Source organism: Pseudopipra pipra, chromosome W (genome assembly GCF_036250125.1).
Source record: "Pseudopipra pipra isolate bDixPip1 chromosome W, bDixPip1.hap1, whole genome shotgun sequence".
Lineage (NCBI taxonomy): Eukaryota > Metazoa > Chordata > Aves > Passeriformes > Pipridae > Pseudopipra > Pseudopipra pipra.
In genome coordinates, this window is record NC_087580.1 from 11,683,946 (window position 1) to 11,753,052 (window position 69,107).

At 53.9% G+C, this 69,107-nt stretch overlaps 3 protein-coding genes across 3 annotated transcripts; 1 reads left to right on the plus strand and 2 right to left on the minus strand.

Moving 5' to 3' along the window:
* Nucleotides 1–24,452: 24,452 nt before the first annotated feature.
* On the minus strand, nucleotides 24,453–29,726 carry LOC135406052 (zinc finger protein 239-like). The gene is made up of 3 exons (XM_064640598.1): nucleotides 28,432–29,726; nucleotides 25,958–26,033; nucleotides 24,453–25,769 (listed from the first exon to the last, which is right to left on the minus strand). The coding sequence occupies exons 2-3, from the start codon at nucleotides 26,004–26,006 to the stop codon at nucleotides 24,880–24,882; spliced, it is 939 nt and encodes a 312-aa protein (XP_064496668.1). The 5' UTR covers nucleotides 26,007–26,033; nucleotides 28,432–29,726; the 3' UTR covers nucleotides 24,453–24,879.
* Nucleotides 29,727–44,862: 15,136 nt separating this feature from the next.
* On the plus strand, nucleotides 44,863–49,557 carry LOC135406045 (zinc finger protein 501-like). The gene is made up of 3 exons (XM_064640574.1): nucleotides 44,863–45,397; nucleotides 47,809–47,884; nucleotides 48,073–49,557. Exons 2-3 carry the CDS (start codon nucleotides 47,836–47,838, stop codon nucleotides 49,128–49,130), a joined length of 1,107 nt encoding a protein of 368 aa, XP_064496644.1. The 5' UTR covers nucleotides 44,863–45,397; nucleotides 47,809–47,835; the 3' UTR covers nucleotides 49,131–49,557.
* Nucleotides 49,558–56,098: 6,541 nt separating this feature from the next.
* On the minus strand, nucleotides 56,099–61,048 carry LOC135404844 (ankyrin repeat domain-containing protein 26-like). The gene is made up of 6 exons (XM_064639576.1): nucleotides 61,000–61,048; nucleotides 60,392–60,497; nucleotides 59,377–59,509; nucleotides 57,889–58,170; nucleotides 56,962–57,197; nucleotides 56,099–56,300 (listed from the first exon to the last, which is right to left on the minus strand). The coding sequence occupies exons 1-6, from the start codon at nucleotides 61,046–61,048 to the stop codon at nucleotides 56,099–56,101; spliced, it is 1,008 nt and encodes a 335-aa protein (XP_064495646.1).
* Nucleotides 61,049–69,107: the final 8,059 nt, after the last annotated feature.

Sequence of the window (69,107 nt, forward strand, 5' to 3'; positions counted from 1 at the left end):
TGTAGAGCTTTTTTGCTGTGTTGTCTTGTCCATGGCAAGTCCAGAGTTGTGGTTGTTGGATTCTTCCTGAAGATCTGTACCTTGGGCAGTTTTGGTTAAAACAGCAGGAACAATCAGCAGTTCATTTCTTGTGGCATTGGTTATTAATGTGTCCTCTGCATAATGATGTATTATGGCTGTCTGATACTTCATCGAGGTATTTTGCATCCCTTGAGGAGGGACAGCCCAGCAATGAGTTTGGATAGTTTGTGCACTGCTTAAAACCATGATGGGAAAGAGGGGTTTCTGGGCATCTTCAGGGTGACAGAGAATGGTAAAGGAATGGTTTTTTGAATCAGTTACCACTTGTGACCAATTTGCTAGAAGCTTTATAGATAGAGACAGTCTAATCTGCAAGGCTTCTGCATGTGTTTTGACTGCGTGTTCTGCTGTTAGCATCTGTAATGTTTTCCACCTGTCACCTTTCCTTGGGGTACAGGGTACATGGATATTTTGGGGGCTGGTTATTGGTGTGTGGCTTGCCTTAAGTAGTTTTCTCTTTTGCACATGAACAGTAGTGCTAAAAAAGAGTACAGCTAGCAATGCTATTACAAGCAATACAATGCTTGCAGCACATCTTTTGTTTTGTTTATGGCACCCTTGGTACAACTGAGTCATTTCTCTGCTGCTAGGGTGTTTATGGAATGTTGCAATTAGGGGCTTCCAGGGACAACTCTCCAGAGAGTGATTCATTTCTCCACAACTAAAACAACTAGTTGTGTGTCTGACTTCCTTGTGTATTCTTATCTGGGCATCTAAAGCTGCAGCTAGAGAGGCAGGTAGCTGCTTCTCAGAGCTAGCCTTTTGATAAGGTTGCACTAGCTCAGTAAAGTCATAGATCTCCCTTGCAGGAGAGCTCTGCAAAGCTCTTGCATTTTCTCTTTCAAAAGCCAAATGCTTTTACAGCATCTCTCTGGCTTCATTGTATTCAATTTGCTTGTTTAAAGTCGACTGTAGCTGGTCCAAACATCTTAAATTCAACTCAGTATAACCTTGTAACCTTTTACTATTGGATAGATAATCATTTTGATCAGCAGTGAGAATGTTTTCCATAGCTTTTAGGGCTTGCCTGGCTATCTCTTTATGGTATTTTGATTGTGAATCTAAATTATAATTTGCTTTCCCGCCTGATTGATGTGCCGTGGTGTCTGCCTGTAGGTATTTAATATGAATAGAGCAATTTTTCTGGAAATCAGCTAACCAGACTGTATATTGGGTGTCACTGAGAACTAGTTTTATCAGTTCTTTCCAGTCATATGTAGTGAGTGGGTAGATGTGACTCAATGCTTCCAAATATTTAAAAATATTAGTTAAGGACAGACCAGAACCACTTATCAAATGCCTCAGGTTTTCTGTGGCCTCATACAAGGTCTGACTCTGAGGGGGCTGGCTTAGGCTCATATCGCCTGGGCATGCCTGATTAATATTCAGGTTTTCCATTCGACTAATTGCCTTGTCCAGACATTGTTCCCACATGTTAGCTGAAATCTCCCCCTGTGCCCTATTGATCCCTCCCGCTGGAACCATGTTTGGCTCTTTCTCCCCCTCCTTCTCCCCTTCCTTCCCCCCCTCCCCCCATTCCTCCCATCCCTCCCCCCTTTTGGTCTCTGTAAAACCGGTTCCCTGTGGGGGGATGGTGGTCGGTGCAGGCGGCGAGTGGAGGGCAGGGCTGGCTCCTCGGCCGAAAAGAAAGGTTGGAGTTCAGTTTGTGTGGGGGAGGAAAATGGCTGCGGCCATGGCTGGCCACGTGGTCGCTGTTCATTTGCAGCGAAAGGGGATGAATACATTAAATTACTCTCCCCATCACTGTAACAGGACTGCCTTGTGTGGACCCGGGGGTCAGAAGTTCGCATGGCAGTGTCTGTCCCTTCCCAGCGACTCGTTTTACGTGGCTCTCGTGTCTCCCGGTATGATCCCTGAGTTTGTATTACCATGTTGTGCTGTGCTTGCTTTCAGCAGTGTGTGCGGAGGGGGGGGTGTGTGGGGGGTTGTTTTGTTCTTCCCTGTGTGCCTCGTGCAGGCAGAGTTTATCAGAGTAAAACTGCTTTATGTTGCAAAGTTTAGCAAAACGCTAGAGTCTGAGTTTTGCTTCAATGTATCATGAGGTTTCTACGGAAACAGGGTGTTTTATGTTACCTTTTCTCGAGCGGTTGGGAGCACACGTTCTGAGTCCCTTTGTAGCAGTTTGGGCTAACTGCAGTCTTTTTTCTGCGGCTTTGGGAGGTCCGGGCTGTGTCGGCTGCGGCGCGTGGGGGATGTGCTGTGCTGCTCCGGCGGCGCGGGCGGTTCTGCGCACGGCTGGGGGCGGCTGCAGCTCGGGGCAGCTCCCGGCGCGGGGGCAGGCTCGGCAGATGCTGGTTCGGCGATGGCAGGCCGTGGGGTTCCGGCGCTGGTGGCTGGTGTCCCGGTGCAGGCTGCAAGCTGCAGGCTCGGGACAGCGGCAGCGGCGGCGGAGCTGGACCCGCGCGGGCGTCCTCGGCGTGCGCGGCTCGGCGGGCGCCGCGAGGCGCGGGGCCGGCGGGCGGTCTTAGCGCCGGGCCGGCGGCAAAAAGCGGCGAAAAGCGGCGGAAAGTTCTTTTGGGGTTTCCGCGGTTTCTGAAAGGTTTTTCCTCAGCTTGGAGGGTCTACACTGTTCTCACAGACAGGCAGGGGTCGGCAGGAGGTGGCCAGTCTCCTCCGGTGCACAAGACGGCGCGGGGGCGGTCAGCACACTGCTTGGCTCGACCGTTTTTTGGGTACTTCCAAACTACGGTTTTAGTAGTTGCTAGGCAACAGGCACTAGGTGCCGGCCGGCGGTGCAGCGGCACGGAGCTCTGCGCTTTCCGCTAGGCAGAAAGGCAATGCGGGGGTCGCGCGGTGGGGCTGGGATGGTACGGGCGGCAGCGAAACCGCTTCTTGCACGTGATCCACACAGTCGGTAGCGGGATGCCGCTTTTACCAGATGACCGACACTTAGGGGATCAACAGGCTTTTCTCTGACGATCTTAGGGTGCTCCGCAGCTCGGGTCTCCGAGCTGCAGGCATGTCTCACCCAGGGAACAGTCTTCGGCGTGCAGGGTGCATCCCAGACAGACTCACCGCTTTTGATGTTGCGTTGACCCTCTCCGCTCTCTCTGGTTGCCTGCTCTGACCTCTCGGCTTCTTCCTTAACTCTTTCTTCTCTTCTTCCGTGCACTACCTAATCTTTTTTGAGCTCGCTAACTAACTATCCGTCTCTTAGATGCCACTAAGACCACGGATTATTGACGTCAAGGTTTTTTGCGGTAAAGACTCCCGTCTCCGAAAAATCAAGACGATCCCGGAGTCACCGGCTAATTTCCTGATCCAGGATATATATCTGGCTTAATATAAGTTAAAATTGTCCCTTTCGGATTGCCATATGTAGCAGGGGACCCTTGTATAACAAGGAATGATTGATGCTCCTCGTGCTGTGTTGTGGACAAAGAGAGTTTATTCAAACTCGCACGCCCTTTTATCCTTACAGATCATGTGACTTTCTTAACCAACCAGTTTACTAACTCTGGGGCATGCTCCTTGGGCTCTGTACCTGGGCACATCCTCTGTGCCACCTTAGACATGCCCCTACACCAGACATGGGATGAATAATCAATATTCACTGTACACAACTTTATCCCAGGAGAAAAACCCCATGAAAACCCTGACCCAGCACCACAAAACCCTGAGCAGGCAGGCTGGAACAAGGAGTCCCATTCTGAATGCTGTGGAAGAGAAAACAGGCCATTTGTGCCTTCAGAAAAGCATCCAGTCATCATTTTCCTCGGGGCATCCTCGAAGCAAAAGGTTTCTTAAGACAGATGCCAGAGCTTGGCAGCAGGCTGTCCTTCTCAGCTTGGAAAATCTCTGCTAACTTACCTAACAATGGTACAAACCCCCATGTTAATGTTGTCAAACAGCTGCATCTGCAGGATTCCTGTTCCAGCCTTACCTAATGCACAATTATCACACCTCTTTTTAAAATTAAAGGGGAGGAAAAAAAAAAAAGTGTGTGTGGGGGAGTCAATAGTTTTTATTCCAAAATGCTTTCAAATCTTTCCATGTGTACGTGTTCTCTCATATAAAAATCACCCATAAGGAACCCCTGTCCATGTGTCATCTGATGGGGTCACTTTTCTGTGTTAAGTTCCCTCCTTAAAATATGACAGCTGATCCATTTGGGAACTCACCCAAGGACAGGTGAGCTTCATTTCTGCTTTCTTTCATTCTCTCCTAAGATTTGATATTCAGGGGCTGAAACGTGAGGGTCTCTCCTGTCCTGATCTGTCTCCTCTAAGCCCTCCTTTTCCTGTTCCCGTGGCTTCCACTGCCTTGTTAGCTTGTCATCCCCCCCTTTACACCCCCAAATAACACGTTTTTCCTCTCCTCCTGGGAGCCATCACTACTTTTCTCTCAACTCTCTTCCATCCAAGCCAGCAGCTCTTCCCTGCCAGTGCAGCTGCTTGGAGAACCAGAAATCCTGGGCTGTCCTTTACCTGTTGATAAACAAAGCAGTGGCTTCTTCCCCCGGGGGCTGAAAGTGTCCCCTCCCCCAGACTGGGGCCTGGAATTCCAACCACATTCCTGACCTTGGGTTTCACAGTCACCCATCAGTTTGGGGGAGGGGAAAAGAAAAAAGGTGAAGAGATCAAGGCAGCAAGTGAACTGAGGCTAAGTGTACCTTCATTTTCTCCAGCTGTTCTGGAGAAATAAATAAAAAGAGTACTATAGGAGGAAAAAAAAGCTCAAACCAGGTATCAGTTTACTGAATTTCATCCAGGAATACAGAAGAAGGACATGCCTGCAAACACACATCTGCACTAACTTATCAAACTGCACAGTGCAAAATCTGACCCCAAGGAGTCTGTGCAAAACAGTGGGGATGGAATCAGAGAGGGGAAGGAAAACATCCTCAGCAGTGCCTGTCCCAGTCCAGGGGCATCACTGAGCAGCACCTACATTTCCATGGCTCTCTGGGCAGGGAATTTTTCATGTGTGCCAAACAGCACATCATTAAGTTTCTTCACACTGAAATACAACAGACATTTCAGGGCACCTGAACAGCCAGATTCTTAAAGCACAGCTACCTCAAGGCAAGGGAAGAAGTGAGATTCAGTGGCACTTGGCAGAAGCTGCCCAGTGCATTGTGTCAAATGGGTATTTACCCAAAGGAGCAACAAGCTCAAGCCATCAGGGAAAGAGCCAGATGATGGAAGGGTGTTAGCTGCTGAGAATTTCTTTGGGAAGAAGTAGAGTGTTAACTTGAGATAGAAATTTGCAGTATACCATGGAACAAAGTCCAGCTGGAAAATACCTTATTGCTAAGAGTGTGAAATAAATCCTAAAGTGTCATCAACTCTGTGATTTCCTCTTTATTCCCAATCACTAATTAAAGAAACATAACTCGGGTGTGATCTCACTCTGTGCTCCAGTGAGATCAACATTAGAACAATATTGTCACTGTCTCCTGGTCTCTTGTGCTCCTCACTGGCAGGCACTTGGTGCACCCCTGGATATCCTGCTAAGGAGGTAAAAAACTAACCCTTCTAAAGTTCCAGATTTCCCTCACCTGTTTGGACACAGTTGGACAAACTGGACCAAGTTATGACCTGAAAGCCACCTGCTGGATTTAGCATTAATTACTCCTTGTTTTGATCTGAGGGAAAAAGGCTCACACCACACAACCTGTGAATGCTCCTTTGAACTCACCCACAGTGTGTTCACAAAGACACAGAGCAAGGCTTTTAGCTTTTGCTGCTCCCCTCAGGTCCAGCAGACAAAAAATGTCTCTGTGAAACAACAGCAATTGCCTTACCTTGTTACTGAACTCCATTCAGTTTATCTGGTCTCAAACAAACACTCCATATTTTCTCCTTGTTTTATTTCTAAGGCCATGGGTCTGGGTATTTAGATGACTGCCTTCACTGGTGCAGGATAGAAACGGTTCACATGGCTATAAATGAATATTATTCTCTTGACAAAACACCTTTTCCAAAGCCTCTGACAAAAAGAAAGGGAAAAAAACCCAGACAGAAAAAGGGAGCCACAGGCACATTGCCTGTCACCCACCAAAAAAGGTCTCCTCCCTAAAGATAATTCAGGCACACCCTTCAATCTGGATCTCTCACTATCACCCCAAACTCTTCTTTAGTGGAAGTTTCTGTAGGGAAGCTGAAGTGCATCACTGTCCCAGACAGCCAAGGATAAGGTGACTGAGGGAATTCAGTTGCTCTAATTAATGCAGGATTATTTCCCTTTCTTTTGGTGAAGCTAATAATGTGACTGGTGGAATGTCAGTAAAAATGAAATCATAAACTAGTGCAGTAGCAAAGGGAAAACTTACTTTAGTTATGGAGTGTTGCCAGCAGAAATCTTGACAATCTTACACATATTTACACTGATAAAATACCACCTGTACTTCCTGGGATACTGCAAGCTTTCTGCAATCCTTGTGGCATGTCTGTACAGAGCAAGAGTTAACATTTGAGGTGATACCTTAATAAATGAGTTGCAGTTCTATTGTCTCTTGAATGTTAAGCACCACATCCTAAATGCAGGAACACGTTCAAGGTCAATGTCCTATTTTAGACCTTTTCAGCAGCTGTGATATTGTGATAATCACACCTAAAACATTCCTCTAGAGACAGTAAATTAGCTCTTTTCACTAGAAGGATTATTATGATCAAAAACAAATCTGAAAGAGAACAAAGTCAGATTTCTTTTTTTGTTTGTTTGTTGTTTCTTTTTCAGCAATGCAATAAATTGCTGTCCCTAACTGGGATGGCTTTTCTACCCAAGAATTTAAAAGAAAACCCCAAAGTTCACTTGATTCTGCACTTATATTACCTTTGGGGTTTTTTTGGAGGCCTCACTTATGTAAAAATACCTTCCTTAAAATGCATTTATGCTTTCTGTAAGAACCAAACCATTCCAGCTGACATAGCATTCTGTCACCAATACTGCAGGGAAATGTAATATCCCACTGAAGCAGAAGGGAAAGAAGACAACTGAGCATCAGCAGCTCTTCCTAAGCAAGGTCAGGGGTTTAGCTCCATCCGACTGAGGGCTCAGATGTGTCCCTGAAAATGGGTCTCTTCCCACTCCCCCCCAGCCCTTCTACCCGACTGCAAGCTCAAAGTTCTAAAAAGAGAAGAGGAAGCTGGAGCGTCAATATTTCCCCAGTGCAAACCCCAATGATCTTTGCTGGGAGCTGACAGGAATTGCTGTTCCACTGCCCTGGGAGATCCCGGCTTGAGGCGAGAGCGCAGCCCCGCCCAGAGCCCCCAACCCCTCTGAGAGCTTTTGTAGCGTCTGTTTGGCCATGTCCCTGTGGCAGAGGCTCCCCCGACATCTGCCCTGGAGCTGGAACAGCTGCTGGACCAAACAAGGCGTTGTCCAGCCCGCCTTCCCCCAGCCCCGACCGCCCCAGCCCATCTTCCATCGCTCTGCTTCCTTTTCCTGCCCCTGCTCCCCCTCCGCTCCCTTCCCTCTGCCATTTGTATGAGGAATGTTCTCGCTGTTCTCACTGTCCGAGCATGAGCTGATCCCCAGGGCAGCCTGTGGAATGTAACCCCTCAAGCACCGAATTCCTTCCCCTGTGCCAAAGACACGGGTTTGTTGTTGCTGCCCCTCCCGCCGAGCACCAGCTCCATCTCCTGCTCCTGCCCAGCGGCTTTGCAGAAATCCGGGGCTGGGTGTGGATTGAAGGCTGGGGCAAGGGACAGGATAAAGTTGCTTCACTTCCACCCTTGGTGTCTCGGTGTTTGTGGTCTTGAGAATCCTCACAAACCTGGAACAATGGCAGATTATCTGTTGTTGTAAGATATGTACCTGGAGATTGTTTTGATATGTGTTTAAATCTTCCTTGAAAGAACAACTGATAGAAAACAATGTATAAAAAAAGGAAAAGGGAAAAATAAGAAAAAAAATTTAAAAAAGGGAGAAAAAAGAGAAAAAGGAGAAAAAAAGAAAGAAAAATCAGAAAAAAATGAGAAAAAAATGAAAAAAGAGAAAAAAGAAAAAAGAGAGAGAAAAAAGGGAAGAAAAGAAAGAAGAAAGAAGAAATAAAGAAAAGAAAGAAAGAAAAAAGAGAAAATAAAAGAAGACAGAGAAACAAAACCCCAAACAGTCCGATCCTCCCCGCCGCAAGGACTACAACTCCCACAATGCACCGCGCAGGCGGAGGGCGGGCCGGGGCCGGGGCCGCGCGCTGATTGGCTGCGGGCGGGTCTGTAAAGGCGGGGGGCGGGCAGAGCGGGCGCCATGTTGGCCTCGTGGCGTGAGGGGGGAGAAGGTGCCGGTCGCTGCACTTCGCTGTGAGAGCTGGCGGGGGGCGGCGAGAGCGGGGTCTGGGCATCCCCTCGGGGCTGCGGGGAGCGCGGCTGTGGGTGGGAGGGCCGGAGGGCTCGGGAGGGCTTAGCGGGGGGGTTCGGGGGTTCCCGGGAACGTTTTGAGGGGTCCCTGAGGGGGTTCGGTGTCCTGAGGGGACTCAGGGGGGAGGTTGAAGGTCCCTGAAGGGGTTTGGGGGGCTCTGATGGGGGTTTTGGTTTCTGAGGAGATTTGGGGTGTCCCAGGTGGGCTTTGGGGGTCTGTGAGGAGTTTTGGGGTTCCTAGGGGGCTTTGCGGGGACCTTCGAGGCAGTTTTGGGGTCTCTAGGGGGTTTAATGGGTCCGAGGCGGTTTTGAGGGTCCGTGAGGGGGATTGGGGGTCCCTGAATGGGCTTGGGGAGTCTCAAGTGGGTTTTGCGGGTCACTGAGAGGGTTTAGAGGGTGCTGAGGAGGGATGAGGGGTCCTTGAGGAGGTTTCGATGGGTCGAGGGGGGGATTTCAGGGGTTTTGAGGGGATTTTAGGGGGTCCCCTAAAGCCCAGCAGTGGGTTCAGGGGGTCCCCCAGCTCCCAGGGGAGGGGTCCTAGGGATGCCCCCCAAAATCTGGGGGGGAGATGTACCACATCTGGGTAAGGGGATCCCAGTGCCCCCAGTATATCCCAGTGACCTCCCAGTGACCCTCAGTACGGCCCTGTAACCCCCTCAGTGACCAGCCAGTGTGTCCCAGTGACCTCCCACTGCCCCCCAGTATGGCCCAGTGACCCTGCAGTGAGCACCCAGTAACCCCCAGTATGGCCCAGTAACCTCCCAGTGTCCCCCCGTGTGTCCTGGTAATCTCCCAGTAACTCCCCAGTTCTCTGCCAGTGCCCCCCAGTGTGCCCCAGTTCACCTCCAGTCCCTCCCAGTGCCCTCCCAGTGTCCCTCAGTAACACCCCAGTCCCTCCCAGTGCCCCCTGGTTCCCCCCAGTGTGTCCCAGTATCCCCCAGTAATCCCCCAGTGCCCCCCAAAGCCCCCCAGCTGTCCCCAGCGTGTCCCCAGATGCCCTTGGCCTTTCTGTGAGTGTGGCGGGGAGGGGGGATGAGTTTGGTGTCAGAGGGTCCAGGGGGATGAGATGGAGCGTTGGGGACATCAGGAATGGGGTTTGGGGACAGTGGAATTGGGGGTGTCAGGGGGGGAACTGGGGACACCAAGAGGGTCTTCGGGACATCAGGGATCACCTGGTTGTGGTGCAGCCCCTCCTCTCCCCCACAGGCCCCATTAAGCCCCCCCAAATGTCCCCTAACCTCCATTTTCCCTTTAATCCTCTCCCCCCACAGATCCCTTTGATGCCCCAATGCCCCCAAAACCCATTTTAGCTCCCCCAAATGCAATCAAAGACCCCCAAAACCCCCCAAATCCCCATCCAACCATCCCCCCGGATCCCTTCAGATCTCCCCCAGCCCCCCTTCAAATCCCTTCCAACCCCCTCAAAAAGGGATCACCCGGCAGCAGGAGCACAGTGGCTGTACTGGGGGCACTGGGCTGTACTGGGAGGGCACTGGGGGGGGCTCAGGTGTCCCACAACAATGTGGCCCAGCTCCAGGAGAGATCTGGGGAGCAGTGAGGAGGTACTGGTCTGTACTGGTCTGTCCTGGTTTGTACCCCCAATCCCCAAAGCCCCTCCCCAGCTCCCCCAGGACCCTCCCGCACCCCAAATCCCCCCAGGCCCCCCCAGGCCCCTGACTTGTTCCTGCTGCCCCTTGAGCATCTGCAGCTGCTGCAGAACCAGGCATTTCATCAGCAAATGTGCAGCTGACCCCAAGCTGGGGTGTCTCAGGTGAGGTTTGGGGAGTCCCTTGTGTATTTTGGGGGGTCCCAGGTGGGATTTGGGGGGTCTCAGGTGTGTTTTTGGGGGTCCCAGGTGTGTTTTGGGGGTCCCAGGTAGATTTGGGGGGTCCCAGGTGCGTTTTGGGGGGTCCCAGGTGCATTTTGGGGGTCCCAGGTGCATTTTGGGGGTTCCCAGGTGCATTTTGGGGGTCCCAGGTGTGTTTTTGGGGTCCCAGGTGGGTTTTTGGGGGTCCCAGGTGCATTTTGGGGGTCCCAGGTGTGTTTTTGGGGTTCCCAGGTGGGGTTTGGGGGTCCCAGGTGTGTTTTGGGGGGTCCCAGGTGTATTTTGGGGGGTCCCAGGTGTGTTTTGGGGGTCCCAGGTGCATTTTTGGGGCGGTCCCAGGTGCATTTTGGGGGGTCCCAGGGTGTTTTTTTGGGGTTCCCAGGTAGATTTGGGGGTCCCAGGTGCATTTTGGGGGTCCCAGGTGCATTTTGGGGGGTCCCAGGTGTGTTTTGGGGGGTCCCAGGTGGGTTTTGGGAGGTCTCAAGTGAGATTTGAGGGGTCCCAGATGGGTTTTGAGGGGTCTCAGGTGGGTTTGGGGGGGTCCCAGGTGGAGTTTGGGGGTCCCAGGTGGGTTTTGGGGGGTCCCAGGTGTGTTTTTGGGGTCCCAGGGGGGGTTTTGGGGGTCCCAGGTGTGTTTTTGGGGTCCCAGGGGGGGTTTTGGGGGTCCCAGGTGTGTTTTTGGGGTCCCAGGTGCATTTTGGGGGGTCCCAGGTGGGTTTTTGGGGGTCCCAGATGGGTTTTGGGGGTCCCAGGGGGGGTTTTGGGGGTCCCAGGTGGGTTTTTGGGGGGTCCTTTAACCCCCTCTGCCCCTTCTCTCCCGCTGCCGCCTCAGAAGGACCCCGGCTGAGTCCCCGCCCCTTTTTTGGAGGCTCCACCCCCTTTTCTTACAGGCTCCACCCCTTTTTTGTGACCCCACCCCCTTTTTGGAGGCCCCACCCCTTTTTTGGAGGCCCCACCCCTCCCTGACCCCCCAAATTCTGGACTTTCCCCCTAAAATCCCCATTTTTTCCCCTTTTCCCCCCATTTTTCCTCATTTTCCCCCCGTTTCTTCCCCATTTTCCCACATTTCCCCCCATTTTCCCTCTTTTTCTGTCTTTTTCCTCATTTTTCACCTATTTTCCCCCCATTTTCCCCCCTTTTTTCGCCATTTTCCCCATTTCTTCCCCAAATTTCCCTCATTTTCCCCTGGTGCCGACCCCCATGTCCCCCCTCCCCGTGTCCCCCCCATGTCCCCCCGATGTCCCCATGACCCCAGGGTGTCCCCATGACCCCAGGGTGTCCCCAGGGTGTCCCCACATCCCCAGGGTGTCCCCAGGGTGTCCCCATGACCCCAGGGTGTCCCCAGGGTGTCCCCACATCCCCAGGGTGTCCCCAGGGTGTCCCCAGGGTGTCCCCCCATCCCCAGGGTGTCCCCAGGGTGTCCCCAGGGTGTCCCCCCATCCCCAGGGTGTCCCCAGGGTGTCCCCAGGGTGTCCCCACATCCCCAGGGTGTCCCCAGGGTGTCCCCAGGGTGTCCCCACATCCCCAGGGTGTCCCCAGGGTGTCCCCAGGGTGTCCCCACATCCCCAGGGTGTCCCCAGGGTGTCCCCAGGGTGTCCCCACATCCCCAGGGTGTCCCCAGGGTGTCCCCCCATCCCCAGGGTGTCCCCAGGGTGTCCCCACATCCCCAGGGTGTCCCCAGTGTCCCCCAGTCCTTGTCCTTGGTGTCCTGGTGTCACCTCAGGCCCCAGTGCTGACCCCCATGTCCCCCCTCCCCGTGTCCCCCCCGTGTCCCCTCGGTGTCCCCACATCCCCACGATGTCCCCCCGATGTCCCCCCGTCCCCATGATGTCCCCATGACCCCAGGGTGTCCCCAGGGTGTCCCCACATCCCCAGGGTGTCCCCAGAGTGTCCCCAGGGTGTCCCCCCATCCCCAGGGTGTCCCCACATCCCCAGGATGTCCCCATGACCCCTGAGGTGTCCCCAGGGTGTCCCCCCATCCCCAGGGTGTCCCCAGGGTGTCCCCACATCCCCTGGGTGTCCCCAGGGTGTCCCCAGGGTGTCCCCGGGGTGTCCCCGGGGTGTCCCCAGGGTGTCCCCAGTGTCCCCCAGTCCCTGTCCATGGTCTCCTGGATCCAGGTGAGGTCCCTGCAGACCCTGGTGCCGACCCCCCATGTCCCCCCTCCCCGTGTCCCCCCCGTGTCCCCCCGATGTCCCCCCGTCCCCAGGGTGTCCCCATGACCCCAGGGTGTCCCCAGGGTGTCCCCAGGGTGACCCCAGACCCTGGTGGAGCCCCCCGGGTGCAGCCCCCCAGGACACGAGGCCCTGGAGGGTCCCGTTGCACGAGAGGGGACCCCCCGAGTCACCCCAAAAAAAGGGGAGGGGGACAGAGGGGTCACCCGAGGTCAGGGGGGTCACCCCGAGGTCAGGGGGGTCACCCGAGGTCAGAGGGGTCACTCCGAGTCACCCTAAAAGGGGGGGGAACAGAGGTGTCACCCGAGGTCAGAGGGGTCACCCCGAGGTCAGGGGGTAACCCCGAGTCACCCTAAAAGAGGGGGGGGGACAGAGGGGTCACCCGAGGTCAGGGGGGTCACCCCGAGGTCAGGGGGGTCACCTCGACTCACCCTGGGGGGAGGGGACAGGGGGGACACTCCAGGTTTACTCCAGGTTTACTCCAGGTTTACTCCAGGTTTACTCCAGGTTTACTCCCCCCTTACTCCAGGTTTACTCCCCCCTTACTCCAGTTTTACTCCAGGTTTACTCCAGGTTTACTCCAGGTTTACTCCAGGTTTACTCCCCCCTTACTCCAGGTTTACTCCAGGTTTACTCCCCCCTTACTCCAGGTTTACTCCAGGTTTACTCCAGGTTTACTCCCCCCTTACTCCCCCCTTACTCCAGGTTTACTCCAGGTTTACTCCAGGTTTACTCCAGGTTTACTCCAGGTTTACTCCCCCCTTACTCCAGGTTTACTCCAGGTTTACTCCAGGTTTACTCCAGGTTTACTCCAGGTTTACTCAGCCCTTACTCCAGGTTTACTCCAGGTTTACTCCAGGTTTACTCCAGGTTTACTCCAGGTTTACCCCCCCTTACTCCAGGTTTACTCCCCCCTTACTCCAGGTTTACTCCAGGTTTACTCCAGGTTTACCCCCCCTTACTCCAGGTTTACTCCCCCCTTATTCCAGGTTTACTCCCTCCTTACTCCAGGTTTACTCCAGGTTTACTCCAGGTTTACTCCCCCCTTACTCCAGGTTTACTCCAGGTTTACTCCCTCCTTACTCCAGGTTTACTCCAGGTTTCCTCCAGGTTTACTCCAGGTTTACTCAGCCCTTACTCCAGGTTTACTCCAGGTTTACTCCCCCCTTACTCCAGGTTTACTCCAGGTTTACTCCAGGTTTACTCCAGGTTTACTCCAGGTTTACTCCCCCCTTACTCCAGGTTTACTCCAGGTTTACTCCCCCCTTACTCCAGGTTTACTCAGCCCTCACTACAGGTTTAATCCCTTTTTTGTCCCTTTTCACCCCAATTTCCCGTTTTTCTTCCTTTTTCACCCCAATTTTCCCCCATTTCCCCCCTATATTCTCCCTTGGGGGTTTGGGGTAAATGGGGGGATTTGGGATATTGGGGGGATTTGGGATATTGGGGGGATTTGGGGGATTTGGGGTAAATGGGGGGATTTGGGACAAATGGGGGGGTTTGGGATATTTGGGGGATTTGGGAAAAATGGGGGGATTTGGGGTAAATGGGGGGATTTGGGTTAAATGGGGGGATTTGGGACAAATGGGGGGATTTGGGGTAAATGGGGGGATTTGGGTTAAATGGGGGGATTTGGGACAAATGGGGGGATTTGGGGTAAATGGGGGGATTTGGGATATTTGGGGGGATTTGGGACAAATGGGGTTATTTTGGGACACTGGGGGGGATTTGGGACCCTGGGGGGCTTTGGGGCCGTGGGGGTCCCTCCTCCTGCTGCAGTGGAGCCGCCATCAGGACCCACAGGGGGCTCACCAGGGATATTGGGGGGACACCTGGGGACACCTGGGACACCTGGGGACACCTGGGACACCTGGGGACAGGGGGGGTACACCTGGGACACCTGGGGACACCTGGGGACACCTGGGGACATGGGGGGAGACACCTGGGGACACCTGGGACACCTGGGGACACCTGGGGTCACACCTGGGACACCTGGGGACACCTGGGGACAGGGGGGGTACACCTGGGGACACCTGGGGACACCTGGGGACAGGGGACAGTGGGGCGGACACGGGGACCCCCCGATGATCCGACCCTCGTCCTCCTCCGGGGCGGGCGTGGACGGGCCTGGGGGGACACCTGGGGTCACACCTGGGGACACCTGGGGACACTTGGGACACCTGGGGACACAGGGGTGACACCTGGGACACCTGGGACACCTGGGGCATGGGGGTGGCACCTGGGGACACCTGGGGCATGGGGGTGGCACCTGGGGACACCTGGGGATATGGGGGGGACACCTGGGACAAGGGGATGACACCTGGGGACACCTGGGGACACCTGGGGACACCTGGGGCATGGGGGGGGACACCTGGGGACACCTGGGGACAAGGGGGGACATGGGGGGGACACTTGGAGACACCTGGGGACACCTGGGGACAAGGAGGTGACACCTGGGGACACCTGGGACACCTGGGGACACTTGGGACACCTGGGGACACCTGGGACACCTGGGGACACTTGGGACACCTGGGGAAACCTGGGGACACCTGGGGACACCTGGGGACAAGGGGGGACATGGGGGGGACACTTGGGGACACCTGGGGACACCTGGGGACAAGGAGGTGACACCTGGGGACACCTGGGACACCTGGGGATATTGGAGGGACACCTGGGGACATGGGAGTGGCACCTGGGGACACCTGGGGACACACCTGGGGACACCTGGGCACACCTGGGGACAAGGAGATGACACCTGGGACACCTGGGGACACCTGGGACACCTGGGGACACCTGGGACACCTGGGGATACCTGGGGACACCTGGGCACACCTGGGGACAAGGAGATGACACCTGGGACACCTGGGGACACACCTGGGGACACCTGGGCACACCTGGGGACAAGGAGATGACACCTGGGACACCTGGGGACACCTGGGGATACCTGGGGACACCTGGAGACACCTGGGGACAAGGACGGGACATGGGGGGGACACCTGGGGACACCTGGGGATATTAGAGGGACACCTGGGGACACACCTGGGGACACACCTGGGACACACCTGGGGACACCTGGGGATATTGGGGGACACCTGGGGACACCTGGGACACCTGGGGACACCTGGGACACCTGGGGGTGGCACCTCCTGGGGACACCGGGTGTGTCCCCTCCGTTGGTGACCTGGGCCTCCAGGTGTGTCCCCTGGGCCCCCAGGTGTGTCCCCTGGGCCAGCGGGCGTGGCACTTCCACAGGGACGCCGGGTGTGGCACCTCCGCGGGGACACCGGCACCTCCTGGGCCACCAGGTGTGTCCAGGTGTGTCCCCAGGTGTGTCCAGGTGTGTCCCCAGGTGTGTCCCCAGGTGTGTTCAGGTGTGCCCAGGTGCCCCCAGGTACCCCAGGTGTGTCCCCACCTGTCCCCAGGTCCCCCACAGGTGTGTCCAGGTGTCCCCAGGTGTGCCCAGGTCCCCCCAGGTCCTCCCCAGGTGTGTCCCAGGTGTGACCAGGTGTGTCCAGGTGTGTCCCAGGTCCCCCCAGGTGTGTCCCAGGTGTCCCCACCTGTCCCCAGGTGTGTCCCCAGGTGTGCCCAGATGTCCCCAGGTGTGTCCCAGGTGTGTCCCCAGGTGTGTCCCAGGTGTGCCCAGGTGTGTCCAGGTGTGCCCTCACATGTCCAGGTGTGTCCCAGGTGTGTCCCAGGTATCCCCACCTGTCCCCAGGTGTGTCCCCGGTGTGTTCAGGTGTGTCCCAGGTGTCCCCAGGTGTGTCCCAGGTGTCCCCAGGTGTGTCCAAGTGTGTCCCCACCTGTCCCCAGGTGTGTCCAGGTCCCCCCAGGTGCCCCCAGGTGTGCCCAGGTGTGTCCCCACCTGTCCCCAGGTGTGTCCAGGTGTGCCCTCACATGTCCAGGTGTGCCCAGGTGTGTCCCAGGTGTCCCCAGGTGTGTCCCAGGTGTGTCCCAGGTGTCCCCAGGTGTGTCCCAGGTGTCCCCAGGTGTGTCCCAGGTGTGTCCCAGGTGTCCCCAGGTGTGTCCCCACCTGTCCCCAGGTCCCCCCAAATGTGTCCCAGGTGTCTCCAGATGTCTCCAGGTGTCTCCAGGTCCCCCCAGGTGTGTCCCAGGTGTGTCCAGGTGTGTCCCAGGTGCCCCCAGGTGTGCCCAGGTGTCTCCAACTGTGCCCTCACATGTCCAGGTTTGTCCCAGGTGTGTCCAGGTGTCCCCATGTGTGTCCAGGTGTCCCCAGCTGTGTCCCACCTGTCCCAGGTGTCCCCAGGTGTGCCCAGGTCCTCCCCAGGTGTGTCCCCAGATGTGTCCCCTTGTGTGTCCCCTCATGTCCCCAGGTGTCCCCAGGTGTGTCCAGGTGTGTCCAGGTGTGTCCAGGTGTGTCCCAGGTGTGTCCAGGTGTGTCCCAGGTGCCCCCAGGTGTCTCCAGGTGTGTCCCAGGTGTGTCCCCAGGTGTGTCCCCAGGTGTGTCCCAGGTGTGTCCCAGGTGCCCCCAGGTGTGTCCCCAGGTGTCCCCAGGTGTGTCCCAGGTGTGTCCAGGTGCCCCCAGGTGTCCCCAGGTGTGTCCCAGGTGTGTCCCAGGTGTCCCCAGGTGTGCCCAGGTGTGCCCTCACATGTCCAGGTGTCCCCAGGTGTGTCCCAGGTGTCCCCAGGTGTGTCCCAGGTGTCCCCAGGTGTGTCCAGGTCCCCCCAGGTGTCCCCAGGTGTGTCCCAGTTGTGTCCCAGGTGTCCCCAGGTGTGTCCCAGGTGTGTCCCCAGGTGTGTCCCAGGTGTGTCCCCAGGTGTGTCCAGGTGTGTCCAGGTGTGTCCCAGGTGTGTCCCAGGTGTGTCCCCAGGTGTGTCCCAGGTGTGTCCCAGGTGTCCCAGGTGTGTCCCAGGTGTGTCCCAGGTGTCCCCAGGTGTGTCCAGGTCCCCCCAGGTGTCCCAGGTGTCCCCAGGTGTGTCCCAGGTGTCTCCAGGTGTCCCCAGGTGTCTCCAGGTGTGTCCCCACCTATCCCCAGGTGTCCCAGGTGTGTCCCAGGTATCCCCAGGTGTGTCCCAGGTGTGTCCCCCGGTGTGTCCAGGTGTGTCCCAGGTGCCCCCAGGTCCCCCCAGGTGTCCCCACCTGTCCCCAGGTGTGTCCCAGGTGTGTCCAGGTGTGTCCCAGGTGCCCCCAGGTGTGCCCAGGTGTCTCCAGGTGTGCCCTCACATGTCCAGGTTTGTCCCAGGTGTGTCCCCAGGTGTGTCCAGGTGTCCCCAGGTGTGTCCCCAGGTGTGCCCCCACCTGCCCCAGGTGATTTCAGGTGTCCCCAGGTGCCCCCAGGTGCCCCCAGGTGTGTCCAGGTCCCCCCAGGTGTGCCCAGGTGTGCCCAGGTGTCCCCAGGTGCCCCCAGGTGTGTTCCCAGGTGTGTGCCCAGGTGTGTCTGTGTCCTAGGTGCCCCCAGGTGTGCCCAGGTGTGTCCAGGTGTGCCCTCACATGTCCAGGTTTGTCCCAGGTGTGTCCCAGGTATCCCCAAGTGTGTCCCAGGTGTGTCCCCAGGTGTGCCCAGGTGTGTCCCCACCTGTCCCCAGGTGTGCCCTCACATGTCCCAGGTGTGTCCCAGGTGTGTCCCCAGGTGTGCCCAGGTCCCCCCAGGTCCTCCCCAGGTGTGTCCCCAGGTGTCTCCAGGTGTGTCCTCAGGTGTCCCCAGGTGTCCCCAGGTGCCCCCAGGTGCCCAGAACAAAGGGACAAAGGGACACTCCTTGCACAGTTCTTTCATGGCCAGCTTGTGGGCTGAGGTGGACATTGCTGCTGACTGTAGCAATGGGAATGTATGAGGGTTGCCATGGTAACTGACTGTAGCAACTGGAATGTATGATGTTTGCCATGGTAACCAACAGTAGCAGTGGGAGTGTTTGATGATTGCCATGGTAACTGACCATAGCAATGAGAATTTATGATGGTTGCCATGGTAACCGACCATAGCAGTGGGAAGTATGACGTTTGCCATGGTAACTGACTATAGCTATGGGAATGTATGATGGTTGCCATGGTAACCAACTGTAGCTATGGGAATGTAGGATGGTTGCCATGGTAACTGACCATAGCAATGGGAGTGTATGATGGTTGCCATGGTAACCAACCCACACAATCTCTCCTAGTTGCAGGGGCCGGGACCAGTTTATCACTGGGTGGGTGCCACCAAAACTGTGTATTTTACACCCTCTGGGGCATTTCTGAGGGACTCTTAAGAATGGATCCTTTGCAGCAGCTGCCCAGGGCCCACCTGCCACCTCAGCCCACAAGCTGGCCATGAAAGAACTGTGCAAGGAGTGTTCCTTTGCCTTCACACCCAGGACTCTGCTGTCAGAACTCCCATCTGGGGAGACATTAGCACCTTCACCCCCAGCCTGAGGGGTCATCTCTGCCAATGGGCCGCCTTGGGCTGGCAGAACAGGCCGCTGCAACACCCAGACCATCACACACTCCAAAAATACCCCGTGACTCAGAGTTAAATCACCCACTGGGAAACTCCTTGCCCTGGGGGAGGTGCTGCACATCCCCACCTGAACCTGAGCCCATTTACTCTTGGGCTTTGGGCACTTCTGCTACCACTCGTGGCATCGAGAGGAGGAGCAGAACTCCAACAGGACTGGGATTGGAACTCTCCACAGGACTGCCATCAGTACCTCAACACAACTGCCACCATCATCTGCACCAACAGCGTTGCCTTTCCTTTCCCTTTGCACCCTGGGGGCCACGTGGTGCTCAGCACTGTTCTCTTCTTGTCCCAGGCTGCTGGCTTATACAGCTGTTTTTGTGGGTTAGAACCAGTTTTCTCTGTATCATTGTATTTCTTGTCATCTTCTCAGGAAATTGTCAGTCTGACTTGTAATCCCTGGCGTGGGTTCATTTCTCCCTCCGGTTTCCTTTTAACCCAGCACACGATGGGAGCATACGATGGTTGCCATGGTAACTGACCCTGGCAAGGGGGCTCAGTGCCCTTGCCCACGGCTTCCACTTCTGCAAATTGGCTTCACTCGCCTTCTCCTGCAGCAGCCTCAGCCACTCGTCGGGGGGGCCCCACACAGCAGCTTCCCACCTCCGTGAGGTTCTGCAGCAGCCCAGAGTCCCTTTGGCCCCACAAGGTCCTGCAGTGTCCCGATGGCCCCTCGATTCCGTGAGGCTCCACAGTGTCCCAGGGTCTCCCTGCTTCCATGAGTTTCCCCAGTGTCCCAGGTTTCCTTTGGTTCCATGAGACCCAGATGTGAAGCCGTGGCCCCTCGATTCCACGAGGTTTTGCAGTGTCCCGATGGCTCCTTTCTGCCCTCAGGTTCTGCACAGTCTCAGGGTTCCTCTGCTTTCAGGAGGTTCCGCAGTGTCCCGATGGCCCCTCGATTCCAGGACGATCCCAAACGTCCCAGGCTTCCTTTGGTTCTAGGAAACCCTGCATGTCCCAATGGCCCCTTGATGCCATGAGTTTTCACAGTGTCCCCATTTTCCCTTGCTTCCATGGGGACCTGCACTGCCACAACGGTCCCTTGCTTCCATGAGGTTCCAGTCTCCCAGGGCTTCTTCATCTCCGTGAGACTCCGCAGGGTCACAATGGTCCCTTGATTCTGTCAGATTCCACAGTATCCCAGGATTCCTTTGCTTCCCTGGGCCCTGCAGAGTCACAATGGACTGTTGATTCCATCAGATTCCATGGTGTCAAAACGACCCCTTGATTCTGGGAGGTTCCACAGCATCCCAAGATTCCTTTGGATCCACAAGGCCCAGCAGTGTCACAATGGCCCCTTGATTCCATGAGGTTCTTCAGTGTGACAATGGCCCTTTGTTTCTATGAGGTTCCACAGTGTCCAAGGACTCCTTTGGTTCCATGAAGCCCTGCAGTGTCACAAGGGGTTGTTGATTCCGTGCAATTCTGCAGGGTCACAAAGGCCACTTGGTTCCACGAGTTTCCTCAGGGTCCCAGGCTTCCCTTGGTTCCATCAGGTCCTGCAGGGTCACAGGCACCCCTTGCTCCCACGTGGTTTCCCAGTGTCCCAGGTTTCATTTTATTCCAGGAGGCCCTGCAATGGCACAATGGCCACACAATTCCATCAGGTTCCCCAGTGTCCCAATGGCCCATTGATTCCATGAAGTTGCAAAATGTCCCAGGGTTTCTTTGCTGCCATGAGGTCCCCCGTGTCACACTGGCCACTTGATTCCAGGAGATTCTGCAGTCTCCCAGCTTTCCTTCAGATCCATGAGGCCCTCCAGTGTCACAATGGCCCTTTGATTCCAGGAAGTTCCACACTCTCCCAGAATTCCTCTGCTTCCATCAGCTTCGCAGGGTCTCAATAGGCCCTTGACTCCATGAGGTTCCAAACTGTCCCAGGGTTCCTTTGGTTCCAGGAGACCCTGAAGTGTCACAACAGCTCATTGATTCCCTGACTTTCTCTGGTGTCACAATGGCCCCCTCGATTCCAGCAAAGGCACCCTATCTAAATTTGTTCTTTGCAAACTGTCCTTGCTGTCACCTCCTGGCAGTGGCTTCATGGCCCCTGTCAGAGCCAGCCCTGTCCCTGCACTGACCCAGCTCTGCTGCCCCACAGATGCTGGACCAGGAGGGGAAGGCCCACGGTGCAGGGCAGTGCACTGGGACTCATCCTGGAAGGGACCTCGGCAGGTTTCTGGGCCAAACCAAAGCACAGCCAGTGGAGAAAGGGACACAGGGATGGGCAGTTTGTGTGCTCTGCCACCTCAGGGGGAGATGTAGAGCTACAGGGACACCCAGCCCAGGTGGATCCCTCCAGGAGATGGTTCCCAGGTCTCATCTAGGCAGTGGGTGCTCCGGTTTGATGTTCACTGGTGGTTACACCCACCCACACCCACACCAGTCTCATGTGCACACACACCAGTCTCACCAGAGTCTGGCCCCCCAGAGAACACAAGACCCCATCATTTGTGCTTCCCACTCCAGAAAGTGGCACTTGGACCTCCCTCCAAACCCAGAGCACAGAGTTCCCTTGTCCTAAAAAGTTCTTGGCAATGGAGGGATGAAGCAAACGGGACAGACTGTGGGGATCCCTTGCTGGGCATGGCCAGGGATCGGCACTGACCACTCACCTGTTTGCACGTGACCAGTGAATCCGAAAAATCGGCCCGAAAGACTGCTCAGAGACATTCTTTTATCTTTAAGCAGCAAGGTATTTGTTTATTCAACGTTGGGAGCAAGCCAGCTCACGCTGGACAAACTTGCTCAACTTGAAAGTGCAAAACTAAGCCATTTTATACGCTTTGGATACAGGGTTACCTCATTTATTATACATATTAATAAGTAGGCTGGTCTCTGGGCAGAGTCTTTCCAGACATGCCCAGTCTTCTACTGTGGGGTCTTCTCCTCAAGCCTTCATCCCTCTGGTGGTCGCCATGGACGTCTTCCTCAATTTGACCTCTTCAATCAGGTGACCTGAATTCTTCAAGCTTGCAAAATCCTGGCTCTGGGCCTTCTAGATCTTATTCAAACGTCTGGGTTACCTAATTTATTACTGTGTGTGTACTACTCCTATTCTTTCTAGAATAAGGCCTTTGGTCCAGTGACCAGAACAGAACATGAGATTAACCAGTGCTCCCAAAATGTTCTTCCAGCAAAACAGATATTGGGTTTCTTAGCAGGCCAAGATGTCTCAGTTAACTCTTCCAGGCCGGGCTCCTGTTTCATCCCCTTGCCTCCCCAGCTGGAGGCCCAGGCCCTCAGCAGGCAGCTGCCTGTCCCCACCAAACGTCTCTCCCGCTAAAGGCGGGCGCTCGGGGCTCTGCGCAGGCTGTTCCACTCCTGCACGGCGGGACAGCCCCAGGATTAGGCCCTGCTCCAGCGCCAGGCGGGCCCGGACACCTCTTCGCTGCTTACAACACAGACGCTGACTCCACCACCCACCTGAGACACTGATTCCAATGCCTGACTGCTCCTGCAGGGAATGAGCAAAGACGATTATTGCCAAAAAAAACAAAGATGGCTTAAGTCAGTTAACTAATTTAATTAATTTTGATAGTTACATAAAAAAGTAATTTAATTAAAACTACTATAATATGCCTTTTTAATATTTAGATATATTTACTGTGAATATAGACTTACATAGGATAGGTAATACTAAATTTAAATATTATAATAATTACCATATTTATAGGGCACAGACGTTCGTTAGACGTATATACATAGTTAGATGATAAGAATTACAGAATAGAAGACAGAAGATTAGAAAGATTTGTTGTTGTTAAATAAAATCTGTACTAAATAAAATCCGCCTGTTGTCAGCAAATGGTCCCATTTACACCTTAATTCGGGCTGAGGCATCTCTCCCTAATGGGATCAGAACACCTGGGCAGGGACACCTTCCCCCACACCAGCTGGCTCCAACCCCGGCCAACCCGGCCTTGGACACTTCCCACAGTGGGGCAGCCACAGCTTCTCTGGGCAACCTGGCCCAGGGCCTCACCTCCCTCCCAGGGAACAATTTCTCCCCAAAAGTCTCATCTCCCAGAGGTCACTCCCTGGGGCCAGGCTGCAGTGTGTTCCTCCCCAGCACTGCCTGCCTGCAACAGCCTGGGCCGACACAGGAGGGCTTCCCCTCGCCCACCCCCACCTAAGGCAGCAGCTGCTCTGGGCTGTTCCTCACAGATCCCTGTGCCATCAGCTGCAAAGCTCTCAGCAAGGCTGTCCTAAAGGAAGCTGCCCTGGGAAAGCCAACGTGCTGCAGCTCCAACGGGAAAAGAATCCCAGAATCAGGAAGGTTGCAAAAGAGCTCCGAGATCATCAAGTCCAACCTGGGACCTCTCCCTGAATCCCTGTAACCAAGCCCTGGCACTGGGCTCTGCGTGTGGCACCGGAGAGGCGAGGGGCCCTGTAACACCCCTGTAAGTAATCCTTGTTATTTTAGTTGTATCACAGATCAAAACGTGCCTACCCTCCATTTATCATTAATAATTCCCGTGGGCAGAAGAGCCAAACTGGGGCTCCCAGGGAAGCAGAAGCTGGGAGGATGATGCAGGACACAGTGAATGAAGGCAACTGTGAAATGCAGAAATCCTCAGGGGAGGGCTGATTGCTTGGATCATCTCTGCAGCAATCCCGGCAGCTGCCGCAGCCACGGCTCCTGCTGCACTGGCCAGTCAGTGCAGGCCATGCCTGCAGGGCCAGTGTATGGGCACTGTGGCAGCACCAGGAGCAGGGGTTCAGAATCTGCCTGGTTTCAATATTCCAAGTCCTCTGGAAGCACATGGGACAAGCCCCAAGACAAGGAGCCCGGGTCCTGGCCCTCCTGGCCGTGAACTCTGCGTGTCCAAACAGAACAGGGGCAGAGGTGGGACCAAGAGGAGTCACTCTGCACCTGCCCTGAGTTCATGGGAATGCAAAGGGAGGATGGACCTTGGCTGAGTGCTTGGAGAGACAGAAGGTTGTTTCTCCAAGTGCAAATGCTCTTGAACCAGCCTCCATGACCAGCCTGTGTTTTTCTCTGGTGGCTGAACAGCCAGCACGTGAGGGGAGGGGAATGTGTGGGATCAGGGCACTGCTTTGGGGCCATGCTGGGAATTCTGATGGACTAAAAGACAAACACTGAGTGCTGCTCACAGGAGAAGAGGAATAAAAGGGGACACAGAAAAGTGTCGGCAAACAAGTCCTGAAATGGAACTCTGTGTGTGCAGCCTCATTTTATCCTTCAACAACCAAAGGAAAGGGGGTAAAAAGTGGGGGTTGGGAGCCCAAAACTGGTCGGGAGGAAAATGGGGATTGAGGGGACAATGGGAAAGTGGAAGGAACAGGGAGAAGGGTGGAAAAGGGAGGGTGGGCTGGTGGGTCCAACGGTCCCATGGGGGTCTTTGGGCACAGGGGGGTTGGCAAAGGGGGGTGGCCCCCCTGAGCGCCCAACTTCCTGTGGGGTGCTGGGGGCTGCTGGATCCAATCTCAGCCTTGCATCATACCAACAGTTTCAGTTTAGAGGAATTACAGAGCTGTGACTGAACCACTTTTGTCCCCCAGCTTTTAATGATGGCAAATCAGAACTATTGATAGAAATGAACTTATTTAGGGTTACAAATGATCAGACAGAAGATCTTCATCAGAATTATTTACTGCACAATACAAACACTAAAACTACCAGGAGTACAGGATAAGACAGGACAGTGCTCTACACTAAAGCAATTGTTGAAGCCATTCTACTCAAGCTGGCACAAAAGCAATAATTCTTAATTAGAGATGGATGGAACTCCCCCAGACCAATGCTCGTGGGGAGATCTCTGCTCTCAACCTCCAGCAGTGACCTTTGGGGGTCCCCAGCCATGGCAGGAATCTCCACACACCCCCCAGAAAGGGTTCTGTTGGAAGAAGCTGCCCCTGGGAAAGGGGACTGGCCCTTTGTGGTCGAAAGGGATGGACTGACAGTCACTGCACTCCAGGGGTTGCCTCCCCATCAGGGGGTTCATTCGGGGTGGAAGCAGCGGCCGAAGTTCTTCCCGCAGTCGGGGCACTCGTAGGGTTCCCCTTACTGGTGGGTCCGTTGGTGTTTGGTCAAGTTACCGCTCTGGGTGAAGCTCTTCCCACACTCCCCACACTTGTAGGGCCTCTCCCCGCTGTGGATGCGCCGGTGGGTGATGAGGTGGGAGTTCTGCTTAAAGCCCTTCCCGCAGTCGGTGCAGCGGAAGGGCCTCTCATCCGTGTGCGTTCGCTCATGCAGGAGGAGATTGGAGCTGGTCTTAAACCTCTTCCCACATTCCGAGCACCTGTAGGGTCGTTCCCCAGTGTGGATAAGATGGTGGGTGCGGGGGCTGGAGCTGTAGGGCCTCTCCCTGCTGTGGATGCGCCGGTGCCTGACGAGGGTGGAGTTCTGGTTGAAGCCCTTCCCGCAGTCGGTGCAGCGGAAGGGCCTCTCATCCGTGTGTGTCTGCTCATGCCTGAGGAGATTCCCACTGCACTGAAACCTCTTCCCACATTCCCTACACGTGTAGGGCTGTTCCCCAGTGTGGATGCGCTGGTGTCGGATCAGGGTGGAGCTGTCCCTGAAGCTCTTCCCACATTCCCTACACGTGTAGGGCCGTTCCCCAGTGTGAATGTGCAGGTGGGCGAGGAGTTTCGTGCTCTTCCTGAAGCTCTTCCCACATTCCAAGCACCTGAAGGGCTTCTCCCTGCTGGGAGGCTGCTCAGGGACCACCAGGTCAGAGCTCTGGCTCAAGCTCCGGCCGCCTTCCCGGCACAGGCTGGCTCTTTCCTCCTCAGAGCACCCTGGGCTGGCTTTGGAGCCCCTCCTGCGGGGGGATCTCCGGCCCTTTTCCTCCCCGCTGCCTTCCTGCGCCGGGGAGCCCTTCAAAACGGCCTCTCCCACCAGGCTCTGCCGGGGGGATTTGTCCTCTGGGCTCTCTGTCCTCAGCTCGGGGCCTGGGGCAGGAGGGAAGAAGGACAGGGAGGGGATTTGCCTCCGGCCCACAGGGAAGGCCAAGGACATCCCCCCAACTCCGGCCCCGGCAGGACGGCGGCGCCAGCGGGGTTGTCCTGCAGCCGGGGCCATGCTCGGCTGACAGAGCCAGCACAACACCCGCCCAAAGGGACACTGACTGCCTCCTCACCTGCCTGGGGGGCCCAAGGCATCTTCCTCTTCCTCGCAGCCTCCTCCATCTGCCCAAGCTTTGGGAAGGACAAATCCTGATGGGGGGGAAACAAGGGCTGAGCACGTTGCCTTGGGGGTTCCTCCTGCCCAAGTCCATCTCTAGAACTCACCGGGCATCCTGTGACCATAAAAACCTCCAAAACACCAAGATTCAGCCCAGAAAAACCCAAACCACCCAGATTCAGGCAAAAACCCCCTCAGAAATAGCAAGAAGAGCCCCACACCCTCAAACTGCAAAAACTTGAGATTCAGATGAAATATACTCCAAAAATATGAAGATTAGCCAAAAAAAATCTCTCCCAGAAGTTCCCCCTCTCTGGTCTCTCCCCTCTGGGGTTGGAGGGTCTCCCCTGTCTGGGATGTTTGGGGTCCCCCTTAGGGATGCTGGCAGTGTTGGGGGTCCCAAGGGTCCCTTCTCTGACTCTCGCCTTCGAGGGGTCACGTTCCCAGACATTCCCCCTCTCCAGGTTCTCCACTCTGTTGTCCCAGGGGTCCCCACTGTCCAGGCTTCCCCTTCTCCACACCCCCCGTTTCAGGCTCCTGAGGGTCCCGGGGCTCCTCCCTCTCCGTGCTCCCCCCTCCAGGCTGCCGGGGGTCCCCCAGCTCCGGCATCTCCCCGCTCCGCCCTCCACACTCGGCAGCTCCCGGGCTCCACACCCACCCCCAGCACTCCTGGGGGGCCCCAAACCCGCTGTGTCCCCCCCATCAGCACCAGGCTGACAATGGAGCTGGCGGGGCCTGACCCAGCAACACCAACCCCCATCGTGGGGGGGACCTGCATCCCCCACCCACCACCAGGGCTCTGACCCCAACCCAGCCCGGCCCCCAAAAAACACCTCCCACCCACCCCCAACAGCCCCCAAGGGCACAGCCCTGCACAAGGGCCGGCTGTGCCCCAGGCACCCAAACAGCCCCACGGGCGGGGGGACACCAGAGGCTGCCCCAGGGCAACGAGAGCAGGGAGTGGATCGGGCCCCCTGACACGTGGGCGGGCTCTGGGCTCAGCCTGACCAGGGGCAATTTGGCACCAACAGCAGGGCCCTGAACGCTGGCTCGGCACAGGGGGCCCGAGCTCCCCCCTCTCCAGCTCTCGGGGCTCTCACAGCTCCCCCCTCTCTCCAGCCTCCCCTACTCTCCAGGGATCAAGGCACGGGGACACCGAGGCACCCCCACGGCAACCCCAGTCCCGCTCCCTCCCCTCCCCTCAGCCCCCCTCTCCCACCCCTTCCCCATCGGCCCCCCAAACCCCGCTCCCCCAGCTCCCTTTGGGGGTGACCCACCGCCCCTCGCGCTCCCTTTGGGGGTCCCACCCGCTCTTTTCGCTCCTCTCCCCCCTTTCCCATCGTGGCCGCTCCGCTCACCCCACAGCGGCAGGAAGGGCCGGGACAGGGGTGGAGCAGCAACAGCAACAGCAACAGAACAATCGCCCCCCATCCCACGGGTGCCCAGGAAGGGGGAACTCGTCCCAAATATCCTGGGGGGGAGCGTGGGGGGTCTTGACATACTCAGGCTGCCAGCACAGATTTCCCTGCAAAGTCTGCAGGGAGTCAAGCTCTGCAGAGGAGACTGTGTCCCATGGATGGGATTGCAGAGGCTCCCTCAGGTCCTCAGCAGGAATCACCAACCAGGAATACACACAAAAGGCCCCCACGAAGTTTTTTGGGGGAGTGTCCTGTAGGGAGGGGACAGTGTCACCCCACCAGGGCGGGGCTGGCAAGTGGGAGGCTGCTCCAGGGCTCTGCAAGAGGCCTCGTGCTCTGCTCGGCCCCAGCACTGGCTGGTCCCAACAGCCCCGGCTGCCCCCGGCCCTGGGCAGCTCTGCTGCCACAGGCTGTGCCCTCACCGTGGCCCTGCAATGGCCCTGCCTGTCCCTCCCCCGGGGCCCTGCCCACATCCCTGTCCCTTGGCTCTCTCTCTGCCAGCTCAGTGTGGGGCACACGGGCTGGGGGTCCCTCCCAAGCCCCCCGGGCAGCCGGCGTTGGCTGGGGGGATGTGAGGGCTGGGCCTGCTCAGCACAGCCCCGGCCTCGTGCCCAGCGCCTCTTTCCTGCCCCACACAAGAGCTTCCCGGCCCCCCCAGGGCTCCCCTGCTGCTGCCTCTGCTCCTGGCCCTGCCTTTGCTGCTCCCTTGGCTGGGGCAGCGGCTGCAGGGGGGGATGGCAGCAGCTTCAGCTCCACGGCACTTCCTGGGGGGAGCTCAGCCTGGGGGGACGGGCAGGGACCTGATGGGGATGGACAGGGCCCAGCAGGGACAGCCAGGGCCTGCAGGGGAAGGCACAGGGACAACCTGGCCCCCCACACTGCCAGGGCTGTCTCTGCTCCTCCTTGCAGGCTCCGTGGCCAGGCACAGGTGGTGTTCCTGGGTGCCCACCATCTCAGCACTTGCAGCCGCTCAAATCAGCGCCCGCAGCTCTGCAGCAAAGCCCCAGCTCACCTGGCACACAGGGGATGGACACAGCACCTGCTCGGGGATGGGCACACACAGCTTTGTGCCTTCCCCACCACGGGGCTCTCCTTCCTCAGCAGCACCTCTGCCTTGCACTTATTCTCAGCCTCACCTCAGGGCCTGGGCTCAAGGACAGGAACCTGCAGGGAGGGGACATCAGGTGCAAGCTGAGGGCTGCCTGCTTGCACTGGGCTGGGGGCTTCTTTCTCCTTCTACAACCAGCCCACAACTCAGCCTGCTTTGCTAACACCACACATTTACAGACTAACCTTGGAGATAGATATGGACAGACATCTCTATCCCCCTGGGGATGGAGCCTCAAGCATGTGCTGCCACAGGAATGGCAATCAGAGAATCACAGAATCAGCCACGTTGGAAAAGACCTCCGAGATCATCAAGTCCAGCCCTGGATCCAACCTTGCTGTGCTTCCCAGACCATGGCACTGAGGCCACATCCACTCTCACCTTCAACACCTCCAGGGACAGGGACTCCACCCCCTCCCTGCCCAGCCCATTCCAAGGCCTGATTACCCTGTCAGCAAAAAATTGCTTCCCAATATCCAACCTAAACCTCCCCTGGCACAGCTCCAGACCCAGCCCTCTTGTCCTACTGCTGCTTCCTGGCACAACAGCCCCACCCCCACCTGGCTACACCCTCCTGGCAGGGACTTGCAGAGAGTCAGGAGGTCTCCCCTGAGCCTCCTCTTCTCCAGCCTCAGCACCCCCAGCTCCCTCAGCCTCTCCTCACACCACTTGTGCTCCACTCCCTTCCCCAGCCTCGCTGCTCTTCTCTGCTCCTGCTCCAGCCCCTCCAGGGCCTTCCTCAACTCAGGGGCCCAGAGCTGGACACAGCACTCCAGGGGTGGCCTCACCAGCGCTCACTCCAGCCCAACAATCCCTTCCCTGCTCCTGCTGCCACACTCTTCCTCACACATTGGCCACACTTCCTCACTCCATTGGCCCTCTTGGCCCCCTGGCCACACTCTGCCTCCTGTTCAGCTTCCTGTCCATCCCCACTCCCAGCTCCCTTTCTGCCTGCCTGCTCTCCAGACACTCTGGCCCCAGCCCGGGGGGCTGACGGGGCTTCTTGTGGCCAAAGGGCAGGACCCGGCCCTTGGCCTGCTTGACCCTCATCCCCTTGCAATCAGCCCATGGATCCAGCTGGGCCAGGTCCCTCTGCAGAGCCCTCCTGCCTTCCAGCACATCAACACACCCCAGCTTGGGGTCACCTGCACATTTGCTGATGAAATGCCTGGTTCTGCAGCAGCTGCAGATGCTCAAGGGGCAGCAGGAACAAGTCAGGGGCCGGGGGGGCCTGGGGGGATTTGGGGTGCGGGAGGGTCCAGGGGAGCTGGGGAGGGGCTTTGGGGATTGGGAGTACAAACCAGGACAGACCAGTACAGACCAGTACCTCCTCACTGCTCCCCCGATCTCTCCTGGAGCTGGGCCACATTGTTGTGGGACACCTGAGCCCCCCCCAGTGCCCTCCCAGTACAGCCCAGTGCCCCCAGTACAGCCACTGTGCTCCTGCTGCCAGGTGATCCCTTTTTGAGGGGGTTGGAAGGGATTTGAAGGGGGGCTGGGGGAGATCTGAAGGGATCCGGGGGGATGGTTGGATGGGGATTTGGGGGGTTTTGGGGGTCTTTGATTGCATTTGGGGGAGCTAAAATGGGTTTTGGGGGCATTGGGGCATCAAAGGGATCTGTGGGGGGAGAGGATTAAAGGGAAAATGGAGGTTAGGGGACATTTGGGGGGGCTTAATGGGGCCTGTGGGGGAGAGGAGGGGCTGCACCACAAGCAGGTGATCCCTGATGTCCCGAAGACCCTCTTGGTGTCCCCAGTTCCCCCCCTGACACCCCCAATTCCACTGTCCCCAAACCCCATTCCTGATGTCCCCAACGCTCCATCTCATCCCCCTGGACCCTCTGACACCAAACTCATCCCCCCTCCCCGCCACACTCACAGAAAGGCCAAGGGCATCTGGGGACACACTGGGGACAGCTGGGGGGCTTTGGGGGCACTGGGGGATTACTGGGGGATACTGGGACACACTGGGGGGAACCAGGGGGCACTGGGAAGGACTGGGGTGTTACTGAGGGACACTGGGAGGGCACTGGGAGGGACTGGAGGTGAACTGGGGCACACTGGGGGGCACTGGCAGAGAACTGGGGAGTTACTGGGAGATTACCAGGACACACGGGGGGACACTGGGAGGTTACTGGGCCATACTGGGGGTTACTGGGTGCTCACTGCAGGATCACTGGGCCATACTGGGGGGCAGTGGGAGGTCACTGGGACACACTGGCTGGTCACTGAGGGGGTTACTGGGCCATACTGAGGGGGTCACTGGGAGGTCACTGGGATATACTGGGGGCACTGGGATCCCCTTACCCAGATGTGGTACATCTCCCCCCCAGATTTTGGGGGGCATCCCTAGGACCCCTCCCCTGGGAGCTGGGGGACCCCCTGAACCCACTGCTGGGCTTTAGGGGACCCCCTAAAATCCCCTCACAACCCCTGAAATCCCCCCCTCGACCCATCGAAACCTCCTCAAGGACCCCTCATCCCTCCCCAGCACCCCCTAAACCCTCTCAGTGACCTGCAAAACCCACTTGAGACTCCCCAAGCCCATTCAGGGACCCCCAATCCCCCTCACGGACCCTCAAAACCGCCTGGGACCCATTAAACCCCCTAGAGACCCCAAAACTGCCTCGAAGGTCCCCGCAAAGCCCCCCAGGAACCCCAAACCTCCTCACAGACCCCCAAAGCCCACCTGGGACCCCCCAAATCTCCTCAGAAACCAAAACCCCCATCAGAGCCCCCCAAACCCCTTCAGGGACCTTCAACCTCCCCCCTGAGTCCCCTCAGGACACCGAACCCCCTCAGGGACCCCTCAAAACGTTCCCGGGAACCCCCGAACCCCCCCGCTAAGCCCTCCCGAGCCCTCCGGCCCTCCCACCCACAGCCGCGCTCCCCGCAGCCCCGAGGGGATGCCCAGACCCCGCTCTCGCCGCCCCCCGCCAGCTCTCACAGCGAAGTGCAGCGACCGGTACCTTCTCCCCCCTCACGCCACGAGGCCAACATGGCGCCCGCTCTGCCCGCCCCCCGCCTTTACAGACCCGCCCCGCAGCCAATCAGCGCGCGGCCCCGGCCCCGGCCCGCCCTCCGCCTGCGCGGTGCATTGTGGGAGTTGTAGTCCTTGCGGCGGGGAGGATCGGACTGTTTGGGGTTTTGTTTCTCTGTCTTCTTTTATTTTCTCTTTTTTCTTTCTTTCTTTTCTTTATTTCTTCTTTCTTCTTTCTTTTCTTCCCTTTTTTCTCTCTCTTTTTTCTTTTTTCTCTTTTCTCTTTTTTCATTGTTTTTTCTTTTTTTTTCTCATTTTCCTGTTTTTCTTTCTTTTTTTCTCTTTTTTTTCTCCTTTTTCTCTTTTTTCTCCCTTTTTTTAAATTTTTTTTCTTATTTTTCCCTTTTCCTTTTTTTTATACATTGTTTTCTATCAGTTGTTCTTTCAAGGAAGATTTAAACACATATCAAAACAATCTCCAGGTACATATCTTACAACAACAGATAATCTGCCATTGTTCCAGGTTTGTGAGGATTCCCAAGATCACAAACACCGAGACACCAAGGGTGAAAGTGAAGCAACTTTATCCTGTCCCTTGCCCCAGCCTTCAATCCACACCCAGCCCCGGATTTCTGCAAAGCCGCTGGGCAGGAGCAGGAGATGGAGCTGGTGCTTGGCGGGAGGGGCAGCAACAACAAACCCGTGTCTTTGGCACAGGGGAAGGAATTCGGTGCTTGAGGGGTTACATTCCACAGGCTGCCCTGGGGATCAGCTCATGCTCGGACAGTGAGAACAGCGAGAACATTCCTCATAAAAATGGCAGAGGGAAGGGAGCGGAGGGGGAGCAGGGGCAGGAGAAGGAAGCAGAGCGATGGAAGATGGGCTGGGGCGGTCGGGGCTGGGGGAAGGCGGGCTGGACAACGCCTTGTTTGGTCCAGCAGCTGTTCCAGCTCCAGGGCAGATGTCGGGGGAGCCTCTGCCACAGGGACATGGACAAACAGACGCTACAAAAGCTCTCAGAGGGGTTGGGGGCTCTGGGCGGGGCTGCGCTCTCGCCTCAAGCCGGGATCTCCCAGGGCAGTGGAACAGCAATTCCTGTCAGCTCCCAGCAAAGATCATTGGGGTTTGCACTGGGGAAATATTGACGCTCCAGCTTCCTCTTCTCTTTTTAGAACTTTGAGCTTGCAGTCGGGTAGAAGGGCTGGGGGGGAGTGGGAAGAGACCCATTTTGAGGGACACATCTCAGCCCTCAGTTGGATGGAGCTAAACCCCTAATCTTGCTTAGGAAGAGCTGCTGATGCTCAGTTGTCTTCTTTCCCTTCTGCTTCAGTGGGATATTACATTTCCCTGCAGTATTGGTGACAGAATGCTATGTCAGCTGGAATGGTTTGGTTCTTACAGAAAGCATAAATGCATTTTAAGGAAGGTATTTTTACATAAGTGAGGCCTCCAAAAAAACCCCAAAGGTTATATAAGTGCATAATAAAGTGAACTTTGGGGTTTTCTTTTAAATTCTTGGGTAGAAAAACCATCCCAGTTAGGGACAGCAATTTATTGCATTGCTGAAAAAGAACCAATAAACAAACAAAAAAAGAAATCTGACTTTGTTCTCTTTCAGATTTGTTTTTGATCATAAGAATCCTTCTAGTGAAAAGAGCTAATTTACTGTCTCTAGAGGAATGTTTTAGGTGTGATTATCACAATATCACAGCTGCTGAAAAGGTCTAAAATAGGACATTGACCTTGAACGTGTTCCTGCATTTAGGATGTGGTGTTTAACATTCAAGAGACAATAGAACTGCAACTCATTTATTAAGGTATCACCTCAAATGTTAACTCTTGCTCTGTACAGACATGCCACAAGGATTGCAGAAAGCTTGCAGTATCCCAGGAAGTACATGTGGTATTTTATCAGTGTAAATATGTGTAAGATTGTCAAGATTTCTGCTGGCAACACTCCATAACTAAAGTAAGTTTTCCCTTTGCTACTGCACTAGTTTATGATTTCATTTTTACTGACATTCCACCAGTCACATTATTAGCTTCACCAAAAGAAAGGGAAATAATCCTGCATTAATTAGAGCAACTGAATTCCCTCAGTCATCTTATCCTTGGCTGTCTGGGACAGTGATGCACTTCAGCTTCCCTACAGAAACTTCCACTAAAGAAGAGTTTGGGGTGATAGTGAGAGATCCAGATTGAAGGGTGTGCCTGAATTATCTTTAGGGAGGAGACCTTTTTTGGTGGGTGACAGGCAATGTGCCTGTGGCTCCCTTTTTCTGTCTGGGGTTTTTTCCCTTTCTTTTTGTCAGAGGCTTTAGAAAAGGTGTTTTGTCAAGAGAATAATATTCATTTATAGCCATGTGAACCGTTTCTATCCTGCACCAGTGAAGGCAGTCATCTAAATACCCAGACCCATGGCCTTGGAAATAAAACAAGGAGAAAATATGGAGTGTTTGTTTGAGACCAGATAAACTGAATGGAGTTCAGTAACAAGGTAAGGCAATTGCTGTTGTTTCACAGAGACATTTTTTGTCTGCTGGACCTGAGGGGAGCAGCAAAAGCTAAAAGCCTTGCTCTGTGTCTTTGTGAACACACTGTGGGTGAGTTCAAAGGAGCATTCAGAGGTTGTGTGGTGTGAGCCTTTTTCCCTCAGATCAAAACAAGGAGTAATTAATGCTAAATCCAGCAGGTGGCTTTCAGGTCATAACTTGGTCCAGTTTGTCCAACTGTGTCCAAACAGGTGAGGGAAATCTGGAACTTTAGAAGGGTTAGTTTTTTACCTCCTTAGCAGGATACCCAGGGGTGCACCAAGTGCCTGCCAGTGAGGAGCACAAGAGACCAGGAGACAGTGACAATATTGTTCTAATGTTGATCTCACTGGAGCACAGAGTGAGATCACACCCGAGTTATGTTTCTTTAATTAGTGATTGGGAATAAAGAGGAAATCACAGAGTTGATGACACTTTAGGATTTATTTCACACTCTTAGCAATAAGGTATTTTCCAGCTGGACTTTGTTCCATGGTATATTGCAAATTTCTATCTCAAGTTAACAGTTTACTTCTTCCCAAAGAAATTCTCAGCAGCTAACACCCTTCCATCATCTGGCTCTTTCCCTGATGGCTTGAGCTTGTTGCTCCTTTGGGTAAATACCCATTTGACACAATGCACTGGGCAGCTTCTGCCAAGTGCCACTGAATCTCACTTCTTCCCTTGCCTTGAGGTAGCTGTGCTTTAAGAATCTGGCTGTTCAGGTGCCCTGAAATGTCTGTTGTATTTCAGTGTGAAGAAACTTAATGATGTGCTGTTTGGCACACATGAAAAATTCCCTGCCCAGAGAGCCATGGAAATGTAGGTGCTGCTCAGTGATGCCCCTGGACTGGGACAGGCACTGCTGAGGATGTTTTCCTTCCCCTCTCTGATTCCATCCCCACTGTTTTGCACAGACTCCTTGGGGTCAGATTTTGCACTGTGCAGTTTGATAAGTTAGTGCAGATGTGTGTTTGCAGGCATGTTCTTCTTCTGTATTCCTGGATGAAATTCAGTAAACTGATACCTGGTTTGAGCTTTTTTTTCCTCCTATAGTACTCTTTTTATTTATTTCTCCAGAACAGCTGGAGAAAATGAAGGTACACTTAGCCCCAGTTCACTTGCTGCTGTAATCTCTTCACCTCTTTTTCTTTTCCCCTCCCCCAAACTGATGGGTAACTGTGAAACCCAAGGTCAGGAATGTGGTTGGAATTCCAGGCCCCAGTCTGGGGGAGGGGACACTTTCAGCCCCCGGGGGAAGAAGCCACTGCTTTGTTTATCAACAGGCAAAGGACAGCCCAGGATTTCTGGCTCTCCAAGCAGCAGCACTGGCAGGGAAGAGCTGCTGGCTTGGATGGAAGAGGGTTGAGAGAAAAGTAGTGATGGCTCCCAGGGGGAGAGGAAAAACGTGTTATTTGGGGTGTAAAGGGGGGGATGACAAGCTAACAAGGCAGTGGAAGCCACGGGAACAGGAAAAGGAGGGATTAGAGGAGACAGATCAGGACAGGAGAGACCCTCATGTTTCAGCCCCTGAATATCAAATCTTAGGAGAGAATGAAAGAAAGCAGAAATGAAGCTCACCTGTCCTTGGGTGAGTTCCCAAATGGATCAGCTGTCATATTTTAAGGAGGGAACTTAACACAGAAAAGTGACCCCATCAAATGACACATGGACAGGGATTCCTTATGGGTGATTTTTATATGAGAGAACACGTACACATGCAAAGATTTGAAAGCATTTTGGAATAAAAACTATTGGAAAAGATCCATTTTGGGTATAAATCTATAAATAGACACTTGGAGAGATATCAGCACAAACAATACATTTGCATTTTCATGTTTTGCTCCTGTGCACATGTAAATCAGTTTGTAGGACCTGTATTTTGAGTTCATACAGTGATACAGAGAACTATACATAAAGACATCATATTGAAGTTCTGATTTGATCCCCAAATCTCTGTTTATCAATCTGTTACTTAAAGATGCTCTAATGCAGTACCCTGCATTAGTACCTCTCATTTTAAAATGTGTTAACAACAGATTTTTTTTCCCCTGATGTTTCTACAGAGTACTTATATTTTACTCTTCATTTCAGAGCTCTTTAATCCAGTGCTCACAAGCCAATCTACATCTTGATGACAGAATTCCCATTTAACAATACAGGCAGCATAATGCTACTGGTAATTAAGCTTTTACTGCCTGCTTTTCTACAGTGGTCTGAGCTGTAGTTTTGCTCTGGTGGTTCCAATTCCTAAACTTAACTGTATTTATACCATGTTTGTAGGCAGCAGGCCCAGTCTTCACATAACATTAAATACATAACACTGGAATCTCTGCTGTTAACAGACACAAACATGTCTATTGAACCTGTATACTTTGGAATTTGGTTCTGTTGCTGTATTTACTTGCTAAAATGCTTTGAAACAGATCTGGAGAGGGCATTTGTGTTTCCATTTGTGAGTGGCATTACTGCATTTTGAGGGTGTGCACTGATTAGTTTTGATCTGAAAGACTGCCATGTGCATCATGTCAGGGCTCCAGTCACCAAAGATTTTGTAAGGGTTGAGCTGCATTCTAAGAAATTATTGTCTTTCCAGTGCTGTTTTGTTTTTTTTTTTCCTGGCCAGAAAAAGCCTGTGTCTGTTTTTGCTGGTAGGGGCAGGAACACTTTGAACCTGGAAAATAAGTATGGCCTCTTAGTGGTAATTTTAAGGCAAGGTAGTAGCTTCTGAGAGAAAAAATGCATTCCTAATTCATTACTGACTCTTTCAACACAGAGTTCTGGGAGTGTGTTTCAGCGCAAACAGTGTCTCTAAAGCTGAGTGTGGTCATTGTGCTGGAAGAAGTTTCATCAGGGACCTTTCACGTGACAGAAGAACAACTCTGAGCTGGCTCTGAGCGGGGGTTGCTGGAACCGGGCTGGGTGATGTTTATGCAGGCGTGCCCACAGGGCTGGGGGTTTAATGCCCTTGCAGTTCAGCAAAACTTGCTTTACAAAAGAACTAAACCCCCAAACACTGCAGAGGTCTGGGCACCCTCCCAGATTTACTAATGCAGAGCCAGGACAGCGCAGCCCTTGGCTCATTAAAATGAGGCTGAGTTAGTGCACTCTGATCCCTGCACACTCACAGAGGAAATGGAGCAGTTCTGGAGCTTTGATTTCTCTTTCTTATGTCTAAATACACACATCTAAAGGTCCAAATATTGGCACAGGGTGTAGATATAATATATATATGTTAGGATGCAGCTCTAATCTGTACAGGAGCACACGGAGCTGTATTTGCTCCCAGTTTCACCCAGGATGTTAAGGAATGGATTTGAGGGCTCCTTTTGTTAGGAATGTCTGGTGGTTTTTTTCCTAGCTAAGTAGAGAAGGAGGCTTTCAATTTTTAAATAGTTAATTATATAATTTTTATGGTTTTATATATCATATTATATATACACACCTATTCATATACGAGTGTATACACTCTCCTGTGTCCCTTCTGTGTTCTGTGCTATGGAGTGACGATATTTTTGTTCTAAGCTAATTCACTGCTGCTGTTTTGGGTACAACTAATGTCAAGCAGCAAAGCTGTAACATGCCAGAAACAGGCTACAGTGTGTTGAAGACACAGCTTATGTTTGATTGTGTAAATACAGAGAGTTAGTTGGGTTTATCTGAGAGCCTGGCAGAAGGAGAGAGGAGCAGCACAAACTGTTTTCAGTAACTGTGCTGTTCAGACACCTGATAAGATGGAGAGTGCTTTGGAACTACTGATGTGCTTTGAATAAGAAAAGAATAATCAGGTCCATTGGCACTGGCTTATCAGGAAGGAAGTAAAATGCCAGCACTTTTACATTAGAAAAAGAAATGTTTTAGACACTTTGGGCCATTTTTGCATTGACATTAAATAGCAGGTGCTTTTGAGTGTGCTGTAATGAGTGGAAGGATTTATTACCCTGACAGAATGACAGGTGAATGTGTTCAGAGAGGAGTCCTCAGCAGCAATAACAACTCTTTGGATAAGTGGCCACATCTATTCCTGCTTTTGGTAGAGATTCAGGAATTCTCTCCTTTCTTTCTCCTGAAGTGCAGTGGCTCACTAAGTATGGGCAGTTTTTCAGAGTGTCACACACTTGTGCATTTTGTAATATCCTGGCAGCATGTTTGATATTGGCTGTGTAACAGGCTGTTCATAAAATAATGCTGGATCATTGACTGGTGTGTCCTCTGCCTTCAGTCCCTGGGTATTTTCATGTTCCAAAAAGAAAATATCTCAGCCTGTGCTGGGAAGGGAAGGTGTGATTCACCATTAACTTACCCCAGCAGGCATGAAACATGCTCAGATGCACTATTGTCTTCTCAAAGTTTACTGATTTTTGGTTTTGTACCTGTTCAAAATTAATTTCTAGGTTCTTTCACATGCTTACAATTAATTTGGGGAGATTCAAATTCGATCAATGACAGTGCACGAACACATTTGATTGATTTTGGATTCTAATTGATTCCTGTCAATGAGATCCCTGTGACACTCTGAAATCAATGATATGTGAGTCAACCAAGGCACCCCTGTTCTGTACATTAGGCAGCAGTTGGGAATTTAGGAACTAAATGTTCACAAGCCATAAATGGAGAAAATGTTTAGATTTCAATAGCCCTTTGTTTGGCATTTATTCACCCAAATATGTTTCTTGGGAAAGTTAGTTTTGCAAAGGGCAGGCTTTCAGTGAAAGAAAGGTCATTGATTTAAGGTTTATTACATTTTAGCTAAAAACAACAGGCTCCATTTGGGTGTAAAATAATTTAAGTATTTCCTGCAGGCAACCTTCATGCTTTAGAGCTGTTGCTCAAAGGTTTCATTCTTCTATGAAGGTGTCAACTGTAAATATAAAAACGCATCACTGAAAATGTAATGGTTCAAAGATTCTAACTGAAATAAAAATTCCTGCCTGGGAAAGCACTATAATCAAAATAAAGTGCTCTTAACTTTTTTTTTTTCCTGTGGAGGCCGCACTTGAAAAGAGTGCTTCAAGGCAGCAGGGTTGGTAGGGAATGCCAATTGTTATTCATTTATTCATCTACTCTCCCCCACAGATGATGATAGTCCAGCTTTGGAATCAGCAACACACTTCATTCACTAATACAAGGCAATATGTGAGCTGCTGCTGCTTCCAAAATGCAGTATCCTGGCATTTCAGTCAACTTTATAATCTGGCAAAAACCCACTTGGCAATATTAAAATCTAGTTCTGAAAAACTTTTCTTTTTGAAAGCCTTTTATGTTTTTTTGTATCTTTTTAGCATATATTCAATTTCTTGGGAGCAGTGGCCAGGATGTTCACTTGATGGATGACTGGGGGGGGGAGTCTCCCCTCACCCCCGGCTTTTTTTTTCCTCCCCTTTAATTTTAAAAAGAGGTGTGATAACTGTGCATTAGGTAATGCTGGAACAGGAATCCTGCAGATGCAGCTGTTTGACAACATTAAGGTGGGGGGATTGTACCATTGTTAGGGAAGTTAGCAGAGATTTTCCAAGCTGAGAAGGACAGCCTGCTGCCAAGCTCTGGCATCTGTCTTAAGAAACCTTTTGCTTCAAGGATGCCCTGAGGAAAATGATGACTGGATGCTTTTCTGAAGGCACAAAGGGCCTGTTTTCTCTTCCACAGCATTCAGAATGGGACTCCTTGTTCCAGCCTGCCTGCTCAGGGTTTTGTGGTGCTGGGTTAGGGTTTTCATGGGGTTTTTCTCCTGGGATAAAGTTGTGTACAGTGAATATTGATTATTCATCCCATGTCTTGGTCACTGTCTGCATCTTGAATTTGACCCAGAGTCTGGGTAAATGAGGAATGCATTGAAACAAAGTCAAGGATCCTTCAGTGACTTGTTTTTGTGAGTTCAATCTTCTGAGACCTCTGATGAGTCTGGCAGGGCAGTGCCTGTGTGCAGAGGGGCAGGGAACAGAGTCCCAGCACAGCAGCAGTGCCAGGGAGCAGCAGCATTTGGCCTGTTGAGAGCTGCTCTTTTTCTCCTGCCCCCCTCCCCTTCTGGGCCTGGGTGAGGCCTCAGTGCTCTGGGCCTTGGTCCCTGGGCTGGGCTGGGTCAGTCCTGTGGCCATGGCACTGCTGCCATGAGCTGGGCTCCACTGCACTCTTTCCACCACACAAGGGGCTCCATTTGCTCAGGCACAGCCTGAAGCCTCAGCTCTTCTTCTCCAGGGCTCTCAAGAAGAAGGCCAAGGCCCAGACTCTCCAGAGGGTCCTTGCCTTGCTGGTTTCTCCCTGGAGTCCGTGTGCTGCCCTCAGGGTCCCCCTGTGGGGGTTGAGGGGCTGAGGCTGCTCCAGCTGGTGCTGGTGGTGGCCAGTGCCCCTGGAGATGGCAAATGGGGCCTGAGGAGCCCGGGGCCGATTCTCTGCTGCTGTGCTGGGGAGCGGGGCTGGCCCTGGGGCTGCAGGAGCTGCCTGAGCTGCTGATGTGCTGAGCATTGCAGACCCAGAGGGCCTGTCCCTGAGCTCCATGGCCTCCGTGTCCTGCTGCAGGGCCAGCCCTGAGTGTGCTGCTCTGCTGGGCTGGGGCAGGAGATGTGGGGAGCAGGGAGGGGCTGGACTGGGCAGTGCCAGGGAGGGGAAAACCCCAGTGTTGAGCTGAAGTGTGTGAGTGGGCAGGGTGGGGGCTCTGCAGGGCTGAGGGGCCTCCAGCCCCTGGCAGTGGCAGCAGGAGCCAGGCAGACACTGCCCCTGCTGCCAGGAACTGGGGGTGTGTGCAAGGGGAGGACTCGTGTCCCTGCACAGCCCTGGGGGTGTGAGCAGGGCAGGAGCCCAGCTCAGCTCTGGAGCCCTGTCAGAGCCCTGACAGCTCTGGGGTGACTCCAGGAACAGCCTTCACTGGCCCAGGGACATTCATCTCCCCAGCCTCACACACATCCCCTGCAAATGGCCCTGTCTCCTCCATCACCCTCCTCTGCCTTTCTGGCCTGGCCCTTTCATTTCACACCAGCAAAGCAGCCTGGGCACCATCTCACCTGGGCACTCAGGGGGCTTCTGTGAGCAGGAGGGGCAGATTTCTCTAGAAGGTGCACTTGTCCCCTGTCCCATGGCACAGGGCACAGCTCAGAGGATGAATACACTCCCAGGCACACACATCCTGGAGAGCTTTTTCAAGACAAAAATAGGGAGAGGAAGAACAAAAGAGGCAAAATTAGAGAGATGAAAGGTGCCCCAAAAATCAGGAGCTTCCTCTGAGCCATGTTTCCATAACTGAATAATTGGTGGGATATTTAGTTTGATAAGTAGCTGCAAAAAACCTATTCATGTACATAGTGAAAGAATCAGCTTAATATATATAGAAGGTGTTGTCAATGAGAAAAACTGGAGAAAAATTGTTGAAATTAAAAAAAAAAAAAAAGGTCTGACAATGCTGGCCAGGAAGCCTTCAGCAATTCCCAAGAGTTCCGTTCTCTAGAGGTTTCAAGTGTCTCCTAAATTCCACACTCCTGGCTTCAGGCAGAGCAGTCCCAGAGCTGGCCACTGCCCAGAGACGCCCTGGGGCAGCTCCAGTGCCCAAGTGGGACAAGTGGCCCAGGGTGTGTGGGAGCCCTTTGGAGCAGGAGCTGGTGGGCAGGAAGGGCCCAGCTGGGGAGGGGCAGGGAGGAGGGAAGGGCCCGGCTGAGGAGGGGCAGGGAGGAGGGAAGGGCCCAGCTGAGGAGGTTCCTGTCCAGCCCACAGCACACCGGGTCCCTCGGGGCCCAGCTGAGGAGGTTCCTGTCCAGCCCACAGCACACCGGGTCCCTCGGGGCCCAGCTGAGGAGGTTCCTGTCCAGCCCACAGCACACCGGGTCCCTCGGGGCCCAGCTGAGGAGGTTCCTGTCCAGCCCACAGCACACCGGGTCCCTCGGGGCCCAGCTGAGGAGGTTCCTGTCCAGCCCACAGCACACCGGGTCCCTCGGGGCCCAGCTGAGGAGGTTCCTGTCCAGCCCACAGCACACCGGGTCCCTCGGGGCCCAGCTGAGGAGGTTCCTGTCCAGCCCACAGCACACCGGGTCCCTCGGGGCTGCGCTGCCGGGGCCGTGCCCGGCACTGACTGCGGAACCTCCCGGGGTGCCCCGCGCGAGGCGGGGGCGGGGCGGAGGGCGGGCAGGGGGCGTGGCCGCGCGCTGATTGGCTGCGGCGGGGGTGTGTCCATGCGAAGCGCGCGAAGGGCGCCATCTTTGGCGCGGGGGGATTCGGGGGCGGCCCCGGGCAAAGCTGCGCTCGGGTGTGTGAGCTGGGGGGGTCTGCGGGGGGAGCGGGTCTGGGGATCCCCTCGGGGGCTGCGGGGAGCGCGGGCGAGGGTGGAAAGGCTGGAGGGCTCGGGAGGGCTTAGCTGAGGAGTTCAGGGGTTCCCGAGGAGATTTTGAGGGGTCCCTGAGGGGGTTCGGTGTCCTGAGGGGACTGGGGGGGGGGGGGGGAGGTTGAAGGTCCCTGAAGGGGTTTGGGAGTCCCTGAAGGAGTTTTGGTTTCTGAGGGGATTGGGGGGGTCCCAGGTGGGCTTGGGGGATCTCTGAGGGGGTTTGGGGGTCCTGGGTGGGTTTTGTACGGACCTTTGCAGCAGTTTTTGTGGTCTCTAGATGGTTCCAGACGGCTTTGAGGCTCCCTTAGAGGGACTGGGGGGGTCCCTGAATGGGCTTGGGGGGTCCCAGGTGTGTTTTGCGGGTCACTGAGAGGGTTTAGGGACTCCGGGGGGGGGATGAGGTCTCTTAGGGGAGTTGGGGGGTCCTTGAGGAGGTTTCGATGGGTCCTGGGGTGCATTTCTGAGGGGATTTCAGGGGTTTGAGGGGATTTTGTGGAGTCCCCTAAAGCCCAGCAGTGCGTTCAGAGGGTCCCCCAGGCCCCAGGGGAGGGGTACTAGTGATGCCCCCCAAAATCGGAGGGGGGATATATACTACATCCGGGTAAGGGGATTCCAGTGCCCCCAGTATATCCCAATAACCTCCCAGTGACCCTCAGTATAGCCCAGTAACCCCCCAGTGACCGCCCAGTGTATCCCAGTGAGCACCCAGTAACCCCCAGTATGGCCCAGTAACCTCCCAGTGTCCCCCCGTGTGTCCTGGTAATCTCCCAGTAACTCCCCAGTTCTCTGCCAGTGCCCCCCAGTGTGCCCCAGTTCACCTCCAGTCCCTCCCAGTGTCCCTCAGTAACGCCCCAGTCCCTCCCAGTGCCCCCTGGTTCCCCCCAGTGTGTCCCAGTATCCCCCAGTAATCCCCCAGTGCCCCCAAAGCTCCCTGACTGTCCCCAGTGTGTCCCCAGATGCCCTTGGCCTTTCTGTGAGCGTGGTGGGGAGGGGGGATGAGTTTGGTGTCAGAGGGTCCAGGGGGCCGCCTGGGGTTAGATGGAGGGGTGGGGACATCAGGGGTGGGGTTTGGGGACAGTGGGTGGGGTATGGGGACAGTGGGTGGGGTATGGGGACAGTGGAATTAGGGGGAATTATGGCCATGGAGAGGCCCTGGGGACATTGGAGACACCAGGGGGGTCGCAGGGTGTTAAGGGGGGAATTAGGGACACCAAGAAAGTCTTGGGAACCCCAGGGGGGTCTCAGGACTCACCTGCTCTTGGTGCTGCCCCTCCTCTTTCCCCCTAGACATCATTAACCCCCCCAATGTCTCCCAGCCCCCATTTTCCTTTGAATCCCCTCCCCCTACAAATCCCTTGGACCTCCCAAGACCCCTTTTAACTCCCCTAAATGCACCCAAAGCACCCCAAACCCCCCAAATTCTAATCCAACCCCCCCACGTCCCCCCAAATTTCCCCCAGCCCCCCTTCAAATCCCTTCCAGCCCCCCCCAAAGAGGGATCACCCAGCAGCAGGAGCACAGTGGCTGTACTGGGGGCACTGGGCTGTACTGGGAGGGCACTGAGAGGGGCTCAGGTGTCCCACAACAATGTGGCCCAGCTCCAGGAGAGATCTGGGGAGCAGTGAGGAGGTACTGGTCTGTACTGGTCTGTCCTGGTTTGTACCCCCAATCCCCAAAGCCCCTCCCCAGCTCCCCCAGGACCCTCCCGCACCCCAAATCCCCCCAGGCCCCCCCAGGCCCCTGACTTGTTCCTGCTGCCCCTTGAGCATCTGCAGCTGCTGCAGAACCAGGCATTTCATCAGCAAATGTGCAGGTGACCCCAAGCTGGGGTGTGTTGATGTGCTGGAAGGCAGGAGGGCTCTGCAGAGGGACCTGGCCCAGCTGGATCCATGGGCTGATTGCAAGGGGATGAGGTTCCAGCAGGCCAAGGGCCGGGTCCTGCCCTTTGGCCACAAGAAGCCCCGTCAGCCCCCCGGGCTGGGGCCAGAGTGGCTGGAGAGCAGGCAGGCAGAAAGGGAGCTGGGAGTGGGGATGGACAGGAAGCTGAACAGGAGGCAGAGTGTGGCCAGGGGGCCAAGAGGGCCAATGGAGTGAGGAAGTGTGGCCAATGTGTGAGGAAGAGTGTGGCAGCAGGAGCAGGGAAGGGATTGTTGGGCTGGAGTGAGCGCTGGTGAGGCCACCCCTGGAGTGCTGTGTCCAGCTCTGGGCCCCTGAGTTGAGGAAGGCCCTGGAGGGGCTGGAGCAGGTCCAGAGAAGAGCAGCGAGGCTGGGGAAGGGAGTGGAGCACAAGTGGTGTGAGGAGAGGCTGAGGGAGCTGGGGGTGCTGAGGCTGGAGAAGAGGAGGCTCAGGGGAGACCTCCTGACTGTCTGCAAGTCCCTGCCAGGAGGTTGGAGCCAGGTGGGGGTGGGGCTGTTGTGCCAGGAAGCAGCAGTAGGACAAGAGGGCTGGGTCTGGAGCTGTGCCAGGGGAGGTTTAGGTTGGGTATTGGGAAGCAATTTTTTGCTGACAGGGTAATCAGGCCTTGGAATGGGCTGGGCAGGGAGGGGGTGGAGTCAGCGTCCCTGGAGGTGTTGAAGGTGAGAGTGGATGTGGCCTCAGTGCCATGGTCTGGGAAGCACAGCAGGGTTGGATCCAGGGCTGGACTTGATGATCTCGGAGGTCTTTTCCAACGTGGCTGATTCTGTGATTCTCTGATTGCCATTCCTGTGGCAGCACATGCTTGAGGCTCCATCCCCAGGGTGAGAGAGATGTCTGTCCATATCTATCTCCAAGGTTAGTCTGTAAATGTGTGGTGTTAGCAAAGCAGGCTGAGTTGTGGGCTGGTTGTAGAAGGAGAAAGAAGCCCCCAGCCCAGTGCAAGCAGGCAGCCCTCAGCTTGCACATGATGTCCCCTCCCTGCAGGTTCCTGTCCTTGAGCCCAGGCCCTGAGGTGAGGCTGAGAATAAGTGCAAGGCAGAGGTGCTGCTGAGGAAGGAGAGCCCCGTGGTGGGGAAGGCACAAAGCTGTGTTTGCCCATCCCCGAGCAGGTGCTGTGTCCATCCCCTGTGTGCCAGGTGAGCTGGGGCTTTGCTGCAGAGCTGCGGGCGCTGATTTGAGCGGCTGCAAGTGCTGAGATGGTGGGCACCCAGGAACACCAACTGTGCCTGGCCACGGAGCCTGCAAGGAGGAGCAGAGACAGCCCTGGCTGGGGGGGGGGCCAGGTTGTCCCTGTGCCTTCCCCTGCAGGCCCTGGCTGTCCCTGCTGGGCCCCTGTCCATCCCCATCAGGTCCCTGCCCGTCCCCCCGGGCTGAGCTCCCCCCAGGAAGTGCCGTGGAGCTGAAGCTGCTGCCATCCCCCCCCTGCAGCCGCTGCCCCAGGCAAGGGAGCAGCAAAGGCAGGGCCCGGAGCAGAGGCAGCAGCAGGGGAGCCCTGGGGGGGCTGGGAAGCTCTTGTGTGGGGCAGGAAAGAGGTGCTGGGCACGAGGCCGGGGCTGTGCTGAGCAGGCCCAGCCCTCACATCCCCCCAGCCAACGCCGGCTGCCCGGGGGGCTTGGGAGGGACCCCCAGCCCGTGTGCCCCACACTGAGCTGGCAGAGAGAGAGCCAAGGGACAGGGATGTGGGCAGGGCCACGGGGGAGGGACAGGCAGGGCCATTGCAGGGCCACGGTGAGGGCACAGCCTGTGGCAGCAGAGCTGCCCAGGGCCGGGGGCAGCCGGGGCTGTTGGGACCAGCCAGTGCTGGGGCCGAGCAGAGCACGAGGCCTCTTGCAGAGCCCTGGAGCAGCCTCCCACTTACCAGCCCTGCCCTGGTGGGGTGACACTGTCCCCTCCCTACAGGACACTCCCCCAAAAAACTTCGTGGGGGCCTTTTGTGTGTATTCCTGGTTGGTGATTCCTGCTGAGGACCTGAGGGAGCCTCTGCAATCCCATCCATGGGACACAGTCTCCTCTGCAGAGCTTGACTCCCTGCAGACTTTGCAGGGAAATCTGTGCTGGCAGCCTGAGTATGTCAAGACCCCCCACGCTCCCCCCCAGGATATTTGGGACGAGTTCCCCCTTCCTGGGCACCCGTGGGATGGGGGGCGATTGTTCTCCTGCTGTTGCTGTTGCTGCTCCACCCCTGTCCCGGCCCTTCCTGCCGCTGTGGGGTGAGCGGAGCGGCCACGATGGGAAAGGGGGGAGAGGAGCGAAAAGAGCGGGTGGGACCCCCAAAGGGAGCGCGAGGGGCGGTGGGTCACCCCCAAAGGGAGCTGGGGGAGCGGGGTTTGGGGGGCCGATGGGGAAGGGGTGGGAGAGGGGGGCTGAGGGGAGGGGAGGGAGCGGGACTGGGGTTGCCGTGGGGGTGCCTCGGTGTCCCCGTGCCTTGATCCCTGGAGAGTAGGGGAGGCTGGAGAGAGGGGGGAGCTGTGAGAGCCCCGAGAGCTGGAGAGGGGGGAGCTCGGGCCCCCTGTGCCGAGCCAGCGTTCAGGGCCCTGCTGTTGGTGCCAAATTGCCCCTGGTCAGGCTGAGCCCAGAGCCCGCCCACGTGTCAGGGGGCCCGATCCGCTCCCTGCTCTCGTTGCCCTGGGGCAGCCTCTGGTGTCCCCCCGCCCGTGGGGCTGTTTGGGTGCCTGGGGCACAGCCGGCCCTTGTGCAGGGCTGTGCCCTTGGGGGCTGTTGGGGGTGGGTGGGAGGTGGTTTTTGGGGGCCGGGCTGGGTTGGGGTCAGAGCCCTGGTGGTGGGTGGGGGATGCAGGTCCCCCCACGATGGGGGTTGGTGTTGCTGGGTCAGGCCCCGCCGGCTCCATTGTCAGCCCGGTGCTGATGGGGGGGACACAGCGGGTTTGGGGCCCCCCAGGAGTGCTGGGGGTGGGTGTGGAGCCCGGGAGCTGCCGAGTGTGGAGGGCGGAGCGGGGAGATGCCGGAGCTGGGGGACCCCCGGCAGCCTGGAGGGGGGAGCACGGAGAGGGAGGAGCCCCGGGACCCTCAGGAGCCTGAAACGGGGGGTGTGGAGAAGGGGAAACCTGGACAGTGGGGACCCCTGGGATCCCTGGGACAACAGAGTGGAGAACCTGGAGAGGGGGAATGTCTGGGAACGTGACCCCTCGAAGGCGAGAGTCAGAGGAGAAGGGACCCTTGGGACCCCCAACACTGCCAGCATCCCTAAGGGGGACCCCCAGCATCCCAGACAGGGCAGACCCTCCAACCCCAGAGGGGAGAGACCAGAGAGGGGGAACTTCTGGGAGAGATTTTTTTTGACTAATCTTCATATTTTTGGAGTATATTTCATCTGAATCTCAAGTTTTTGCAGTTTGAGGGTGTGGGGCTCTTCTTGCTATTTCTGAGGGGGTTTTTGCCTGAATCTGGGTGGTTTGGGTTTTTCTGGGCTGAATCTTGGTGTTTGGGAGGTTTTTATGGTCACAGGATGCCCGGTGAGTTCTAGAGATGGACTTGGGCAGGAGGAACCCCCAAGGCAACGTGCTCAGCCCTTGTTTCCCCCCCATCAGGATTTGTCCTTCCCAAAGCTTGGGCAGATGAAGGAGGCTGCGAGGAAGAGGAAGATGCCTTGGGCCCCCCAGGCAGGTGAGGAGGCAGTCAGTGTCCCTTTGGGCGGGTGTTGTGCTGGCTCTGTCAGCCGAGCATGGCCCCGGCTGCAGGACAACCCCGCTGGCGCCGCCGTCCTGCCGGGGCCGGAGTTGGGGGGATGTCCTTGGCCTTCCCTGTGGGCCGGAGGCAAATCCCCTCCCTGTCCTTGTTGCTTCCTGCCCCAGGCCCCGAGCTGAGGACGGAGAGCCCGGAGGACAAATCCCCCCGGCAGAGCCTGGTGGGAGAGGCCGTTTTGAAGGGCTCCCCAGCCCAGGAAGGCAGCGGGGAGGAAAAGGGCCGGAGATCCCCCCGCAGGAGGGGCTCCAAAGCCAGCCCAGGGGGCTCTGAGGAGGAAAGAGCCAGCCTGTGCCGGGAAGGCGGCCGGAGCTTGAGCCAGAGCTCTGACCTGGTGGTCCCTGAGCAGCCTCCCAGCAGGGAGAAGCCCTTCAGGTGCTTGGAATGTGGGAAGAGCTTCAGGAAGAGCACCCAACTCCTCACCCACCAGCACATCCACAGTGGGGAACGGCCCTACACATGTAGGGAATGTGGGAAGAGCTTCAGGCAGAGCTCCAACCTGATCCAACACCAGCGCATCCACACTGGGGAACGGCCCTACACATGTGGGGAGTGTGGGAAGAGCTTCAGGGACAGCTCCACCCTGATCCAACACCAGCGCATCCACACTGGGGAACGGCCCTACACGTGTGGGGAGTGTGGGAAGAGGTTTCAGCGCAGTGGGAATCTCCTCAGGCATGAGCAGACACACACGGATGAGAGGCCCTTCCGCTGCACCGACTGCGGGAAGGGCTTTAAGCGGAACTCCCACCTCATCACCCACCAGCGGACACACACGGATGAGAGGCCCTTCCACTGCACCGACTGCGGGAAGGGCTTCAACCAGAACTCCACCCTCGTCACCCACCGGCGCATCCACAGCAGGGAGAGGCCCTATAGCTCCAGCCCCCGCACCCACCATCTTATCCACACTGGGGAACGACCCTACAGGTGCTCGGAATGTGGGAAGAGGTTTAAGACCAGCTCCAATCTCCTCCTGCATGAGCGAACGCACACGGATGAGAGGCCCTTCCGCTGCACCGACTGTGGGAAGGGCTTTAAGCGGAACTCCCACCTCATCACCCACCGGCGCATCCACAGCGGGGAGAGGCCCTACAAGTGTGGGGAGTGTGGGAAGAGCTTCACCCAGAGCGGTACCTTGACCTCACACCAACGGACCCACCAGTAAGGGGAACCCTACGAGTGCCCCGACTGCGGGAAGAGCTTCGGCCGCTGCTTCCACCCCGAATGAACCCCCTGATGGGGAGGCAACCCCTGGAGTCCAGTGACTGTCAGTCCATCCCTTTCGACCACAAAGGGCCAGTCCCCTTTCCCAGGGGCAGCTTCTTCCAACAGAACCCTTCTTGGGGGGTGTGTGGAGATTCCTGCCATGGCTGGGGACCCCCAAAGGTCACTGCTGGAGGTTGAGAGCAGAGATCTCCCCACCAGCGTTGGTCTGGGGGAGTTCCATCCATCTCTAATTAAGAATTATTGCTTTTGTGCCAGCTTGAGTAGAATGGCTTCAACAATTGCTTTAGTGTAGAGCACTGTCCTGTCTTATCCTGTACTCCTGGTAGTTTTAGTGTTTGTATTGTGCAGTAAATAATTCTGATGAAGATCTTCTGTCTGATCATTTGTAACCCTAAATAAGTTCATTTCTATCAATAGTTCTGATTTGCCATCATTAAAAGCTGGGGGACAAAAGTGGTTCAGTCACAGCTCTGTAATTCCTCTAAACTGAAACTGTTGGTATGATGCAAGGCTGAGATTGGATCCAGCAGCCCCCAGCACCCCACAGGAAGTTGGGAGCTCCGGGGGGCCACCCCCCTTTGCCAACCCCCCTGTGCCCAAAGACCCCCATGGGACCGTTGGACCCACCAGCCCACCTTCCCTTTTCCACCCTTCTCCCTGTTCCTTCCACTTTCCCATTGTCCCCTCAATCCCCGTTTTCCTCCCGACCAGTTTTGGGCTCCCAACCCCCACTTTTTACCCCCTTTCCTTTGGTTGTTGAAGGATAAAATGAGGCTGCACACACAGAGTTCCATTTCAGGACTTGTTTGCCGACACTTTTCTGTGTCCCCTTTTATTCCTCTTCTCTCGTGAGCAGCACTCAGTGTTTGTCTTTTAGTCCATCAGAATTCCCAGCATGGCCCCAAAGCAGTGCCCTGATCCCACACATTCCCCTCCCCTCACGTGCTGGCTGTTCAGCCACCAGAGAAAAACACAGGCTGGTCATGGAGGCTGGTTCAAGAGCATTTGCACTTGGAGAAACAACCTTCTGTCTCTCCAAGCACTCAGCCAAGGTCCATCCTCCCTTTGCATTCCCATGAACTCAGGGCAGGTGCAGAGTGACTCCTCTTGGTCCCACCTCTGCCCCTGTTCTGTTTGGACACGCAGAGTTCACGGCCAAGAGGGCCAGGACCCGGGCTCCTTGTCTTGGGGCTTGTCCCATGTGCTTCCAGAGGACTTGGAATATTGAAACCAGGCAGATTCTGAACCCCTGCTCCTGGTGCTGCCACAGTGCCCATACACTGGCCCTGCAGGCATGGCCTGCACTGACTGGCCAGTGCAGCAGGAGCCGTGGCTGCGGCAGCTGCCGGGATTGCTGCAGAGATGATCCAAGCAATCAGCCCTCCCCTGAGGATTTCTGCATTTCACAGTTTCCTTCATTCACTGTGTCCTGCATCATCCTCCCAGCTTCTGCTTCCCTGGGAGCCCCAGTTTGGCTCTTCTGCCCACGGGAATTATTAATGATAAATGGAGGGTAGGCACGTTTTGATCTGTGATACAACTAAAATAACAAGGATTACTTACAGGGGTGTTACAGGGCCCCTCGCCTCTCCGGTGCCACACGCAGAGCCCAGTGCCAGGGCTTGGTTACAGGGATTCAGGGAGAGGTCCCAGGTTGGACTCGATGATCTTGGAGCTCTTTTGCAACCTTCCTGATTCTGGGATTCTTTTCCCGTTGGAGCTGCAGCACGTTGGCTTTCCCAGGGCAGCTTCCTTTAGGACAGCCTTGCTGAGAGCTTTGCAGCTGATGGCACAGGGATCTGTGAGGAACAGCCCAGAGCAGCTGCTGCCTTAGGTGGGGGTGGGCGAGGGGAAGCCCTCCTGTGTCGGCCCAGGCTGTTGCAGGCAGGCAGTGCTGGGGAGGAACACACTGCAGCCTGGCCCCAGGGAGTGACCTCTGGGAGATGAGACTTTTGGGGAGAAATTGTTCCCTGGGAGGGAGGTGAGGCCCTGGGCCAGGTTGCCCAGAGAAGCTGTGGCTGCCCCACCGTGGGAAGTGTCCAAGGCCGGGTTGGATGGGGTTGGAGCCAGCTGGTGTGGTGGAAGGTGTCCCTGCCCAGGTGTTCTGATCCCATTAGGGAGAGATGCCTCAGCCCGGATTAAGGTGTAAATGAGACCATTTGCCCAAAACAGGCGGATTTTATTTAATGCAGATTTTATTTAACACAGATTTTATTTAACAATAAATGTGAGTTAAAGAGATAGGTAGAGGGAATGGGTACTTAAATGGAAACTACAGGAAATCTTCCTAATCTTATGTCTTGTCTTGTTTCTAATTCCTATAGTCTAACTGTAAACATCTATCTATGTGCCCTATAAATATAGTAATTATTATAATATGTAAATATAGTATATCTATCTTATGTAACTCTATCTTCGAAGTAAATCTACAATAGTCTATCTAAATATTATAACTACATGTTATAATAATTATTAATTAAATAACTTAATTATCTAACTAGCCTAATTAATTAATTAAAGTAGTTAATTGACTTAAGGCATATTTTGTTTGTTTGGCAAAAATCGTGTATGTTGTTATCCTGCAGGGAGTTTCTGGGAGCAAAATGTCCTGTCTTGTTCATTCCCTGCAGGAGCAGTCAGGCATTGGAGTCAGTGTCTCAGGTGGGTGGTGGTGTCAGTGTCTGTGCTGGAAGCACTGCAGAGGTGTCCGGGCCCGCCTGGCGCTGGAGCGGGGCCTAATCCTGGGGCTGTCCCGCCGTGCAGGAGCGGAACAGCCTGCGCAGAGCCCCGAGTGCCCGCCTTTAGCGGGAGAGACGTTTGGTGGGGACAGGCAGCTGCCTGCTGAGGGCCTGGGCCTCCAGCTGGGGAGGCGAGGGGCTGGGGGGGCAGCAGGGGCTGCGTGGGGCAGGGACCTGGCTTGTCAAAGGCAGGAGAAGCTTCAGTCCCTCTGGGGGACAGGGCTTCCAGCTGGGGAGGTGAGGCGCAGAGCGGCACTTGTGTGCACGGGGCGGGTGCCCGGCGCTCAGCCCATGCCTGGCGAGGGACGGGCACTGGGAGCCCCTCTGCTGCAAGAATTCTCAGCCTGTCTTCTGTGCCTTGTCCTTCCTTGGGACAGCTCCAGCACGCTCAATTCTTCCCACTCATCCTCCTCCGGGAGCAAGGGCTTGACCCCAAGCTGGGGACGCTCATGTGTTCCCAGTCCGCCAGTGCCAGCTCTCTGTCCCTGTCATCTTCCCATCGGGACAGCCAGGAGGGTGTGTAGTCTTCCCAGTCGGACACTTTTTGGTAGCTCTTCACGCTATGGGACAGCTCTTCCTCGCCGTATTCTTCCCAGTCAGACACTTCTTGGCCTCTACTCTCTTCTCCTTGGGACTGCTCCTGCTTCTGGATCCCTTTCCCCACCCACAACGTGGGGGAGCCCAGTTCTAGTTCCATCTCCATCTGAAGAACCATTCCGACGTCTTGAGGGATGGGGAAAGGGAACTCCAGGGGTTTCTTCAGGGGTTTCAGGCCCCGCGCCTGGAGGGGAGAGGTGCCCTCCCCTCCCCCCAGCACCCACGTGGCCCCATGGCTGGTACAGAGACAGCACACTGGCGTGGAGAGGAGGCAAGAGGGAGTTTATTGTTGGGGATGTTACATTTATAGGGTTAGGGAGAATCACAGGTTAACCCATTAGAAGTCTCAAGGGGCTTACAGGAACACCCAATCACAGGAAGGGGTTGACAAGGTCCAATGAAACACCTCAGGACACCTTCCCAGGACATTCCTGCATGGGAGATAACAGTTGCTGTGGGGGGTGTTGGGAAGAAGAAACACGTGTTTGCAAAGAGACCACAAAGAGCCAGTTTAAGACATGTTTAAACAAGTTTCTCATCAGATTTAGTGCTACACCTGCTCGATGTTTTCTTCCCAGTCAGACACTTCTTGGTAGCTCTTCACTTCTCCTTGGGGCTCCTCTTCCTCGCTGTATTCTTCCCAGTCAGACAATTCCTGGTAGCTCTTGACTTCTCCAGGGGACAGCTCCTGCTCAGAGCAGTCTTCCCCCTGGGACACTTCTTGGTATATGTTGATGTTTCTTGGGACAACTCTTGGTCTCCCTCATCTTCCCACTGGGAAATGTCTTGGTCAATGTAGTATTTCCAGCCTATGCCCTCCCCAGGGAAGGGCCCCTCGTCAGTGTCTTGCACTGCCAGGACTGAGTCCCCTCCTGCTCCCTCCTCCTGCTCGCTGAGGGCCTGGGCTTTCACCTGGGAAGGTGAGGGGCTGCTGGGGGAGCAGGGGCTTTGTGGGGCAGGGACTGGGCTCTCTGTCCTTTCTGCTGGAACTGTTGTTAGTGTGTCTGTATCCATGGTTTGTTCCAGGTTTCTCTCGTCCTCTGGCTCCTGGTGAGATCCCTGGATCTCAAGCTCAGGCTCGCTCAGGATCTCATGGGTGATGGACTGGTCTGTGTCCAGCAGGGCCTTGCTGCCCTCTGAGGGGCTGTGTGGGGCAGGGACCCGGTTCTGTGTCCCTGCCCATGGCACCTGCTCTCCAAAGGCTGGAGAACCTTCTGCCTCTTCCTCAACAGGAGCCAGAGGCCCCTGGGGCTCCTCCTCCTCAGCAGCTCCGGCCGGGGCAGCAGCTGCTGGCTCGGTGTCCGTGGCACTCACCGGGGCAGGAGCTGGACTGGGCAGGTCACGGGCTGCCTCTGCTGCCACCTCGGTGCCCATGCTGCTGGCAGAGCCGGGCCCCTCCTGGGGAACAATCTGAGGGTCCCCAGCGTTCAGTGGGCGCCAGGGTTTGTCCCAGGTGCTGTAACCGACATCATCTCCCCACTGGGACAGCTTTTTCTCACTCCTGTCTTCCCTTTGGGGCAGCTCTTGGGCACTGTAGTCTTCTTCCTGAGATTGCTCCTTGTCTGCCTTGTCTCCCACTTGGGAGAGCTCTGGGTCTCTCTTGTCTTTCCATTGGTACAGTCCATGCCCTTGCACATCTTCTTCCCACTGAGGCAGGTCATGGTATCTCTCACCTTCCCACTGGGACAGCTCTGGGACTGCCACATCTCCCCATTGGGACAGTTCTTGATAGGTCTCTTCTTCTTCCCTTTGGGACACCTCTCGCACTGTCGCATGTTCTTCCCATCGGGTCAGCTCCTGGTATCTCACACCATCTTCTTCAGATTCGTACAGCTCCTGGCATCTCACAGTTTCTTCCCGTTGGTACAGCTCTGGGTGTCTCCCATCCCGCCACTGGGAAAGTTCTCGGACTCTCCCATCTTCTTCAAATTCGTAGAGCTCTCGGTGTCTTCTGGCTCCTCGTTGGGAACGTTGTTGGACTCACTTCTTCCCATGGGTAGAGCTCTTGGGGTGTCACGTCTTCTTCCCACGCGGTAACACCTGCGCATTGGGAAAGGTCTGGATGGGTGTCGCATTTCCAGTCATCGTCCACGTGGGCAAAGGCCCCCTCCTCGGTCTGATAGAGAACTTGTGTCTTCTTCAAGCTGACGCCCAGCCCAAAGAGCTCAGCAGCCTCAGCACAGCAGGATGTTAAACGCTGCAGAGCTGCCACTGTGTGAGCCACGAGGGCGGCGGCGTCAGCGTAAAGCAGCTCCCAGACAAGATGGTTTAAGGTCTTGGTGTGGGCCTTCAGTCGCCTTAGGTTGAAAGGGCTTCCATGGGTACGATATGGGATGTAGATCCCACCTTCTTCATCGAGGTCTGCCGTGGCCCTTTGGAGCATCCTGCTGACAAAGATTGTGAACAGGGTTGGTGCGAGAACACTGCCTTGTTTCACACCATTGGATATTAGAAAGGGCTCAGAGAGTGCATTGCCATATCTGACTTGGCCGTGCTGACCCTCATGGAGCGAGATGATCATTTTAAGGAACTTGGGGGGACAACCTAAATGTTCCAAAATCTGCCACAGACCGTTTCTGCTCACAGGATGGAAAGCCTTGGTGAGCTCAACAAAGGTTCCAGAGAGACCTTTGTTCTGTCCCCTGCACTTCTCTTGCAGTTGTCTGAGAACAAACCCCATGTCTGTGCTCCCCCTGTTGGCTCTGAAACCACCTTGGACAGCCCTCTTTGGACACCTGGCCTCAAATTCTACAGCAGGTTTTATGCTACGGATGGCAAGCACTGAACTGATATTTGCCAAAAAAGGACCGAATAATCTTTTCCCAAAGACAGATTCTCTTTTGTCATTGATCTTCTTGCTTATTCCAAGAAAGACTGCACCCCCTAAGCTACCAAGACAAGCCATGAATCACAGAATCCTAGAAAAACTCAAGAACTAACAGCAAAGAACGTGGATGGTTTGGTTTAGTGCTGAATGCCATGGGTGTACACAGGAGGGGAAGTGATGGCTGAAGCTTCTAAAAATCTGATCTCGTGGCTGCTTTGCTGTTTGTGCTTGAGATCAACTCTAGTGAAGGGCAACTTCAGCTTCAGCCAAGCGTTTCTTTGCACTTGGCTTTTTCCAGGCAACTGCATAACATTGGACGCAATGTTTTGGGAAGCAGCAAGTTTTCACATTCCAGTCTGAACTGGAAGGCTGGCAGAAAAACCCCCAAAACCTACTTCTCACAGGAACTTGGAAAAAATGGCTGGAGAGCTGTCAAGAGTTAGAAATAGTCACCTTTTTGCTTAAAAACCCTCCTGACATAATGACACATTACCTCGTTGAAGGTCTCGAGCCATTTTTGCATCCCGTTCCTGTCGTGCCCAGAATTATACAGACAAGACACAGTTAAGATGTAGCATTGACAGAGTTAAGAGTGTAGAACTTAGGTGGGAGGTTCCTGCGCCACAGTGCTCTTTCCCACAGTTTCTCTTGTCAAAGAATGGAGTTCCACAGCTCATTGCTTCCATTTTTATATTTTTTGGCCTTTGACCACTCTGGAAAATTCGTACATACCTGTCTTCAGCTTTACCACAGATGTCTGGGTGCTGTTCTGAGACCCAGGCTTCTGCTCAGCCCCAAACTGATGCCAAGATGTCCCAGGCCAGGTGAATCCAGAAGTGGACTTGCAGCCAGGTGTCCGCTGACAGCGCTGCTTGGGACTGCAGATCTGCTTCTGTGGCACTCCCAAAGGAGCTTGGTGTTGGCCTCTGCAAGTCTCTCATTAGCTCTGAAACATTCACAAGCACACACAGAGTCATCTTTGGCAGGAAGGCTTTCGCAAATTTACCCTCCACATCCTTGGCTACTACTCGACTTCTAAAAGCCAAGGGCATGAAGAGCGTCCAAAACCAGCACATCCTTTGAGCTGAGCTTGTTCACAGGGCCTGTTCCTAAGAAATCACACCAAGTGCAAGGAATAGCGAGTGGCACCTCCATAAGAACTCTGGGCTAGCCTGGCCTTCTCAAGGAAAGCTCAACCCTCAGACCCGCTGCCAGAACAAAAGCCAAGAAAGAGCCGCCTTATTTTGGATTCACAGAATCCAACTCTCTTCTGTGAGAGGCCTCTCCTTATTCAAACAGCAAAGGGCACAAGATTCATCTTTTCTGTCACACACAGGATGAGGAGATGAGAGATTGGCAAAAAGACTGCCTGCTAAAACAACCTCAACTTGAGAAGACACCAGTAATGCCAGAGTGGTGCTGCTGTGGTGTTACTGCTGGGAAGACAGGTCTGATGAAGGGAAGGGTCTCAAGGAACTTTCCCCACAAATATGCCACGTTCTGCTTTCCCACATGATGCTGGCCAGATGTAGAAAAGGGAATTTAGAAGGAAAATGCACGAGGAAAAAGGAGTTTGTTATTCCCAGTCCAAAAGAGCAGGGACTTACCTTTCCAGTTTCTTGGCGAGGCTTTTTCTGGTTTTGGCTTCCACCAGATACAGCTCTTTGTACTTGTCCACTTCTGCCTGGGTGGATTCTTCTGGAAAAGGTCTTTCTGCTTGGTTGCTTTTTCTCCTTCCCAGTGCACGTTCAAGATCTCTAATTCTGTCTTCCAGCTGGTTTTTCAGTGAGTCCAAATGACTGCTTCTGATTTCTTCTAAGGTGTCCTGGTGGGCTGCCTGTGCCTGAAGGAGACAGTGCACCTTCAACCTCCACAAGACAAAGAGAGCTCTGCCCAGCACAAAATGGCACAGACCCAGTTCCAAGGGCCCAGCCTTACTCAGAGAGGCGGCTCTGCCTCCTCACTCCCAGCAGCAACCAAGGCAGAACCCAGGAGCTCCCAGGGCAAAGAATTCTTTGCATTGGCAAAGCCCAAATTAGCACTCTGCTTCAAAGCTACTAATGAAGAGACTCTGTGTCTGTAGGACAGGGCACATGGAAAATGGTTCTTCAAAGACAAGAAGAGCATCCCCCACCTCCACCCCCTCACCCACACCCCTGTCATTTAAGGGACTCCTTTTCTGAGCACCTTCCCCCCCTGCAAGGACAAAGCAGCACCTGTAGGTCTGGCCATGCCAGCTGGAAGTTGCCAAACCCACCCAAGGATGAGCAGTGAGAAGCAGAGCAGCGCACAGAGATCCCCCCCAGGCACTGCAAAGTGGGAATCTGCCTTGGGCAGCCTTTGGATTCAGGGACCTGCTGGCACATTCCACACCCATGACAGCACTCCTGCCCAACCAGACTGCCTTCTGCCACTGCCTTCAGCAAAGACAGAAGCTAACCCACAGAATACAGGAGCAAAAGAAAAAGACCAAAACCATGGCCACAAGAGAAGTTTACGTAGTGCCTGTGGACACTGGGGAGAAATTCACTTACTTGCAAAAACTCATTGACTTCTTGGAGTTTTTGCCTTATTTCCTGGTCTGCTCGTTCTTCCACCTCTCTTTTATGTTGTTCTAGTTGGCTGCGATCCACCACGTTGGTCTCCAAGTGATGCTGCAGTTTTGCCAGCTCTTCTTGCAGCTGGCATTTGTCCATGGCCAGGTTCTCGCACTCCCCACGCAGGGCAGACAGCTCTTCTTGCAAAGCCTGATTTTTGGCCTCCAGCTGCGTGCACTGTTCACGTTCCCTGTCCAGCTGCTGGGAAAGTTCAGCAACCTGCAGACAGAAAGGAAAAAAAAGGAACTCAGCGCGATGTAAAGGCAGTGAATTCTGGGAAAACCCCAAAAGGAGGTGCCCAGGGAGACTTTATTCATCATCTGCTGGCTCAGGACTAGAAACAAAGTGCAACCAGGCTCTTCTTTTCCAGCAAGAACAGCTTTCCCATCATTTGTCATAGGATTCCTCAGGTTCCCAGCCTTTTGGGGTTCCTCATGCAAAAATGCTCCACGCTTCTGGACTCCAAAGGAATGACTGCAAAGGCAGGAAGCCATTCTACAGGGATGCCTTCAAACCCAAGCGTGGCTCTGACAGACGCCGCTTCAGCAACGGATCCGAGTGACAAGTGGAGAAGGGATCAGAGGTTCTGTGCCACTGCTGCACAGGCACAGCAGCCTCAACAGCACTGCTGGGAACAGCCCTTCTGGCTCCCTGCCACAGGATGGGCTGAAACAGCTCCCCGTGAGCAAGAAGGGACAGATTTTCCCCTGGGAGGCCCCTGTCCTCCTTGGGCCCTGGGCAGCAACAACACTGTGCAGAAAAGCCAAACCTCAAGTGCCTCCTGCTCAGCTCGTGCCTGAGACAGGGCTCGGGGGCTGATGGTGCCCTGCCAGTGACAGTGCTGTTCCTCCCCTCTCTGCCAGGGCAGCAATTCATCTGGCACACCCAGAGGACGCTGTCACAGCCTCCCTCCAGCTGCAGCCAGGCCTGAGCTGGGCCCCACTGCTCTCAGCCCATGCACGTGATGTCCTGCCAGGACGGCAGACCTGCCCATCCCTCAGGCCCAGCCGGGGGATCTGCACTCTTGGCTGACCCCGCTCACTCTCAGGGGACCTGTTCTGCTCTTCCTGCTCAGGGCCTGTGGGACGGCTCCCTGGCCCCTCAGCTCACGCACCCTGCCAGGCTGGCTGCCACTCCTGGCTTGCCCCTCCTCTGCAGGACAGCCTGGCCTCCATCAGCCCTTACACCTACTGCTTTGCCCTTAACATTTGCATCTTTCCCCAGAAGGAGAACTACCTCTGGATTAGTTCGAGTCATCTCCCACTGGAACAGCAGGAGGGGCATTAAGAAAAGCCCATCACATCCAAAATGCAGCCAGGGAAATAAAAAAATTATCAACGTGACAAGAAATAGAGAGAAAGCATCTCCCAGGTTCCAAAAGAAGGAACACCACAACCAAAAAGCCCCACCCAGAGCACAGCTCACCTCTGTTCGTAATCTATCAACTTCCTTGACCTTTTCAGAATATCTGCTCTTCATTTCTTCCAGCTGGGACTGGCTTTTTTTCTCTTCATTAACCCGGAGTTTCCTCCTCTCTATCCTCAGAAGCTTTTCCAGCCTGCACAGCAAATTAGTGAAGAAAACCATGAAACACAGGAAGAACCAGCCTTTCCCCCACAGTCTCACAGAAACAGCACAGACAGCATCCAAGCCTAGAATGGCTTGGCTTGGCAGGGACCTTAAAGATCATCCAGTTCCAAGCCTCCTGCTGTGGGCAGGGACACCTTCCAGCAGACCAGCTTGTTCACAACCCCATCCAGCCTGGTCTTGAACACTTCCAGCCATGGGGCATCCACAGCTTCTCTGGGCAACCTGTTGCAGTTCCTCACCACCCTCACAGCAACCAATTTCTTCCGAGGATCAAATCTAAACCTCCTCTCTTTCCCTTTGAAGCCATTCCCTCTTGTCCTCTCCCTACAGGCTCTTTTAAATGCACTCTCTTCATCCTTCTTGTGGGCTCCCTTCACACCCCAAAAGGCCACCAGTAGGTCACCCCAAAGCCTTCTCTTTGCCAGGCTGAAGGGTTGCAATTGTCCCAGCCTTTCCTCCTAGCAGAGGTGCTCCATCTTTCTGAGCCCCTTGGTGGCCTCCTCTGGGCTCAGTCCAACAGCTGGAGGTCCTCGCTGTGCTGAGGAGCCCAGAGCTGGATGCAGCCCTCCAGCTGGGCTCTCCCAAGGGCAGAGCAGAGAGGCAGAATGCCCTCCCTCCACCCGCTGGCCACGCTGCCTTGGACGCAGCCCAGGACACAATTGGCTCTCTGGGCTGCGAGCGCACATCGCCGGCTCATGTCCGGCCTCTCCTCCAGCCCAAGGGCTTCTCGGCAGGGCTGCTCTGCCCCTCTTCATCCCCCAGCCTGCACTGATACAGGGGCTGCCCTGAGCCACGGCCAGCAGCTTGCACTGGCTCTGGTTAAACCATCAGCAGATTGCCATGGGCCCACTTCTCCAGCTGGTCCAGGGCCCTCTGGGTGGCATCAGCTGTGTCAACCACACCCCTCAGCTTGGTGTCAGCTGCAAATTTGCTGAGGGCGCACTCCAGCCCTTCCTCTGGATCATTAGTGAAGAGATTAAAGAACACTGGGCCCAGTCCAGACCCCTGAGGGACACCACTCGGCACTGATGGCCCTCAGCACTCTGAGCCATTGATCACCACCTCTGCATGGCACTGTTCACCCAATTTCTTATCCATCAAACAGTCCACACATCCAATCCATCTCTCTCCACTTTGGAGAGAAGGATGTTGTGGGGGACTGTGTCAAAGGCTTTCCAGAATGACAGGGAGATGACATGGGTAGCCCTTGTCCACTGAGGCAGTCACTCCATCTTAGAAGGCCACCAGGTCAGTCAAGCAGGACTTGCCCTTGGCGAAGCTGTGCTGGTGCTTCCAATCACCTCCCTGTCATCCACGTGCCTTGACAGAGCTTCTAGAAGGATCTTTTCCATGGCCTTCCCAGGCTCAGAGGGCAGGCTGACAGGTTGGCAGTTCCCAGGGCCCTCCTTTCTACCCCTTTCAAAGATGGGGACAGTGGGGTTCCCTTTTTCCCCTCACCTGGGAATTCCCCTGCCTGCCACGACTTTTCCAATATCAAGGAGAGCATCTTGGCAACTCCATCAGCCCCTGTTGGCCAATGGAGGGCAATAATGCTGGCCAGATGTAGAAGATGATTTCGAAGGCAAATGCAGGAAGAAAAAGGAGTCTCTTATTACCACTCCAAAAAAGCCTGGACTTACCTTTCCAGTTTCTTGGCAAGGCATCTTCTGGTTGTCACTTCCTCCAGATACAGCTCCTTGTACATTTCCATTTGGCCCTGTGTTGCTTCTTTCCGAGAAGCACTCTCTTGTTGGGTGTTTTTGACCCTGTCCAATTCACTTTCCAGATCTCTAATTCTTTCTTCCAACTGGATTCTCATGGAATCACAATGACTGTCTGCGATTTGTCCTGATGTGTCCTGGTGGGCTGCCTGTGCCTGAAGGAGACAGTGCACATTCAACCACCACAAGACAAAGAGAGCTCTGCCCAGCACAAAATGGCACAGACCCAGTTCCAAGGGCCCAGCCTTACTCAGAGAGGCGGCTCTGCCTCCTCCCTCCCAGCAGCAACCAAGGCAGAACCCATGACAGCACTCCTGCCCAACCAGACTGCCTTCTGCCACTGCCTTCAGCAAAGACAGAAGCTAACACACAGAAGACAGGAGCAAAAGAAAAATACCCAAAACTGTGGCCACGAGAGAAGTTTACGTAGCACCTGTGGACACTGGGGACAAATTCACTTACTGGCAAAACGAGGCTGACCTCTTGTAGCTTTGGACTTATTTCCTGGTCAGCTCGTTCTGCCACCTCTCTTTTCCATGGTTCTGTTTGGCTGCCATCCAGCCCCAAAGTCTCCAATCGATGATGGAGTTTTGTCATCTCTTCTTGCAGCTGGCATTTGCTCTTCTCCAGTTTTTCACACTTCCCAAGCAGACTGGACAGCTCTTCTCTCAAAGCCTGCTTTGAGGCCTCTGGCTGCATGCCTGTTCCAGGCTCCATGTCCAGCTGCTGGGAAAGTTCACCACCCTGGACACAGCAAGAAAAAAAAGAAAAGGGAACTCAGTATGATCTAAAGGCAGTGAATTCTGGGCAAACCTCTCAAGGGGGTGGCCATGGCAACTGTATTTATCATCTACTGGAAACCAGCCTAGAAAACACTTGAAAGATTCCCCAACAGAAAGAAGGAACTTTGGACCTACTTAAGAATTTGGGAGACATTTGAAGCCAGGTAACACCTGAAAAGCGAATTTAAGCAATATAAAGAGTTAAGCACAAAATGTAGAAGCAAGCTTTAGCAAGGCACATAGAATTCAGCACTAAGAAAGCGGAGGCAATAAATTCACTGAGGTACAGGTCGCGCTGACACAGGAGAACATAAACATGAACAGAAAATGCTAGTACACACAAAAGAGACATATGGGGAGGAAACCAAAGAGATAAAGAGAGGGACATGCCAAGAAATTAGGTATTGGTGCCAAATACCGAAACTCTCTGCCAAATTCATAAGGAAGCTACCCAAATTAGGGAAGGTTCAAAAGTTTAGGAGGATGATGATGAAAAGGACACGAGGTTCATGATGAAGGAAGACCGGAACTCCCACCGAAGTTCTCCCCAAATTAAGGACCACGCCTCTAACTCCGCCTCAACTCCACCTGTTATGAATATTAAAAGTAGATGTTGCAATGTAATGAATATTCATAATATATGATGTAATTGCTTAGCGAAAATTGTATAAAAGTTGGATTGTGTGTTTCTCGAGTCGGAGCAGTTTGTCCAGGGCGACCTGGCTGCTCCCCGGCCGTGAAATAAATACCTCCTGCTTATAGACTGAAATTCTGTCTCTGAGCAGTTTCTCCGCGCCTTGTTTTGGGGCATAAAATTGGCATCAATTTGGCGAGCCAGGCAGGAGCGGGGGTCTTCCTGAGCCAGGACCCAAGGGGCCGGGACGCTCTCAGGGCCCCCCCGACTGAATTTTTGTCGGCAGAGTCTCCCAGACCCCTTGGATCTGCGCAACGGTGGACAAGAACCTCCTGCTTCAAATTAAGAGGTATTTATGTTTTGAACTGCAGTTTATAAAAGAAAGTAATTAAGTTGGTGGGGATAGGACGCTATCGCCCAAAAAGGGAGCTGAGGGACGCCTCAGCATTAGCCCTAAAGCTGGGTTAGAGTCCCAGGTATTGAAAGTTGCAGGTTAGAGTCCTGCCAAGAAAGGGTTAGAGTCCCTAAACGGGTTAGAGTCCCGGCACTGCAGTGTAAAATTGTCTTTTCTTTGTAATGCTGTGTTCACCCTTTATGTTTCTGTGTCTTGTTTGCAAATGTTCTTGCTCTAATTTACCCTGATCATTCTTTGTTTGTTTGTTTGTTTTGTGTAAGATATTGTCTGGTAATGCATTGGAAACTGTGCTCGATTCAGAAAATTAACCATTTTTAATTCTTCCGAGGCTGTTTGAGAGTTTCTAGGAGCTTTAGGACCCAGAAAGCTCCTTGTACTAGCAAAGAATTCTTGGAATGCGGTTTCTCTTGCTAAATGTTCTGGTTTTTGTCAACGAGTAAAACGAAACTAAAATAAGCTGTTTAGATACTGAGAGAGAGTCTCATTTACGATTTCATTGCTTGCAGCAGTTTGTTTGTCTGTTGTAAAAAATTAGATGTTGTGTTTTTCATATATGGTATAGTTCTTAAGACGTCTTTTTAACTCTATATGGGAAATGATTGCAATCTCAGTTCTATAAAAGTGAATAAGCTCTTGCCGGCACGTATAAATCCTAGGATTAAAATCTGTCCTTTCTGTTATTGTTCACTGTATGTTAGAGCTTTGTGTAACAATTGTGGTAAATATATTCTGGGTCCAAGAGGAACACAAGAAATAGCGCTCAATCGTACCCTTACCTTCTACTGTATACGCTGTTGGTCAAATCAAGATTTGGCAGAAACTAAGTGGGTGAGATTTTATTGTTGCCACACTCATAGACAGGTATTTGTAACATCTTGGTTGCATTTTCTGTAAGAAGTGTGTTTTATAGTTTGCAGCAACATCCTGTGAGTTTGTGGTAACATAAATCGGACAGCCGACAGCAAAGCCATATCTCTCGGTCTGCGGCGCCATCTCGCGACCTTGCTCGGTAACGCAGATTGCTCAGATAGAAACCAGAAGGTAGGAAAGTTCTCCTATATCAAGTGTGCAAGTGTGAATGTGTGATTGAGACGCGGCTCTGCTGCGGGGCGAGTGGGAGTCCCGCTCTGCGGTTCCTGTTCTCCGCGAGGAGCCAGGCCAGAAACGGACGAAGCGATTGGAGATTGCGTACATGAAGTATTGGGGCAGAATCAGAAATACTCTAAGACGGTGGAATAGGATAAGGAAAGTATTGCGATTTAAAGTAGAATTTACTGACATACCGAAAGCTACACAGTGTGAACACATTGGTGGAAGCCTAGCCCGATTGGACATAGAAGCACGAATTCAGAGACAAGAATTGCTTGACATAATAGAATATCACGTAAAGGAATTCATAAGAAAAATAGAAAAGGAGAGTGGGAGGTTGGGATACGATCCTCTAGTATTGGAAGAGTTCCTTGGTTGGATACCCGTTTGGGAACACGATCCCCAGATTAGCTGGTATATTACTGACGCACAGATAGTAGAAAAATCTGGAAGAGCACCCTATAGGTTTGTCTGGTAAGCCCCTACCTCTCACAAACCTTATCCATCACTACATCACCAGGCCCTACGATAATAATGGGAAGCCAGCAAAGTAAGGGCATAAATATGAAAACCCCCCTGGGGTGTATCCTAAAGCATTGGAGAGATCTAGGGGGAGCCCCAGGAGGAAACATAAGCAAGAAAACACTCTTAAAGTACTGCACGCAATGGTGGCCTCTGTATAAACTAGATGATGATGAGAAATGGCCACCTGAAGGGACAACAAATTACAACACTATTTTACAACTTATGTTGTTCCTCCGTCGACTGGGCAAGTGGGATGAAGTGATGTATTGCGACATGTTTTTCACGCTCAGGAATAAGCCTGAGTGGCAGAGAGAATGCGGAGTAAATGTTGCACCGCAGGACCCCTTGGTTTTAGCTTTGGAAAAGGATAAGAAAAATTTGAAACCAAAGGGACGTTGTTGTGATGCTTGTAGTATCGGACAACAGTGTCTTAAATTAAAAAGAAGGGACAGTGAAGAAGAAAGTAGAATAAGTTTATGGGAGTACCAACCATATGCTCCAGGATACGGGATACCACGACCAAAGCGGAGAGAAGGTGAAGGAGACACTAGCCTATTAGGGGATATTTCACTAGAGCTAGGAAGATCTAGGACCGGATCTAGTCCTCAAAAATCAAAAGACAGTTGGGAAGAAAGTAGCCCATCAAAATCGGAGAGTCCCCAAGGAGAAAGCAGCTCGCAGGGACTGAGTAGTCCACAGAGATCCGAAAGTTACAGAGAGGAGAGCGATAAAGAGAAGAGTAGCCCCACGAGACCAGAAGATTATGGAGAAGAGGGTGGCACATCGAAACCAAAGGACAGCAGGAATAGGGATACCAGTACACCGAGAAAAGAAGACAGTATCTACAGAGTGGAAAGTAGTACACCAAGGGATGCTAGTTATGAGAATGAAAGTAGCCCACTAAGGCTAAGAGGTAACGAAAAAGGGGGCGATTCCCCCAAGGTAGGATGTAGTGGCATTATAATTCAAGGGGAAAAGGAAGACAACACCCAAAGGTTAAACATAGTGATTCAAATAGATGATAAGAGAGATACCAGAGGGACAGAAGAAGACGGAGAGAGCAGCCCCGGACAAGCTGAGCGTCGACAGCGTCTCCTCCAAACCCAGAAAGAGAGGCGGCTAGACTGTGTGAACCATGCCAGAAGGTTGGGAGAAGATGACTGGGCAGGAACAGGAAGTGAGGACGAAGAACCGAAACGAGGGAAAAGAAAAGAAAAGAGAAAGAATAGAATAGACACTAGAACCCAAGAAGAAGACGACCCTGGAGAAGGAACTAGCCACCCACACTACACCAGGTCTATAGCTCGAAAGGAAGCAAAAGAAGGAATCGAGAGAAGTTATACAGTAGCTCCCCTTCGACAAATAATGCCCATTGCAGGAGACAGGGGGCGGGTAAAGGTACCATTCACAGCAAGTGATTTGAATAGTTGGAGGGAGGAAGCCCGGAATTTTAGAAAGAACCCAGAGGGGGTGGCTAAGAGGTTCGAGTTGATTGCAAAGAACCTAGATATCGACTGGAGTGATATAGAAGTAATGCTGTCAGAATTAACAGAAACGGAAAAAGAGCTGGTATTGAAAACAGGAAGAGATAGTGCCGCCGTATTGCCCGAAGAATTGGAAGTTGTATTCCCAAGTAAAAATCCAGAGTGGGATCCAAATAACCCCAATCATTATGAGCTGCTGGTGCAATATAGGAAGCTAATAGCATTAGGTCTGCGGAAAGCAATACCTAAAGCCATTAACTGGGCAGCTTTGTATGATGTTAGACAGGGAAAGGATGAAAGTCCCTCAGAATTTCTAGATAGACTTAGGACTGCCATGAGACAATACACACCCTTAGACCCAGCATCGGAAGAGGGGAGACAACAACTGCTAGGGCTAGTAATGGGGCAGTGCACTTCAGATATTAGAAAGAAACTACAAAAACTTAAACATCCAGCAAATAAAGATCTAGAGACATTGATGAATGAGGCCTGGGAAGTATACAACAACAGAGAAAAAGAAGAGAAAAAGAGGGAAGATAAAAGAGTTGCTCGGATCGTAGCAGTAGCAGTGGCAGCCCAAAATACAAAATTCCAAGACACAAGTGCCAGGGGTAGAGGTCGTGGTTACCCTATGAGAGGGAGGGGAGGATTCAGACCCCAACCCATCAGGGTAGGACCAGATCAATGTTCCAATTGCTTTCAGTTAGGCCATTGGAGACGAGACTGCCCCCAGCTCGGAGAAAGGCTTGCAAACACTGCTGTTGCACAACGGAGCAGTGACTGAAGGGGACCAGTGAGTCGTTCCCTAGCAGACCCACTGGTTAAAATGGAGCTAGAGGAAGGTGAAAAAGAATTGGATTTTCTGATAGACACAGGGGCAACATTTTCGGTTTTAAATCAAGAGTTGGTACCCAAGAGCGATGAATTTGTACAAGTTGTGGGAGCAACAGGCCAACCAGAAAAAGCTTATTTCCCAAAACCTATTAAATACAAAATTGGAAAACAAATGGGGATCCATCAGTTTCTGTACTTACCAAATTTTCCAAAACCTCTACTGGGTAGAGATTTATTGGAAAATTTGGAAGCCGTAATAAAATTCAACAAAGACCCAATTAACCTGGACAGTGTTACCTCAAGGCTACAAAAACAGTCCAACAATCTTTGGGAATCAATTAGCCAGAGAATTGGAACAATGGGAAGAGCCACAGGGGGATGGTACTCTTCTGCAATACGTAGCTGATCTGCTGATAGCAACTGAATCAGAAGAAGAGTGTGTTAAATGGACTATTTCTTTGTTAAATTTCTTGGGACTAAGTGGATATCGAGTCTCTCAACAGAAAGCGCAATTGGTGCAAGAAAAGGTAGTATACCTGGGATATGAGATCTCCAGAGGACAACGATCCCTAGGAACAGCGAGGAAAGAAGCCATTTGCCAGATGCCCAGACCAGAGACGGTGAGAGATCTACGAACCTTTCTGGGAATGACAGGTTGGTGCCGTTTATGGATCTATCAATATAGAGTACTTGCCAAACCATTGTACGATTTACTAAAAGAAGTAAAAAACATCCTGGTTTGGACTCCCTTTAAGAGACTGAAGCATGAACTCATGAAGGCCCCAGCTTTGGGCCTCCCGGATGTAACAAAACCTTTTTGGCTGTTCTCTCATGAACGACAAGGGACGGCTTTAGGAGTCCTGGCACAACAATTGGGACCACATAAAAGAGCTGTAGCCTATTTCTCCAAACAGCTGGATGAAGTAAGCAAAGGATGGCCCAGCTGTTTGAAAGCGGTGGCCGCAGTGATCATAAATATAGAAGAGGCCAGAAAACTCACGATGGGCCAGAAAATGACTGTGTTAGTGTCCCACACTGTGTCTGCTGTACTAGAACAGAAAGGTGGCCATTGGTTGTCACCTTCCAGATTCCTAAAGTACCAAGCAATCCTAGCTGAATCAGATGACGTAACCATTCAAGTAACTAACATTGTGAATCCAGCCTCATTTCTAGAAGGAAGAATGTCAGCAGAACCAATAGAGCATGACTGCCTAGAAACCATCGAAGCAGTCTACTCCAGTCGCCCGGATCTCAAAGAAGAGCCATTAGAAGATGCAGACAACTGGTTCTCGGACGGCAGCAGCTTCGTGAAGCAAGGAGTAAGAATGGCAGGCTATGCAGTAACCACAACGGAAGAGGTAATCGAATCAAATCCTTTACCTGCAGGGACCTCAGCCCAAAAGGCAGAATTAATAGCTCTTACCCGAGCCCTGGAATTGGCAGAAGGCATACGAATTAATATTTGGACAGACTCTAAGTATGCCTTCTCCGTCGTACATGCTCATGGAGCAATTTGGAAAGAAAGGGGACTGCTAACCGCCCAAGGGAAAACAGTCAAACACGCAGAAGAAATTCTACGATTGTTAGAAGCAGTCCAACTCCCAGCACAAGTGGCCATAATGCATTGCAAAGGACACCTAAAAGGTAACACTGTTCCAGAGATAGGAAATAGGAAAGCTGATGCAGAAGCTAAATTAGCTGCTGCAAGAACCAAGGAAGTGGTTATAACAGCTCTAATACCAGAAGAGCTAAATACCGACTTCCAACCAGATTATCAGGACTCAGATCATAGATGGATTCAAAAGAACAAGGGCAAATTATTAGACAATGGATGGGGTCAATTAGAAACAGGACAATTAATAATACCAGAGAAGTTAATGTGGCAATTTGTGAAAACAGAACATGAGAAAACACATTGGAGTTTAGACCCGCTTTACCAGTATTTGCAAACTAGAATAGCAGGGCCAAAATTATTTACTACTGTAAAACAAGTTACAACCCAATGCGAACGATGCCTGAAGAATAACCCGAATACAGGGACCAAGATACATCAGGGAGCAATACATCGAGGTAAATTCCCAG

Coding starts and splice junctions, on each gene's coding strand:
- LOC135404844 (XM_064639576.1), bottom strand. CDS start 61,048: ATGCTCTCCTTGATATTGGAAAAGTCGTGGCAGGCAGGGGAATTCCCA. Junction 58,171..59,376: donor TTGATAGATTACGAACAGAG/GTGAGCTGTGCT, acceptor TTCTGTCTGCAG/GTTGCTGAACTTTCCCAGCA. Junction 56,301..56,961: donor CTCGCCAAGAAACTGGAAAG/GTAAGTCCCTGC, acceptor TGAATGTTTCAG/AGCTAATGAGAGACTTGCAG.
- LOC135406052 (XM_064640598.1), bottom strand. CDS start 26,006: ATGGAGGAGGCTGCGAGGAAGAGGAAGATGCCTTGGGCCCCCCAGGCA. Junction 25,770..25,957: donor GCCTTGGGCCCCCCAGGCAG/GTGAGGAGGCAG, acceptor CTCCTGCCCCAG/GCCCCGAGCTGAGGACAGAG.
- LOC135406045 (XM_064640574.1), top strand. CDS start 47,836: ATGAAGGAGGCTGCGAGGAAGAGGAAGATGCCTTGGGCCCCCCAGGCA. Junction 47,885..48,072: donor GCCTTGGGCCCCCCAGGCAG/GTGAGGAGGCAG, acceptor TTCCTGCCCCAG/GCCCCGAGCTGAGGACGGAG.